This window comes from Protomyctophum parallelum, assembly GCF_964188405.1.
Source record: "Protomyctophum parallelum genome assembly, chromosome: 4".
Taxonomy (NCBI): domain Eukaryota; kingdom Metazoa; phylum Chordata; class Actinopteri; order Myctophiformes; family Myctophidae; genus Protomyctophum; species Protomyctophum parallelum.
The window spans coordinates 23,446,606-23,514,105 of NC_139700.1; the positions used below are offsets into that span (position 1 = coordinate 23,446,606).

General features: G+C 43.0%; 3 protein-coding genes across 4 annotated transcripts; 2 read left to right on the top strand and 1 right to left on the bottom strand.

Moving 5' to 3' along the window:
- The first annotated feature begins 3,909 nt into the window (after positions 1–3,909).
- Positions 3,910–24,176, top strand: rassf8a (Ras association domain family member 8a). 2 transcript variants are annotated; one of them, XM_083763307.1, is made up of 7 exons: positions 3,910–4,351; positions 10,305–10,447; positions 14,568–14,786; positions 16,191–17,005; positions 17,532–17,729; positions 19,381–19,525; positions 23,100–24,176. In XM_083763307.1, exons 3-7 carry the CDS (start codon positions 14,684–14,686, stop codon positions 23,219–23,221), a joined length of 1,383 nt encoding a protein of 460 aa, XP_083619433.1. In that variant the 5' UTR covers positions 3,910–4,351; positions 10,305–10,447; positions 14,568–14,683; the 3' UTR covers positions 23,222–24,176. The 2 variants fall into 2 exon arrangements, with proteins under 2 accessions (XP_083619433.1, XP_083619432.1); XM_083763306.1 differs by lacking the exon at positions 10,305–10,447 and having other exon boundaries at positions 3,911–4,351.
- A 4,029-nt stretch (positions 24,177–28,205) lies between these two features.
- bhlhe41 (basic helix-loop-helix family, member e41) lies at positions 28,206–32,543 on the bottom strand. The gene is made up of 5 exons (XM_083764183.1): positions 31,992–32,543; positions 31,820–31,886; positions 31,543–31,650; positions 31,309–31,420; positions 28,206–31,111 (listed from the first exon to the last, which is right to left on the bottom strand). Exons 1-5 carry the CDS (start codon positions 32,051–32,053, stop codon positions 30,153–30,155), a joined length of 1,308 nt encoding a protein of 435 aa, XP_083620309.1. The 5' UTR covers positions 32,054–32,543; the 3' UTR covers positions 28,206–30,152.
- A 1,653-nt stretch (positions 32,544–34,196) lies between these two features.
- Positions 34,197–42,755, top strand: sspn (sarcospan (Kras oncogene-associated gene)). Its single transcript, XM_083763892.1, has 3 exons — positions 34,197–34,608; positions 36,510–36,596; positions 39,770–42,755. The coding sequence occupies exons 1-3, from the start codon at positions 34,393–34,395 to the stop codon at positions 40,130–40,132; spliced, it is 666 nt and encodes a 221-aa protein (XP_083620018.1). The 5' UTR covers positions 34,197–34,392; the 3' UTR covers positions 40,133–42,755.
- Positions 42,756–67,500: the final 24,745 nt, after the last annotated feature.

Below are 67,500 nucleotides of genomic sequence, written 5' to 3' on the forward strand. Positions count from 1 at the left end.
TCAAAACAGGAAATCATCATAGAGGAGGTAAAAAGGGAAAAGAAACATATACAGTGAGGGGGAAAAGGGGTGGGTGGGGGATTCAGATTTTATGGGGGCCCAGTTTTGAATTGCAGACGTCCGTAGGTGCCCTTTGAGAGCTAGTTTTGAAGGAGTCAAGGGATTTGCATGTCTTAATGACGTTAGGGCGTTCCACATTTTGGTGGCGTAGGAGCGAAGTGAATTTAGTCCCTTGTTTGTGCCGAATCTGGGTTGCACATGGTTTGTTGAACTCCCTCTGGTGTTGTGGGTGTGGACTTCGTTGACATTAAGGAAGTATAGACAGGTACATAGGTATCTTGGTGGTGTAGCGAATCTTGTGGACCAGACCCATTGCAAGATGCTGTACTCTGTCGTCAACCAAAGCCAATCCAGCCTGTCAAAGTGGGCAGGTGTGAGGTGGGTTCGGGAAGTGAGGCCAAGTAGTAGCCTGACCAGTTTGTTTTGGGCAGTCTGGAGCCTTGTTTTAAGGGCCTTAGAGGTGCTGTGGTACCAGGAGGTGCATGCATAGTCAAAGAAACCTTGTACGAGGGCTCCTGTTAGGGTCTTCAAGGTGTTTTTGGTGATCAGTGAGGAGATCCTGTATAGGAATCTTGTTCTTTGGTTGACTTTTTTGATTACGTTGGTGGCCATTTTATCACCGGAAAGATTTGCCTCTAGTATGTAACCTAGGTAGGTAATTTTATCTTTTAGTGTGATAATATTGTCACCCACTCTAACCAAGAAGCCTTGCTGAGATTATTATTTGATCCAAGAAGAATGGATTCAGTTTTTCACAGGTGTAAAGATAGTTTGTTATCAGCGAGCCAGGTGCAGATTCTACCGAGTTCAGAGCTGTCTTTGAGAAGTTCAGAGCATTTTTTGTCTCTGGCTTTCATTGCAGTCAGTATGTCCGAATTCATCCATGGTTCCGAGCGGGTTTTGACCCTGATGGTTCTCAAAGGATCCATGTTGTATTTTTTCCAACATTTTAACATAGAGGTGACCACTCTTCTTTGGAGCCCACTCTTCCGGTTACCACACAGGGATTTCCCCTACCCATCTGGCATCTGTGTGACGTGTGTCACGTGTCTACACATTGCTCTAATGAACAGAAGAGGCCAGTGCAGTATCTACATTTATGCAGTATATGTGCTTACCATTCTGTGTATAGGGTTTGCACGTGACATCATCATCATACCCAAAGATTATGCGGGAACGCCTACTGAGTGGCAAAAAGATGACTTTCTAGCCTTGACACTAGCCCGCCCCATACATCCAAACAGAAGTCCTATCTGATTGCATTAAACAACATTAAACTCACTTTGACACTAAATGTATGCATGCGCATACCCTCTATTGTTTGTCCTCCTTTTTGCCCTGTTCAAGGCAAGCGCCATGCTGTCACAGTCATATGCATCCTGCAGGGACAAGAGTGAGCTCCCTGTGTGTGCTCGGCCGACTCTCTCTCTTTTTTACGTGCTCGGCCGACCTCACCACCTTCTGCAGGACTCCCAGTTCCTGGGAATGGCAATTCCCATACCATACAACAGTCATTTGAGATTGGACCCGCGTCGAGTTTGCTGTGTCATCAGCAAACTTGATGATGGTGTTTCAGCTGATTCTTGCCACACAGGCATGGGTGTACACTAGGAGACCACTCAGTGCCTGTATTTAGGGTGAGGGTGGTAGAGGTGTGACTGACTGCCCACCCTGATCACTATGGTATTAAAGGCAGAGTTTTAGGCCTAATGAACTAATAACAGTTGGCTCCCGGTCGCTGCCCGCACAAAATACAAAACTCTGATGCTGGAATTCAAAGCAACCAAAGGTATGGCACCCCCATATCTTGCAAGTCTGATCGAACCCTACAAAAACTCCCTCCACACGTGCCAAACTCTTCTCCCTTCTTCTCCAAAACTATTGAATGCACTTCCCTTTACAATCATAACTGCAGACTCACTTCCAATCTTCCGCCGTAGTCTGAAAACCCACCTCTTTAGACTCCATCTTTGCCCGTAGCACTTGTCATAGCACTTGCCCTAGCCCCGACGACCTTACAGGCGTATGCAAAGGCTCAACTTAGATAGCATTTTATGTAGACATAGATACATATCTTCATTACGTCACACTCGAAACCAATACTACGGCATACGCAGTTTACTTACAATGACTAGGTACGTAGCAAATATCTAAACCTAAGTAATAACTCAATATTGAAACCAATATTTCACAGAGGCTGAGATTTGAAAGTTCGTAGCGGTCGACAGAGTGCAGTTCTAGTTGTAATTGTATTCCTTCAGAACGGCTGGGGAGGCATTCTTGGGTAGGAGGGACCGCTTAAAGCTGGGCCAGGGAGAGTATGGTGATGATCACTGGTGCCAGGAGATGAGCGCAGGTCTTGATGACCCACCTGGAGATTCTGCCTGAGCTAGCTGCTTTCCTGACGTTCACTCTTTTCAGCACCCTCCTCATGTCCTTGTCCGAGAGGACAAGTGTGATTGCTGCTGAAGGAGTAGGCCTACACTGTCTGTGCCAGCTACCAAGCTACCAACGCACAGGTCCTGGTCGTACTCCTGGTGAGAGCAGGAGAAGACCTGGTGAGACGTATGAAGTGCCCGGTCAGTACCGGCAGAGTAGTTCTGGAGCAGCGGATTGTGTGTCCCTGGTTATTCCCTAAGGGACTGATCAAGGGTAGCTACTGGGACGTAAGTCGGGACTTGATCACCCCGGCTGGGTCACCCGAGCGAGGGTATGATGTTGGAAGACCAGAAACCCTGAGGACCTTTGGATACATCACTGAGGATACGTCCCAGGTGCATCCTGGCGATGTTTTTTAGTTCTTAGACTATGCTTATAGCCCGTGGGATCCCATGGCCTTGGTCCAGTTCGGTGTAAGGAGTAGCATGGTCTTTAGGGGCCACTTGCAGTCTTTTTTAGACTCTTAGTCGTGTTAAGGTCATTACACACTGGCGAATTAGCGACGCGATGCGAATAAGCGATCTGAAAATGCGAAATATTGCATGTTGCAGTTCGCCTGCGAATCTCTGCAAAATACGACACCAGGGCGAACAAATAAAAGCGAAAACGGTCGCATTTTCGCACATTCGCACATTCGCCACTGATGTGGAAGCTTGCATGGACTTCAATTGGTTTTTTTTTAAATGCGAATTATTCGCACGAATATATCGCGTCGCTAATTCGCCAGTGTGTAATGACCTTTACTGTTAATCTTTATAGGGCAACAACAAACTACAAAAAATAGTTTTTTTTTCAAGTGACAAGAAGTTGGCTTACTGGAAGGATACAATAGGCCTACCGGTATACTATATTTTATATGTACAATACAATACCGGTGCCGGGTGTAGAGCACCGAGTCGTTAACGATGGAAGTTGGAGATCCATGCCCCATGCAATACCCGTTGTACCCGTGTCAGAGTACCCGTTCCACCCATCTGTCTGTGTCCCTTTTATGCCCATATATGGAGATTTCTGTATCTGTTTCTCTGTGTCCCTTTATTCCTATATATGGAGTTCTGTGTCTGCTGTCAGGCATGCCCAAATAGGCACATATATATATATATGAACATCTTGCCCAAATATGCATATATATATATATATATATATATATATATATATATATATATATATATATATATATATATATATATATATATCTTATGAACTTTGCTGTGAGGACAAACATTGTTAAATAAATTTATTTTGAACAATGTCAGTTTTCTGTTTGTCCAATTTGGATGACTTCACTGACTACTGCGCTACTCCACTCCAAGAACGATATCCTTTGTTTACCAAAGTGTCACTCTAGGACGGTCGACAAAGACTTGAGTCCGGCAGAGTTTCTCCTCTAGGAAGCCTCCTTCACGTCCAACCTCAGTCTCAGTTGTAATGCAGCTTTAAAATAGTCCACAATGCCTTGCGCTGTCCTAGTTCCGATGCAATGTATTTACTAGCAGAGTAGAGTAATGAAATGGGGATTGGGGAGAGGGTCATTTTCCGCAGCTTATTGGTCCGACCGCAACGACTAGCGCACAGCCAGGACAAGACACAAACTTTCACCAAGCGGACCAAAGAACCGATCATCGTTTCTTTTTCTTTACGTTGTTTCTCCGTTGTTCTCCTTCAACTATACGGTATTGTCCAACGTTACTTTGCCGCAATTCCTTTAACTGATTTACCCGGGGCAAAGCTGAGAAGGACAATTTTGCCTTTATGTGAAATTTCCTTTAAGTTCACTTCGGATAGGTAGGGATCGAGACAGAGTTGCATCTGCTCTGAGTCTGACGGCAGTGGTAACATAAAGCACGTAAAGGTAAGACTATGTTATTGTTGTAGCTGTGATCATAAAAGGCAGCGAGATAACGGAATTTACGGAAACATTGTTGCCAGAGCAGTTAACTTGGGCTAACGGAATCCACTATAACGTTATAACCTATTATCGCCATTTCTGTTGCCTCCACTCGCCATCAACAAAACAAGACGTAGGCTGCATTTTAATACCTTAATTTAAATAAAAGCGTGTTTAAATCTGCCGTTACCAATAACGTTATGTGTTGAAATGCTGATACGTTAAAATACTAAACATGTTGTTTATATATATCTATGTTATTAGCCTATGTGTGTTCAATTGCCTTTGGGTTTGAGTCTCACATCGAAAATCATGAATTGCTGTTTTCGGTTTCACACTTTAGTTGCCTTCATGTCTCTGCTCTATTATGAATTACTGCTCCAACTCCACGGAACTACCTCTGATACTCATACTATATGCAAGGTGAAGGAGGGTTAACCTGTAGCCAGATTTATTGGTCAAATTTCTCACTGACTGTTTATGGATTAAGGTCTACATTATTATACCTATAGCAATATGCATACTTTTATACAGGGCTACTGGCTGTTTGGAAGTCAAATTATGCAAGTCACTTTGCTGCACTGAAAAAAGACCACCTGATAGCATGCTTGTGTACTATGCATAGCCTACAATAAACCACTGCAAACTCTGCTTACATGTAGGCCTACATAATGGAGAACTCAGAAAAATCTGCCCTGGAAATACTTCAAAAGCTTAATTTAGTTGACAGCTTGAGTCCCAGCTGCTGTAAAACATATTGAATTCTATCTTTAATGAAACACTGTTAGTGACCAATAGATTGGTGTCCAACAAACTAATGTCATGTCCAGGCCTGTGGCCAGAGGCCTCTGTTGGCCCAGTATGTGGTGTTGCCGTGCCTCTGCACTGCTGCAGGAGGCTGCTGCCCGTCCTGTTGGCTCTTCAAAGCTGGCTCGTGAGCAGCCGAATATGGCAGGAGAACAAAGGCGGCATTATTGCTGGCTAAACGTGCCGTCCAGATGTTTGAGATCCTGCCAGCACTGACCTCCCGACTGGGGGAGTCTGCTCCGGAGTCTAATAGTTTAACATCAGCCAGACAGAGTGAGGCTTGGCTCCAGGGGCCACTGCAGAGTTTACAGAGGCCGATGGTGCTGCCTGTAGCCTGACTGGACATGGATTTAATCCTGTGCATCCAGATCTTGCTCAGCTGTCTGCAGGCTCTCCTCATTTTCCCTGGGGACCCTCAGAGGCCAGGATTCAGGGCAAATGATAATTCATTGATTGATTGAAAATGTTATTAACAGATTGCAGAATGGGTAGTTCAAGGAAGGTACAAATACAAATAAGAGGATAAAACCTGAAAAGTCTAAGACTTGTTTACATCAGGGTCCTCCAGAAAGGGTTCAGCAGCGGTTTCCATTGTAACTCTCACTACAAGTAATAGTTCAGGGTGGTCATAAATGACCATTAATGTCATTCATTAGCAATTATCTATATTGGAGGTAGTAGGTCTTGTCATTGTGTGGAGGCTAATGTAATAATTGAGGCACTCATGTGACTCAGGATGCTGTCATTGTAAAAGTAAAGGACAGAGATTACACAATGGAATTCAGTAGTTGAGAAAAATTCAGAAATTGAAGGTTGTTTATTTACTAATCTATTAGTGATTTTAGGATTTTCATTGAATAATGATATATCAAATATCAAATAATTCGGAGTAACTCTTTAACAAACCCGATTTAGCTTGGTGAGTGTGACACCGTTGCACGACGAAGTATGACTTAAGCAAGAGCCCTACAGGATAAGAGGGTGGCAGAGCCCTACAGGATCAGAGGGGTGGCGGGGACCGTAACTTTCTTATCTTCAAGTCACAGCCCATTGCCTTCTCACTGGCCAGGAATGCTTCCCCTGGATGTTATCAGTTTCCACACTACAGGATCAGGGCCCATCTGTGGTGATTATTGCCATGCAATGGAACATTAACACTACTTGAAAAAAAGGACATTGCATAGAGTCTAGACTGGCTAAGGAACTTCTATGTGTGGTTTCTTTCTACTTTCCTACCTCAGTGCCCTGTCCGCTCACAGGGGTCCAATATACCGGACTGTTTTGAGTTAAGGCTAATTCATACTACTGTTGAACGATAAAAAAGTATTTTATAAGTAAATGAGCCTGTATGGTAGGTCCCCATGTCCCTATGCCTCAAGGCGCCTGATTACCCTAGGTTCTTGTGTAGAGACAACATTTGATCAGGGATTTGTAAGAGCAGAAAAAAAAATCTGTACTTTGTTCCAAGAAAGTTACCACCACCAAGCTACCACCACCACCACAATAAACTAGCGTCTGTCTTTGGCTGCTGACATAGATGTATTTCACAAGAGGTCTGGTACCAATTACAGCAGAGTATAAATTGCTAGTAATTACATGTTACTCCACAGGAAGTGCAATTTGAATTAACATTTTAGATAGAAATAGACAAGGGGGGCTTTAAGAACCAGTGCAGCGCTCCAGGCATACATGAGTCTGTAAAAAGTCCCCCTTTTTATTCAATTGAAAGGGGCACTCTACTGATAGTTGTGAATGTTACAATCTTTCTTATTCTTGGATACTTACTGTACAGCTTTCAGTGCCCAATATTTGAGCTCTATTTACTTCTTAATTTGTGAATAATAATTGTGAATAATAATGAATTAAGATGATGTTCTATTTGTAATGCATCTCTCAACAATGTAAGGAAAGATTAGTCAACTAAAACCTTTCCTTTATTTCTCCTCGCTCCCCCTCTAACTTGTATTATGCATATAATGTATTTGTTTGTAGTCGGACATACTTGCAGTACCACCACTAGGCATATATATGTACAGTACACACAGCACAAACATATCGTGCGTATATTGCGTAGGGCAACCAAATGGTCAGTGACGTCCCTGCATATATTTGACATGGAGGTTCATTGATTGTAAAAAATTCCCCCAAAGGATCAAAAATCAACAATATCTTGATATTATTTGAACGCCCAGCCAGCGCTATGACCCAGAAATCACTCTTGCTTGCCAATTGTCTATCTGTTGTGTTCCACCTGAGTGAACAATGGTCAGCAGATTGCACGATGATCCAGGGGGTAACAAGTTAACAACATCTATTTATGGAGGTAGTGGTTGGAACATTAGTGTTTTCCTGCTAGATGATTGTCCAGTGATTCCCCATGGGGGCATTCTCCTGAGAAGGCCTCACTTTGTTTTTATTTTAATTTAATAAATGCCCATTGTGTTCTCTTCAAATGGCCATTTGTTTGGAGAACAACAGATGATCCTGCCAGTTCACTGCAGAGAAAGACTTCATTAAGTACTGGGGGGTATTTTATGTAGCTGAGACTATAAATTACGTTATTCAAGCCAAGGAAAACATTTGAACAAAGTGTGCAGCAACTTTGTATTGTCACATGGTGTGTGTGTGTGTGTGTGTGTGTGTGTGTGTGTGTGTGTGTGTGACTGACTGTGTGTGTGACTGTGTGCGCGGCTGCGCGCGTGATGAAGCGATGTGTGTTCACCTATGTGTAGAATGCCCAAGAGGAGCATATGGTAGGTTGTTTACAGTGACCCTGCCAACGTACTGGACTCCTGGAGGCCTGGTTCTTTGGCTCTCGATGACAGGAACAGCTTCACCAGTAGTCCTGAATCTCCCCAGATAGATAGCAGCCATGTTACTCATTGTTGTGGAGCCTCACTGCTTAGAGAAACAGTCAGTAATTAGTAAACTCTCCCCTACCAAGCTCAAATTGAAACGGACATGTCTTAACTGTGAAATCATTTGGGTTTTAAAGGCTATATTTCCTGCATTTCAATATCTTTCAACCAAAATAGAATACTCAACGGTTTTCCGCACTTCCCTATGTTAGGGGACATTTCTGGCATGAAATGAGGCGCTACACAAGATCAGGAGAGGAGCTGGCACAGCGAACTATGGCTCTCTGCCATGCTCTCATACCACTGTGCTCGCAATGACCCGCATCATCATTTATACACAATGGATAGGAGCTGCCGGTGTTTTTGTTTGTTCGGTTAATCTTAATAAGTGTCAAGGTTGCCGTAAGCTCCTTAAGTTACTCCTGAACTGGTCTTGTTGAGTTATTGTTTTTTTTGTTTGTTTCTTTTTGTATTACATGTGTTTTAACAGAGCTAGCATCTGATGTCTGCATAACACCACCTGGCTTCACAGTTTATACACTGGACCGGAATGTAAACAGTGGTATGCAGAGAGGAGGCGGAGTCTGCGAACTCTGTTCAGAGTTGAAACAATTCCTGGTGTACATTATATAACAATTTGCCTTAAATTAATCGATTTTGACATTTGACATTTTAATATCTACGGCGAGAGTCATGGTGCTCTTCCCCCAGTGGTTAGTGCAGGGACACCAGTGGAGCCCACAAGGCTCTGAACATTTAAAAAAGCAAAAAATGAGGTGCTTACCCTTTTACCCCAAATGTTAAAGCGGCATACGGGGTGCTTGTGCAATGTATTAGACCATAGTGTTCAATAAAGGAGTGTTTTAATCCCGTATGGTTGTAGCCCTGATCAGTCCCTACACTCATTCTGTAGCTCCGAGATGAGGTCACACGGAGATCCCCTCCCACTGTGTTTCAGAAACGGCACATGGTTTCCACCACGATCGCTGCTTACCCTTTTCTGCACATCATATCCAAAAAGTGAAGGTCCGATAATTTACGTAAACTAATTTTAGGAGCGGTCAAGAAAATCCAAGTTACGGCTTGAAATGAGCGTTGTTATGTCAGCCGCTTCCATGCTTTTTTAAGGAAGTTGTGCACATGCGTGTGCATGTCGACTGAACTGAAGTCAGTTGGAAAATCTAATTCCACATTCGACCAGGGGAGGCGCCAGGGAGGCGCTAATGCTTTTCTTGGCCGCTCCTAAATTAAAATGAGTTTAGCTAATTATCGGACCTTCACTTTTTGGATACGATATGCAGAAAAGGGTAAGCAGCGATCGTGGTGGAAACCATGCAGCGTTTCTGAAATGCAGTGGGAGGGGATCTCCCCGTGACCTCATCTTGGAGCTACAGAATGAGCGTAGGGACTGAGGGAACGCCTTGAACCTGAACATCTACTATAGCCTCCCATGACACCCTGCCGGGGCCAGCAGCGACTAAGAACAACATTCTTAGTCCAGCACCTGAAAGTGAGGCCAGCCCACTAACTATCTCGGAGGGTGAAGTGCGCTCCCTAATGGGATCCCAGGCCGCATCCTAAAGGCATGTGCAAAACAGCTAGCGTAGCGGGAGATTTAGCGGACATTTTCAACCTCTCCCTCAGCTCTCCCACGCTTCCGTCCCGGCAGGCTTCAAAATGTCCACGATTCCCCAAGAAATCCAAGGTAGCATGTCTGAATGACTTGCTACCTTGGAGACCTGTCGCTCTCACCCACAATAGTCAGCAAATGCTTCAAATCTGCTCCATAACGTACTACCTGCCATGAGTCCAGCGAGGCAGGTAGCATGATGGAGCAGATGTATGTCTGTCAAAACAGATTCACCAACGATGTAATTGCCACAGCTCCACACCAAGTATGTGCGTATGTTGTTTGTGGACTACAGTTCAGCTTTCAACACCATTGTCCCAGCAAGACTTGGCACAAAGCTCAGAGATGTAGAGATACACCCAAGCATGTGCGCCTGGGATACTAGACTTACTGTCGAACTGACACCAGGTGGTGAGAATGGGCAGCATCACATCTGGCACCCTGACCCTCGGCACCGGCACACCCCAAGGATGTGTGCTGATCGAGCCCCCTCCTCTACTACCTGTGCACGCATGACTGCACAGCCACACACAACTGCACAGTGCACATCATCCTGAAGTATGCTGATGACACATGCTGATAGGTCGTATTATCAACAATGATGAGTCTGCTTACACTACAGAGATGAGATCAGTTTACTGGCCCGGTACAAGGAGACCAGCCTCACCCTCAACGTTGTCAAGACCAAGGAGTTGATCGTGGACTTCAGGAGGCCGAGGAGAGAGCAATGCGCCTGTCTTCATCGATGTAGCTGCAGTGGAACAGGTTAGAGAGTTCAAGCTCAAGAAGTACAGAGTTAGCCCCCGCATGCTCAGATTGTACCACAACAGCCCCGCCCCCCAATTATTTCTGTTCTATCCCTTTCTCGAAACAATCAATATGATGGAGCTTGCACAAAAATGAATTTCACACACGGTTTTACCCACGGTTAACCTGTGATGTAACAATAAAGATGATTGGGTGTTTTGGGTTTGTCATCGTCATGACATTTAGTTATTTCATACCTCCTGGCTTTTTAGTCTGATCGCCTGAAGTCCTCCAGTAATGCAATAATGTAGTATCAATGATATAAGCCCCCACCTCCACCACCAGCCTTCCTCTTTGGCTAATCTGCTGTATATAAGCCCCCACCTCCACCACCAGCCTTCCTCTTTGGCTGATCTGCTGCGTCTGTTTTACATCATTCGGAACCCATCCAGGACCTGCTTTTCTTTCCACAGTCCCTTTAAAAAAAATAAAAAAAATAAATATATATATATATATATATATATATATATAAATAAAATGGTGACTGTGTTTCGGGTCACTGCAGGCAAATCTCCCGGAGTGTGTGTGACTCGTCGTCTGTTCTCTTCCATCCCTCATAGCCCTTACTGCCATTTAAGGTCAAGCTGGGTGAAGGACGACTGTATATACTGTATACCGCATACTATATATACAGTATGTGTGTGTGTGTGTGTGTGTGTGTGTGTGTGTGTGTGTGTGTGTGTGTGTGTGTGTGTGTGTGTGTGTGTGTATATATATATATATATATATGCACGCACGCAATCACACACCCAGGTCACACCACACAATCAAATCTATTCTGCAGTTTGTCTCACTCCACTAAACACCAGGCTTTTTGCTTTGCATTAGAGACTTATACATAAACAAACACCGGTATATAAATACATACGTTCATATTTATAACTGTAAAACGGGACAGGTTCTGCGTAATTAATGTTCCTCCATCTACACTATTTAGCAGATCCTTGGGTGCATCACAGGACATGCTGGGCTGTGGTGGATGACATTGAGACTGTGGATAGAGAATATAGGGGGGTGGAGGGGGTTTAAGTGGACATCATTAAGACCTCCTGCCTCAGCACTGTGGTGTGAAGGTTAGCCACCTAGGACGCTTTACATATCTGGACAGGAGCCATTCACATGCTCCCAATAGAGTGCACGTGGAATGTTTAAATTAAGGTATTATGTTTTTTTTAATGCACGCACGCACGCGCATACGCAGCTGTAGCTGGAGATAATCTTTTGTTTCTGTGCTAGTGAGACTGCACTGAAGGTTGCTGGGTCATCTATTTCTTTGCCCACATTGGTTATCTGCTCCCACAAAAGCATCCATTCATTCTTTGTTCCAGGTGGGATGGGGGGGATGGGGAGTGGGGGGTGACCTGCTGAGATGAAGTTGAATGTTGCAGTGCAAACATTACCACACTGAAGGGTTCTATAGTATACTGACTGCATTCTTTTCTGTTACTGCAAGAGCCTCTACACTGCATTGTGCTTCATTACTGCACTGCAACAGCTTCTACACTGCATTATGTTTTTACCAGTGGTGGAAACTGTCATTTATTTAAGTACTGTACTTAAGTACAATTGTGAGGTATTTGTACTTTACTTGAGTATATTCAATTTCCAATACTTTTACTTGGGGGCGACTGTGGCTCAGGAGGTAGAGCAGGTCGTCCAATGATCCATGGGTCGACGGTTCAAATCCCGGCTCCTCCTGTCTACATGTCGAAGTGTCCTTGGGCAAGACACTGACTGAACCCCAAATTGCTCCCGATGTGCTGGTTGGTACCTTGCATGGCTTCCGCCGCAATCGGTGTATGAATGTGTGTGTGAATGGGTGAATGTAATGCACCATGTAAAGCGCCTTGGATAAAGGCGCTATATAAATGCACCATTTACCATTTTACTTCTACTCCGCTACATCTCAGTTGCAAATATTGTACTTTTACGCCACTACAATTATTAGTTGTGTTACTTTATAGATTTTGATTATTATTACAAAACATATAGGCTACACGACCCACGTCAGCCCTATATACATTTCGGTCATTTGAAAATGGCCGATCACGATTCGACACATGAGTACTTTTACTTTTGGTACATTTTGATGCCAATATTTTGTACTCATTTAGGCCTACATTTTGAATTCTGGACTTTTACTTAAGTACTTCTTCCACCACTGGTTTTAACCCAGGATTATTATTATTTTCCTTTAAACCACACATAGTCACAGTGTGGACACGGAGGTATAGGACTCAAATGCAGAACGACCAGGCCAGGCAGAGAAGTGAATATTCAAGAGGTTGTATTCTCAAAGAAATCACAAGGAACAATAAACTTGGAAATAAATACGACTTACTAGGACAAAGAATACACACAAGGTACTGACCACATCATATGCGACAACGAACAGACAAGGAACTGAAAACACTGGGGCATATATATAGACAAGACTAACTACACACAGGTGAACTGAAACACACAATCAACACTGGGATAGGCTAACAGACAACAGAACACAGGTGGCTAGGGTTACACTAATACAGGGAGGTGAGACAAGGCAGGTGACAGAAAACAAGGCAGACAGGAAATCACAGAACACTATTAAAAAAATAAGGTACAGAACACAAATACAAAGTCTTAAAACACAGACAAAGTCCAAGGGCAGAGGAGTGTACCGTGACACCAGTAAGACGCCCTGAGGGCGAGAAGCAACAGGTCACATGCACGCATCCCCCTGGGTGACGGCAGACTGCTGGGCGAACGCTGGTGCTTTGGCATGGGGGGGGGGGTCAGATCAACATAATAATTAATTCTGTACTGGCCATATATGGAGCTTGTCTTGAGTGTACAGGGTTTGATGATATCAGATCAACAAGAGTTGCTGGCCGGCTCCATATATGCATCTAGGTGATGATCCAGTCCACCAATGTATGGTTATCCAGGGATAGATGAGGCCAGTGTCGTGATCTTCATATGGAGATGGCCATATATGGTGACGTGTCACGAGGCGTGACCATATATGGAGGCGTTAAGGGTCTCTATGATGTCTCGTGATGTTACAAGGTCAGATCCATGTATGGAGATCTAAGAGTCTCCATGATGTCACAAGGTCAGATCCATATATGGAGGTCTAAGGCATGATGGATTGGCAACCATATATGGTGGTGTGACGGACGTGAGACGCAGGATTTAATAGTAAATGCAACCGAATCAAACGGAAGCAGGTCTACGTTATATATGTTTTCCATTTAACCACTTTCAACCTGGCGTACCATTTGGGCATGCTAGTGAATAGTTTTTGCTGCACAAAGTATAAAATAGTAGCGCTTAAGGGGTTTATAAAATAATAATCAGCTCTATATTATGTCTATATGACCATGGGCACAACGTGGTCTCTTGGTTATGAAATTACTGTCTTAGAGTTTCCAGAAAAGCTTTCCAGAATCTGCCACAGAACAAAATAAATAAACCAGACATCAAAAGCAAGAAGACCAATGCAGTCTTTGTTGTGACCTCTCTCTCTCTCTCTCTCTCTCTCCTCCTGTACTGCCCCTTTTTCACTCACTTCACTTCCTCTGCTCTTCCCCTCTATTTCACATAACTAAACTTTCCTGCTTCTCTCATCACCGTTTCCTTGCGTTTCTGCTTACAAAAGCAGGAACCTGGCTCGGGAATGTTGTTGGCAGACTCTTCCTGCCACCCCCTTCCACACATGCACACGCACACATACACATACACACGCACACACACGTGCCTAGTCTTCACAGAGACAGAGAAACCATGGCCAGCTGGTCCTGGCATGTCCCATCTATTCCCGACTGTTTGAACCATCCTCTTTTCTCCAACAAAAGTTTTATTTTTAGTATTTCCCAGTCCCACTGTTCATTCTGTCCAGCATGGGCTTGTTTTTAAGCCATTGTAATAAACCGACCAGTTCCTGTTTTGGCTGCTAACTTTAATAGTAGGCATCAATGCGGTCTGACCGTCTGGATATTTGTGTATAAAGACATCGTTGGCCTTGGCAAACATACCATGTAAACTCCGTCCTCTGGGCACATGCCCTTCCTGACCACCTCTCTTCCTGTTTGTCCAGTGCTCATCCTCATCTGCTAATCAAGAGGGGGCCCTATCTGCCCTGCGCCACCGGAGCCTCCAGGAATGACGGGGCCAACACACCGTGACTGCTGGCCACCTCGCACCTGACCCGACATGGAGCTCAAAGTCTGGGTGGACGGAGTCCAAAGGGTCGTGTGCGGGGTCACTGAGGCAACCACCTGCCAGGAAGTCGTGATTGCTCTGGCCCAGGCAATAGGTAAGTTCATCCTGAAAGCAGCACCCTGGAGACACAAGCTGTCACGTAGACGACGTTTACGGCTTTTTGCTGAAATGGAATACTTTTATTTTCTGTAATAACGGACCAAAAGGAATGGATCTATTATCTGATCACTAAGATGGAGAAAAGGAATTGATCTAGTATCTGCTCACTATAAGATGGTGAATCTATAATAAACCGACGGACTTACTACCAGTGTTGGGGTTAACGGAGTAACCGAACGCCAGTCATAACTAGTTTATTTTAGGGATTTTACTTTGTATAATGGGTATTTTGCAGTATAACAGTTTATCTTGTGCGGATGAGAGAAGCATACTTGCTGAGAGTACCAAATACACCCAAATACAGTCAGAGGGAAATGTGTTTCTGCAGGTTAAGAACACCACACTACTCCAGTGGCTCATAACTGCTGCTATAGGGGAAATTATGAGTAGAAAAATGTATTTATTGTTTTGTTATGTAAACACAGAACACTGTGCTACCCAGTAGCTGAGTGGTCGGGAAATAGGGGGTCTACCACATGGGCACAGAATGCCTTCTTCAGAGTGTATCATTCCCCTGCTCTCTGTTATTGGTTGGTTCTGTTTTGATCATCACACACAGTCAGATTTGTATGTTAATTTTCACATTGAAGTGGAATCAATCACCAAGTTAGCTCTATTCAATTTAACAATATTTACAACTTAAACTCGAAAATCTTCATACTGTGTGTGTATAAGAAAAAAATCACACCAGTGTGAAGTGGTGAGGGCCGCTAATATATTAAAGTCTAACTCATGTTGATTAGGTGATGTTAAACAAACGGTGCAAACACAAACATTAAACGCCATTAACAATAAAGAGACAATATGACATAAATGGCACGTTATGACGTAATGTTTCCTTTCATTGTCAATGGCGTTTACAAAACAAACATTGAACTAAAGACAAATATTAAACCTGTGTATAGGAGGGGCTAGCTCCCCTCAAAAAGAGAAGGTCGTAGTCAGAAGTTGCCTTCGGTGCCTGCTTAGAATCTAAAGCCCTATTCCGTATGCAGTAGAGCAGACTGAATTGACATCACATCCCACAAAGCGTAGGGCAGGAGGAGGGAAAGTCTGACTCATCCTTCTTCTTGCCAAGCGGAGAAATCATAGCCACCGAGCCCCTTCCTCTCCTGCCTTTCATTTTGTCTTTAGGGAAAATGTACAAGATGTCTGACAATGAGGCGTGTACTTCAAAGTCTGTGTTTTATACATTGAAGTTCATAATTCTCCTATATGGGCTGAATTTTGGATTCTTTCCAAAAATAAAATCTTTATACATGACATAACCATTTTATCAGAATGAAAGTCAAATTTATGGTTCATAATTTTCACATTCCTCCTGGTGTATTCTTTCCAGGTCGCACTGGGAGATACACTCTGGTAGAGAAATGGCGAGACACGGAGCGCCACCTGGCCCCGCATGAGAGTCCCGTGGCTTCTCTCAACACCTGGGGCCAATATGCGGGCGACGTGCAGCTGATACTGCACCGCACGGGCCCCTCCCTGACAGAGCGCCCCCCATCAGAGGGCCCCCCCATCAGGGGCCCCGAGCGCGGACTCCATCGGCAGAGTCTCCCACCGCTGGCGAAGCTCCGACACCCCAGTGACCACTCCCTTCGCCGCCGCGAGCCCCGCCGCAAGTCCCTCACCTTCACCGGAGGGCCACGGGGCCTCAGAGACATCTTGAGTGGAGGTAGGCTCGGCGAGGCCGAGGCAAAGCGGAGGCTCCTCCTGGGGAACGGCGGCGGCCATCACCATGGGGTGGCGGCGGCCACAGTGCCCGTGTCCCCCACCATGTGGGCCTGTCGCATGGAAGACCTGGTCAGACTGGTGGGCCTGCAGAGAGACACCCTCAACGTGCTGGAGAAGAGGCTGGTGGATTACGAGGCAGAGCTGCAGGCCTGGGGAGAGTTGCGCACTGGACGAGGTGGAGCCGCTGCGGGCGGAGGAGGGGATGTGGGCGGAGGAGGAGGAGGTCTGATGGAGGAGATCCTTCGGCTGGAGAGACGTCTGCGGAAGAACGAGGTGGAGATGGAGGAGGAGGAGTTCTGGGCCAGCGAGCTGCAGATTGAGCTGGAGAGTGAGAGACAGCTGGAGGAAAGACTGCAGGAGCTCCATGGACGCCTGCAGGGCTGTGAGCTGGAGATGGAGGAGAAAATAGCGCTGGTGCAGGTGTGCTGTTTGTCCAGTTCAATTAGTTATTTGAGCTGGAATGCTCTTTGGCGTAAGATCAGGAGTATTGTCCTCACTTATGATATAGATAGTATACAGTAGATATAGGAAGATATTTATTTTTGTTAAGAATATGTTATTTCTGGTGTTCGGGATGAGCCCTGTCTGTGGACTTAAAAGGTCTAGCAACATTCTTGGTGAAGTATGCTTCCCATACAGGAGTATGGGAAGTGTATGCAGCCATCAATAACCCACATATGTCATGTGTTTTATATACCCAGATTGGATTCCACAGACAGCTCAATCTAACTAAAAGTTTGATAAAATTATTAAAATACATGAAAATGAGCAGAACGGTCTCCAGCTTACTTCCACTGCACCCATAACGATGTCTTGCAGTCTCGTTGTAGTGTCACAACATGTACCGTTGGACAAGAGGAGGAGACGAACAGGGACTCGAAAACCTGTCTATGCTTGTTGTTGTCACACACAAACCAAATAACAAATAATTGATATATATCCTCAGGGCGTGGAGATAGGCCTGCAGGAGGAGAGACTCCAGAGGGAGAGGCAGGAGAGCCAGTGGGTTAGTGAGGCGGAGGCCAGAGCCCAGGTCCTCCGGGTTAAAACAGAGCTCAAAGCCCAGGAGAGACAGGCTGTCCAGCTGGAGAGCAGCTGCAGAGCAGTGGACCGATCACTGGGACAAAGTAGGAAGAGATTGGAGGTGAGACACACACACACACATGCGCACACTGTGTTAATTTAACTCAAATGGAACGGAATGGATCATCATACTGTATGTGTCAATTTGGTTCCTTTTGTACACTCTGAGTTAGATTAACACAATACATTACTGTCTAGGGAAGTAACGAGTCTAAGGACGATATACCACGGTTTTGAACTATGAGCCTTTCCTTGCAATACCACTTACCATACAAATATAAATCTGCACTTGCGCAGTTAGAAGTCTGGGGTAGAAGTCTTTACATAACCCTTGTGAATTTCAAGGGTCTAACCCTTGTGAATTTCAGTTAAATGGCCTACATACATACATTCACAAATATCTTTCTTCAAAGCTAAATTTGTTTTTTCAATAGGCCACAGTACATTTAATTGAGAGGGGGGGGGGGGGGGTTAATACAGTGTACTATGCAGTGACATTTAATACTGTTACAGTACATCCCTAATGCACAGAAAGGGGGAAAAAACTCCTGCACACTGTCTTCAAATGCAAGAAAAAGATTGAATGGGAATACAACGATTCTCTGATGAAGGTCTAATAGACCGAAACGTGTGCAGGAGTTTTATTCTTTCCGTACATTGGGGCCCTCGTCTGGTCTTCTCCTACGCACCTGTCGCCTTTTTAGCTTTGGAAAGGTTTACAGCATAAAAATATTATAAATGTCAGATATAAATGATAGATTTTATTTTATCTCAAATAATGATACAGTGAAAATCCTTCTGCTCTCAAGTGACTTTGTAAACATGGTTATAAACTGTTTAGCAAGCAGCTACTTTTATGTGATATTTCAGCTTAAAGGTCAAGACTACCTGTACATCTAGGGAAAAATCAATGAGACACTAAATTATCTTTGTGCCTCATTGATTTTCCAAGCTTCCATTTTGATTTGTCCTTGTGTGTTTCCTGTATGCCATTATGTGTGTTGCATGCACATCACTGTCAAGAAATCAGTTTATAAATAACTATGGCAAAAAACAACAACCTTTCAACACTCAAGGTTAATAACAGAGGGAAGACAGACTGGAATATTTGGACTAATTCTCAACAATTTTGCATATATTTACACCAACAAGAGGACGGTGTCATAGATGTATAATGGCACATACTTTACATACCTTTTTTATTATGGTCTAGAGAAGGGAGTCCAACTCCAACCACTGCAGATGTGCTAGTTAACAACATTGAAGCAAGGACGCCCGCACGACTCCAATCTGTCTTAGTTTCTCTGAACATTATTACCGGGTGTGCGGTCGAGGAAAGTTAATTTTACAAGAAATTCTCTAAGGAGAGAATACCAGCACTCACGGACATGTAATTTGGTTTAAGGCACTTTTTATTATTTTAATGTTATAACAACATACCCGACCATACAGATTGGTTCAAATAAAGTTTTATTCAATGAAATAAGTCCAGTATTGTAACTTTAAAGCTATGAGGAGGTTGTGCATTTAAAATACATAAACACAAAACAACACAACTTTAACCCACAACGAGTATACACTAAAATCCTCAAATCCTCAGTGTTAATTTATGCATTTCTTCACTGAGGATTTTACTGTGTAAATCCCCATTTAAGTCTGCAGCCAGTTGTTGTTGGTTCTGCTGATCCATAATGGCTTCTGTCTGTGTGAAGGACATGCAGCATGACTTGGAACAACTGACCAAGGAGTTAAGGCAGGTGAACCTGCAACAATTCATCCAGCAGACTGGCACCAAGGTCACAGTGCTGCCTGCTGAACCCACTGAGGAGGACAGCACCCACGCTAGTCAGACCATAGGTACTATCTTTTTTAATGTTTTTAATATTGACATGTATCCAACCTCAATCATTCAGGGAAGGTGAAATTCAAGCCTGAGAGGTACATTTAGGCATTGGTACTGTGGAGCCAGGCCGTTTCGACATTTGTAGGTGAGAAGGAAGAGTTCAAGTTGTCTGTGGCGGTGTGTGCTTGTCTGTGTGTCTGGATTCCAAATATGGACATGCCCCACGTTGTTTTTATTTGACCGTGTATTCTACATAGACGTTAGGACCACAGCCGTGACTACAACTTTGAACCATTGAGCCAGCTCTCTCTCTCTCTCTCTGCTGACATTCTCTCTGCCGGTGTATGTGGAGACTGGGCAACCAACCGCCCGTCCAGGCAATGGGACTGCGACCGTGTGTGTGTGTGTGTGTGTGTGTGTGTGTGTGTGTGTGCATGCGTGTGCACGCGTGTGCACACACACACACACACACACACACGTAACCGTTGTGTATGTAGCACCGTATCTAGGTCCACACACTGCCCGGCTGGGTTATGGGACCACAGCAAAATATCCTATAGGCCACGGGAACTACAGCCGTGACAACAGAGCCCATATGGCAAAAATGCAAATTGACAGCTTCAATTTGGGAAAGGTGGAAAAATTGGCATTGTCACTCTTTTCATATAAATGGTCAATTCCTGCATGCAAGTTCAGATCGATTGTATGAGCTGCTGAGGAGAAAAAAACCCAAATCATTATTGTATATAATTGGATGTTCTTGGATGAACACTGAAGAAGTCACTCACAGGTCCCTCCTTGCTGCAGTAGAGCATTAGCCCACCAGGGGGCCTATATACTGTCCTACATTATGGCTCATACTGTATGTATGAATCAGCTATTTCAGCTGAAGAGAGAGTGGAAAAGGAGGGGTGAAATCAAACTGTGTATAGACCAATTATTTGTTTATAAACATTGGGACTGGGCGCATGGGTGACTGTTTCATGTAATCAATTCCCAACAGATCTCCAAACCTGTTGTTTTGGGGAGCGCTGGTTTCAGTCCATTCAATCTCTCTTGTTGTGTTGGCAAGTGAGATGCACCCTAGGAGACATTTATACTTCAAAGCGCAACAGTATTGCTCACAGAGAACAGCTGATATACAAGCTCACATCGCATCGCGGATGTGACTGTTGTGAGTGTAGAGGTCTGCGTGCGCGACACCATCGCAGGACGAAGCATAGATTATACTTGATGGGCTGCAGGTGCGCGTGCAACCATGGACAACCAGGCTCTGCTGCCGTTATCATGAGCGCACCTCCCGTTCTTATGACAGCGACTGGAGGTGTGGTTTTGAGGACAACTGATTTTAATTGCTATTATTGTTCAAACACAACAGAAATGGATTATATATTTCAAGGGCGAGAGATCACAATAAAAATCCTAATCATTCTTCCTCCACACTGGGATAAAAACAGCATCTGAAAGTTTGATGGGGCATTTTTTTCACGTGAGTGCAGTTAGAACTTTTCCATTGCATCTTATGAGAGGTGGTGTTCTTCTGCTGCCGTTATGCGCGTGCATGCTTTTGCTTATCAGTGTGATGTCGTCTGTTAAGGCGTCTATAGTCTTTTAAAGGGGAATACCACTCCTTTTCAACATTGAACTATGTCATTAATATACCTTAGATATGTATGGAAATTATTAGCCTCGAACTGGAGGTCTAGAACCAAAGATGTACTCTTTGGCTTGCAAAGTACATCTTCGTGATGTCACTGATCACATGACCCCAAGTTCTAGACTTCCAGTTCTAGGCTACACAGAAGGGGGGATTTTCTTTTTTAAATAATTTCCTCACAACAACTCTAAGGTATATTAATGACATAGTTCAATGTTGAAAATGAAAAATGTTCCCCTTAAGTGGTAAAATCCTACATATTATCCCAGACAGGTATTACAATTTAATCACATTAGCCAGTATGTAAGAGGTACAGGCCATTGCCACTCATATAATTTGACTCGCTTGATTAGTTTTTCGGTGCATTAGTCAGATCTACCAGTTCCACCAAAGCTTTTCAAGTTATTTTTCATGCCTTGTGGCCCGACAGTCTTGCAGAGAGACTATGACTCAGTGAGAGAAGTGGGGGAGAGGTGTGGTGTAAGGGGTGGCGGGGGGAGAGAGAGAGTATAGTTGAACAAGTATTGTCTGTCCCACCCCCTTTAGTGGTACTTATGGTCTCCATGCCAACTGCTTATGGTCTCCATGCCAACTGCTGCCTAGATACAGGCGGCCTCGGCGTCATTCAGTCAGACTAGTTCTCTCTGTCCATCATTCCATTCCTCGTCCTTCGTACTCTGACCGCCACATGCTCAGCACTTTCTGCCTGGCAGGCATTTGAACCACACAGTGGCGTGCACAGATAGACACTAGGGGGTGCTAGAGCACCACCTGCCCTTGCCCTCTGGGCAGCAATGTGCCCTTTTTGAAGAAAGAATAACTTTTTTTGGGTACAGTGTACATGTACAGTACAGTATGTGGGCCATCGTGACATTATTTTATCAATTCTTGATAATAAAAAAAGCTTCTAATATATTATTTATGCCCCAAAATCTATAAATCTCACACTACTAAGGCAACCGGCCGGTTCCACGCACTGCACAAGGTGCCCTTTTTTCACTTGAGCACCTGCCCTCTAATTGTCTGCACGCCACTGGAACCACAGAACTGTCAGGTTGGAGGTGACCGTCTCAGACAGCTGTGGCCCAGAACACTGACCACTGGGAAACGGCTGAATGCCTAATTCATGCCTAATCGAGCAACACGTTCTTACAACAAAGTACATATGAATTAGACAAGCCATTGTACAAGCCATTGTACACTACTAAATGTGCTCAGTTTGTCTGGCAGCAAAGTCTGTGCAAAGTAACAACACTTAATGGTTTATAGACTGAAATTGGCTTTGCTGATATTTCTAACACACCAATCTGCAATGTATTCCATTTCCCCCACAAAGCCTTTTCAGATATCTTTACCAACATCTTTTTATGACTTCTGTATGACCATGTGTTCCACTATTACATCATTCATAGTTCCAGGTCTCTTTAATAGACCTCATGGTAATGGTTTTCCATTATGAAAAGTAATGGATTTAGTGTTTAGTGTCCTTGTAATAACCTCCCTTTGGCCATTACTGACTGTTGACTCAACACTGACGCCTGGTGGACTGAGCTCACATAACACTGCTCATCAAGAATTATTCTTTAAATCTGAAATGCGTTTAATTGAACAATAATGCATTTCATTAATTTACTGGACATTTATTGAGTGATTTAAAAGGAAACCTAACATTCTATAAAAGAGACTAACAACATAGATAGAAACAAGATACTGAGCCAGCGTGACGGCGTGCCACGGGTTCGACTCCCGATCCCGACGGCCTTTGTCACGTGTCTTCCCCCCCATCTCTCTCCCCATTTCCTGTTGGACTACTTTCAACCTATCAATAAAGGCAGAAAAGGCCATGAAAATATCTTAAAAAAGAAAAAGAATGCAAGGAGGGAGAACTGTGGTGTGGTGATTATTTATTTATTTTCCTTTTTTTTTGGCAGAATTAGTTCCCCTCTCTGGCTCCCTGAAACGTCCAGTCTCATCGCACCCAATGCCTGGTCACCTGCGGGTCCTCCATAGCCCTCTGACCTCTGGCCTAAACCCAGAGGGGATCTACGTCTGAAGAACAACCACATCACAGCAGTGGGCCGAGGGGAGGGAACTTCTGTCCATTGGGTTAGGGGTGCGTGCAACAGTAAATCGAAGAAAAAAAATACCAAAGTGAGCTTGTCGATCGGCTATTTTAGGTTATTTTCTGTAGTTTTGCACGCCGTTGTTGTACAACAAAGGAGAAAATAGGGCTTAAGTCGGTAATCGGATTTCGATCGTAATTTCGTAATCGATTTGTTCATATAGAAAATAATACACAAAAAAGTAAATAATTGATTGTTGCGGCCATAATCTGGGTTCCCTTCCTTCCCGCCTTGCTTCCTTCTTACTTCCCTGTGTCTGTCTGGACTCTCCATCGACACAGGATACCTCAGCAGCACTTCTATCCTACGCACTGTTTTTCCTCACTTAGCTTTGATCTGTTACGGGCGATTTTTATAAACGGTAGCAGCAGCAGCGGCCTATGTTAAACCAGCGGCCCTTTAGACAGCCCTGAGCGTGGGCGTGCAAACAACGAAGGAAGGAACTATCTCTCCGGCCTTTCGGATGGAATCCACATAGAGCACTTGGTGGGCGGTCAGACGGCGGTCAGATGGCGGTCAGACGGCGGTGGCAGCTAGGACTGTTTTTTTCTCTTTTTTACTGTGACCAAACTGCACCCACAGCAGCATCTTGTGCACAGCAGCTTCATGTGCCACAGCATGGGTGGTAAGTCTTTGGAAATGTTGTGACCTACAGAGTCATCCTGCAGTCTTTGCCATGCCTTTCGTACACATACCCAGTAAAATCCTGAGTGTTCAATGAGTGTACAAATGTAACCATATGTAACGGTCTGTTTGGTTACATTTGTTCACTCTCTTGAGTTACAAATGGAGAAAATTAACAGCAAGGATTTTACTGTCTTATCGACTCACTGTATTTTTATTCCCACTCTTCTGTACCTGCTGAATGATGGTGAATGGTATCGGTTTTATCTGTAGCATCATGACGAAAACAGTTGCATTTTGAACGATACTCCTCATTAGAATGTCACTCAGTGAAGCTATGAACTGAATCTCAGAAAATCTCAAGCGATTATCTTATGAATACATTTTTATCCAGTGTAATGACTAGATTGTATGTTGGCAGTGAATGCTGTGCTTGTTCCTATCGACTAGATTTATCTTGCATATCAAAATCTTATTATTTTAGCTCTTTCTCCTCCCTACATGTTATAAACTATGCACAAAATGTTTAATAGTTTTGTTACCGAAGAATGTTATATCAGCTGTCGACAAGTATTGAAATGGTGTCATATTGTAAATATGTTTTCTTACTCTTTTGATTTTATTTACTGAGTTATTTTGCTATTTTATTACGAAGCACGGCATTCGCAATTACAAGAATGTAGTGTCTTCAATCCAGCAGTATCACCTGCGTATTAATGAAACCGTGTTATTTTTCTCTATTATCTTGGTTGTTTTTAAAGATGATAAAACAGTATATTTTTGCCAAATGGTTTTTTGCTTGTTCACCTGTATGAATAGGCGGCCAAAGAATGTATAGGATCTTGTTGCATGTTTGTATCAGTGATATAGCCATATCTGGATGTTCAGGGCAGCTACACAGCAGTAGATTAGTTGTTTGTTAGTGCTGAAGACATGGGTGCTATCACTTCTTTGATAAGCGCAGTTACTGCGTATGTGAGGGCGATTTAGATAAATCGTTAAAAGGGACTTTATATGTAGAGAGTCTCAGTGAAACCCCTCTTTGGTTCTAATAAATCAATTGATGTCTGTAATTCAGCTGCTAATCACATTAATAAGTGCCTTGTATTCATGCCTGTGGGTACACAACAGTTATTGTAGTATACAAATGTTGTACAGTCAGTAAAGCTTTATCAGAGACATTGGAGTAATGACCATGCTCAGCTTAAACTAGTGTTTCCCAAACGTTTTAAGCTCGAGACCCCAAAGAGAACTTTGTCCCAAACTTGCAAAAATGCGTGTAACCACTTTAAGCCCTATTTTAAAAATGGAGTGCCGTAAACATGATCATCAGGTTTTTTGTCTCTTTCTTTTAAAATTCAAAATATGCCCCTCATTGACTTACATTGTACGCTAAAACGGCTCTCAAAGTCACTCTTTTAGTACGTTAACAAACACAAACAAAGTTGATTCAGACAATATAGAGCATCACCAAAACTCATGTGGTTTTATTTTTTCATAAAAACTTTTTGATTTTACTGTTTGAAGATCTGGATCCGGATCCATGGATCCAGTCCGGGTTTTCTTCCTAATAAAATGGACAAATCAACAGGAAGTTAAAACCACATGAGTTTTGGTGACGCTCTATATTGTCTGAATCAACTTTGTTTGTGTTTGTTAACATACTAAAAGAGTGACTTTGAGAGCTGTTTTAGTGTACAATGTAATTCAATGAGGAGCATATTTTGAATTATCAATTTCTAATCACTGGAGCAATTATTTTGTATTTCTTGTCCCCATTTAGAGTTACATCATGGCAAGGTAACTACATAGCGCAAAACTCAAAGTGGTCTTACCCTTTAAGCCTCGCCCACAGCTGTTGTTGCATGATAATGGTGAGGGGTTAGGGTTATGATGTCACTAAAGTTGTGTAATTCGATTGAGCCTTTTAGTTTCTTCAAATCTGCTTTCAGGAAGAAACCAAACATACACGGGGAAGACATTTTTATATTTTAACCACACCTGGGGGTCTATTAGAGTAATGTTAACTCCACAAAACAGAAAAAGTACAAAAATCATGGCACTCCATCTTTAAGAATAATGAAAATCGCACATATACTGTATCTAAGCTCCCAGTCCCAACATATACCATTTTCACTATTTCAAATGTTTTTCTTTTCTTAAAGTAAAAAAAAAAGAAAAAAGAGGGGGTACTCGTTTGGTAAACACTGGTTTAGAGTGTGAGTGAGGTATGTTGGTAGATCACCATTTCACTTTGCTGAGAGAGGAATGGAGATAGCATAGCAACAAAGGATAAACTATTTGTAATCTTCTTTTAAAAACCTCCTTATCGGATACTAAAGTAGATTTGTACAACAAAGATTATTATTAATAGCACCTTTCACTTTGTTACTGTATTATTGTTGCCATAATATGTGCTGTGAAGTGCTTTTATTAGTGACATTTATTGCAGACTGATTTCATTGTCACACAGCACATATAGTTGCGATTTTGAAGCACCCAGGATGAAATGGGTGGTTGCTATAGTAAGCAATCACTCATTTCCACCATGGGATGAGAAATATCTGTGGTCAGTGTTTACAACTGTATGTGTCCTGTGCACTCCTTAAAGATGTCCACTGTACATACCTGTTTGTTTCTTTCCTGCCTTAATTTACAGCAAAGTATTGAGAGATGTCTTGCTAGATCTGGCTGCTGGCATATGACATGGATTGCATGATTCAATAAACCAATTAATACAAATGGTATGCCTCATGGGTGTTAAGTGTAATAAAGTATGTTGAGGCTGCACTGTGGAAAGGAATTTACACTGCGAAATCCTCAGATTGAAAAAATAAGACCCTTATCAGCGTTTCACAGTGGTGTGCTTGTACAGTCAGTATATGTGGCTTGTAAACTTGGTGCAGTAGAATTTAATTCATTTCACCAGTAGAGGGAGACTTTTGTCCATCAATCAGTGCCAAGTAATGGGTAGAACATGGCTAGTGTCGTCATGAGGTTATGAGCAAGTTGTTGTTTTAATTAGACAGAAAATTAACTCATGACAACTTTACGCCCCATTGCATGGAGCTTTATAGAAACAATCCAAAAAGTACATTTTAGTGGATGTATAGGATATCAGTGCAGACCACGTTCCATCATCGAACAAGGGATTTATTGTTGATGAAGCAACGCTCTGGGCAGAGTCGGCTCCATTAATGGCCTTGGATTGAAGGACACAAGTTTGAACTCTTAAGTAGTTGAAAAGGGATGAAGCCAAGTAGACTTGCGTTAAAGTACCAAGATTCAAATATCATGATAAACCAGTTGTTAACAACTAGCACTTGGTCCAGATTAAGTTGAAAGCCAACTTGTGGCTTTTGCATCAGCCTGTGTACAGTATGAGAGTATAAGCTCACTCCATCACATGACATTTACTCTGTCTTAAGCCTCGACTTACTGTATACATTCCACTGCAATAACTTGTCACCTGACTAGAACCATGCATCTTAGCTGTGCAGAATAGTCACTGATTGGTAAAATCTATAGCTATAGACATTATGTAAGTTATAGAAATGACTATATCTTAAAGGTATATTCAGTGATTTCACTTAATTCAAATATCACTTATTTTTTGTTTTGTTGTGATAATCCTCCCTACTATAGAGTGTGCTGACCATATAAGGAGTTCCTCCCTGTCCCAGTTAACCCCTGGGGGTCAAAAAAAAACATAGGTTTCGTTTTTGGCTAGGTGGACCAGCCTTCATCCAATCAGGATAGAGAGGGGCCTTCCGCCAATCATGATCGACCGGGGGCGGGCCTTGGCGTGCGTGCTGTTGGCCTGTTGCGTGTCCCCCCACTGTAGTTTGTGCATGTGTACATCTTGTTACCGGAGCAGACCGGGTTTTTTTTCCAAATCACCCAAATCACTGAATCCTCCTTTAAAGACCTTGCACACCAAGCACCACCACTATAATGACAACAGTTGAGAACAATACATGTACAGTTGCGTGGACAGTGTGGACAGCCTTTATGCACTATACACAGTGACATCTTGTGTCAATTTAACTCCCAGTGTACGAATGCAACCAAATGTACCTGGGAAAGATGTATTTGGTTACATTTGTACAAATGGATAAATTAAGCATTTCACTGTGTAGTCTGGATGTGTTGTCCTCTGACAAATTAGATTTATACATCACATGCACTAGACAGAGATTTTTTTTTTTTAATAGAGCTGGATCTGATAAACACATTAGAGGATTATGATCATGTATACAAAATGTTCTTTAAAATAAAGATAAACCTGTAGAATTTTGTTCTGATATTTATTTTACAAGTCAGCAATAATTTAGAACAGCGCATGTGTAAAGCATTAACGAAATGTGCAACAGTTGCTCAGTTCAAACTTTGTCTTAAAAATACATATTTTACTACGTTGACATAGACATGTAAATCTCATTGTATATTCACAAAATAAAAATAAAAATATTCACTGTGGCATATCATCCCAAAGCTGAATAGCATGTGAATCATCTACCTTGATTTAGGGCTGAAATGAGCAGTGGCTGATGAAATCAGAGAGATAAATCCATTGTTCCTTTGCTGTAGGGAATCACAACAAAACCGTGTTGTACATATACTCAGGATTTTCTTTAGATGTATCAAAACAAAGAAAATGGGAGATATACAGTGATTGACTTCACTATAGCATACAGCTGCAAGGTGTGTACGTGTGTGTGTGTGTGTGTGGGGGGGGGGGGGGGGCATGATTTCCAATGGCCAGAATAAAGTGCACTTCTCAAAGAGTATGCTTTTACCATCCCACATATACACTTTCAACAGCTGGGAAACGTATACATTCAATAGGCCTGTATCAAAGCGCTAAGGTGCTATCCTACCATATAATGTTAGAGGTATATGTCACTGTAACTTAAAGGTATATTCAGTGATTTCACTTAATTCAAATATCACTTATTTTTTTGTTTTGTTGTGATAATCCTCCCTACTATAGAGTGTGCTGGCCATATAAGGAGTTCCTCCCTGTCCCCAGTTAACCCCTGGGGGTCAAAAAACCTTAGGTTTCGTTTTTGACTCTCTATCCTGATTGGACGAAAGGCTGGGTCCCACAGCCAAAAACGAAACGTAAGGTTTTTTTTAGTGAAATCACTGAATATACCTTTAACAGTGTGCAGACATGTTATTCAGGAGATACCAATATGCTCTCCACTCGATGTATTTGTTATTATTTGTACCGTTATTTTATATCGTGTGTTCACTGCTGAAGAGGCTGTATTTATTTATTTGAAAATGATAAGCAAACATAAACCCAGAGTAAACTCAGTAGTCGTAAGTGGGAGAACAGACATAAACATCACATCACCCATAACGTAAGAAAGGACAGATTTTTTATATATAGGCCTACTTCGTTGCACGCCAGTGTTGCGCGCAGAAAATAGTCCAACAACGCAACAATTAAGTTGTGTGCGTGTAGATCTGCCATTTCGCGCAACACTTGGGTATAGGCTACATTAAGCCATACAATTTCGCAATGGTTTGTTCATTTGGGGAAGGGTGGTCGTCCATAGGAACCTCAATCAGTCTACCCATAAGGGAGAGGTATAGGCCTACTGTAGAGGCTATAGTGTACTTCATTGAGAACTTATTATTTAAGCCCATTAAGTCAAATTATCTTGCAAGACCAGGTGATCATATTTACAGTCGGAGCCAAGCTGATAAATAACCTTGGCAGAGGTCAGTTGCAACCTAGCCTACATCAAATGAGATTCACTGATTGCGCACATAATTATACGTTACATTACGCGCCAAACATTTGGCACCAATAACTTTAAAATATTTCGAAAGATTAAAAAATGAAAAGAAAAGAAAACTCTCTCCAGCACAATGTGGTAGTGTCAATCATTGACAACAATCAATTAATTAATCTCTTACAAGTGCAAAATGCACCTGCCACAACTGTTCCCTCCCAACAAGATATACAGTATACACAAGATTTCTATTGTAAAAGTTCGTCTTAAAACTATCTTCATAAAAAACGAGATTACCATAATTCCTTAGCAGAATGCACACAAAAGAAACAATGACAACAACGAGGATAACATACAGGCTACACAGTGAAGTCCTTAGTGTTGTATTAAAATTGACACTGGGGATTCTGTGCAGATAAATGAGCCCGTTTTACAAGCGAAGAAGACAACAACATGACAAAAATAAAACCCGTATTAAAATGTCATGTGATTATGTACCGTCATTGCTGTTTTGCTGGGCTGCATCGCCCCCCTCATCCCCATCCTCCCCGTCGTCACTGTCCTCCCTCTCAGAAGAGGTCGGCTCGGCCCCGTTTGACTTGTCGTCACCGTCGGCGGGTGACTGGTGGGAGTCTTTGGAATGCCGGTCCGCCGACGACAGACCGGGAAAGGCCGTCGCTGCCGCCGCAGCAGCGGAGGCGGGGTGCGACGGGAGCCCGGCCGCATACAGCCAGGGGAAAGGGGACGTGAGGGCAGCCGCGGCAGCCGCCGGGTACACGTACTTTTCCATGTTGCTTTTGTCGAACAAGGGCATATAGGATGCTGCCACGGAAGGGTTGATGAAGTAGAAAGGCATGCAAAAGGGGGTCTGCTGTCCCACGCCTGCAGTTATTCCCATCAGAGAGTTCATGAACGCCAGATCGGGTCTGGCTGGGTCTATCCCTGACGATATGCCGTTTCCAGCCCAGTTCATCTTTGGTCTTTTGGCAGCGCGATCGTCCCCAAACTCTTGTTTGACTTTCACCGCCTTGGGTCCTTGTTGCGCTCTATTGAGCTCGCAGTCTTTCTCTCTGCCGCCGTCGCTCTTTTCGGCTTCGCCCCCATACCCGCTGTCCGTGTCCGTGTCGTTCTCGTTAAACTCCCCGACTTGGGTCCTCTGTATCACCGGCACGCAGTTGGCCTGAGCGTCGGGTTTGTGCGCGTCGCGCTCCTGCAGTGCGTCCGCGGCGGGTAGCTGGTGTTGCTGGTGGAGCAGAGGCGCGCCAGCCTGGAACTGCGTTAACACCTTGTGGAGATGGCCGATCAGATGAGCGCACCTCTGTTCTCGCGTCGTCCAGTTCTCAAACTTGCTCAGATATTGCAGAACTTCTTTGGCACACGCCTGGAACCCAGAATGGAACGCATCCAAATCCGCGTGTAGGCCTATGGGTGATTTCATCGGCCGCTCTCCTAGGAGATCACACAAAATAATATATTTATTAACATTTAGGGCAGGGTTATTTTTCTTTGATTAAAGCTGTCACAAAACTATTGTTACTGTTAACTGTTACGCCAACTCCATTGGAACTGAACAAAAGTGTATAGGCTATATCTGAAATTAAATATGACAAAAGAATGTGTAACTAACTATCCACGCAGCGACTTACCATTCTGTAGAGCAATAATCTTCTGGTGCTGCTGCTCGGTGACAGCTGTCAATGCATTGAGATGCTTCAGCGTCAACTCCAAGACAACTGCCTTCTCCAAGTGTCCAAGCGTCTAAGAGGGACAAGAGGTCCATGAGCTATAGGCTACTGACAATCATCATTGTGTGATAATAAACCACACTTTAACACACAGATATAGGCATATAGGCTATAGCTTTAATGCCGGGATCTCACCGTCAGTTTCAGATGTTCGGGCAACAGATCCTTCAGCTGCCCAATACATTCGTTTATTCTGTCCCGCCTCTTCTTCTCTATCAACCGGTGTGGTAACTTGTATGCGTCCTGATATAAGATAGAAAAGATTTAGCCTAAACGACACCAGGAACAGCTCTAATTTAAACGTATAGGCTACAGTTAATCACACTAACACACATTAGGCTATCACAATAGTAACTATAGGCTATAGATGCACATTACATTCCATGATAAAAAACAAATTAACTGTCCGCACCTTTCCACCATCTTCACGCTTCATTCCTCTTTTAGATTTGCACATGTAGAGAGAGGGATAATCCACCCTAAAGTAAATCAAAACGTAGGATTAGTCTCTATAGTTGTGTCAACAGCGTATTAAAATAGTTTGATGGAGTTTTCAAAGCGACTGGACGGTATAGGCTACTCACCCCAGGAAATCAGCGTGATCCATAAATGGTCTTTCCTGCAAATGCGGTATTCTTTCATCCATAACTTCTCCCGTCACTTCTCCCTTTGAAGTCTATTTGGAAATGTTTTTGTTATTCCAAGATCCACAGACAGGGACGGCGGGAGATGTTGCACAATGAGCGTCCTCCTTTAGAATGATGTCTAGTTTCCTGAACTGCCACTTTGCTGTGTGGTGAGAGCGCACGCGCGCCTCCCGGTAGGAGCTTCCAACTCACGTGCAGCCTGCCTGCACCATGCAGCACAGAGTCCGGTAATTGGACCTTCTCTGTGCAGCCAGCCAGCTATTGCCGTTTGATCAACGATCCGTGCGTAAAATGTCCAAGACACGATAGAGCGTCACTCCACTCCATCACATCATGCAGGCTCCTCTCCATTACACAGAAGAACACATGCATGGAGATAAACGTGAACTAGGCTAAAAGGCGTATCGGATTCGTCTAAGCGGGACGGACACTTAAATTTGAACAAGCCGAGGTGTTTTTGCGAGTTTGACATGCCGTGTGTGTGGTGGTGTCTGGTGTGTCCCCGGAGCCGCGGATTCTAGGCTATGCATGCACTGCACACTCATGCATGCGCGCCGGCCGGTTTAAGTGCCTCTCCAATTCATCCGCCATAATGAGGTGCGTTGTTAGTAACCATGGTAACCCTGACCCATGATGACACTAGGCTTTGCTGTGTGCTCAGACCTCAGACCCAGACACGTGCATCGCAGTTCCTTATCAAAGTGTGAACTGTCCGAATGGGTGCGTGCGTGGCGTGCTCTTTCCCGCCCACACTTCTGCGTTTGGGGCTACAGTGCCAATAAACAACCTGCACCAAGACTCGTGATATTAAAAGTAAAACTTTTGAAAATAGTCGTATCTTAATAGGCCTATTGTTCTTTGAATGACATCAGTGCCACAGACCACAGTTTTCAAATCACATTATTACAACCAAGTGTAAAAGAGTGGGCGAAATATGCAAACTCTCAACATTGCAGTTAACTATTACAGGACGAGTTGAAAGCTATAGGAAAAGAGAGAATAGAGAAGAAAGTGACAGAGAATACAGAACAAAATAAGGAAGGCACATGCCACAGACCAATCTAATATATACAAATACTTTTTTTGTTGTTGCAATGGATGGATGGATAGTCCTACAGAGGGTAGATATGTTTCTTAAATTATTGTGTATAGGTGGAACAAAACATTTAAAAAATAAGTATATGATATCACAGTATAGGCTATCATGTGCATCATTAAAGTGACATGGTTAAAGAAATTATATTTAAGACACAGAAAAAGTGTCATAAACCCTTCAGCGGGACTTGACTGGCCACGGAAGTCTCATGTGCGATGATGTGCTTGATAATGATGCATATTACCACAAAAGGGTTGTAGACAAATATCAGCTTGAAATGAAACCTGTCGCATTGGTCATGTGCAACCCAAACGTTTTAAAGAAAATTCATTAAATTTGATCACTATTCGAATCGAGTGAAAATACATTTTCATAAATAAGTTTTATTTTGATATGCACCATTCATTATTGATACTGTATTGAATTACTATTACTACTTAATTTATACTCATATCATATATGATTATTATTGTGAAATAATAGTGAAATTAATTGTGTCTCACATTCCTTACACAATGACGTCTCGTGTATTTCCAGTTATCACACATGTTCTCATCATTTTCATAGTGGCTCAGAGACACGTAATGCCCTCTCACATGTCTCATGATCACATTTCTTCTTCCTCCTAATCATGTGACTCGTTCTGGCCTGCAGCATATGGCCCTTTTGTGTAGCAGTGTTGACAAAGAATGATCCAATCACCCGTCCCCCCCACCCCCACCCCCACTTTAGAATGTCTCCATGCCAGTCTTTATTTAACCTACACCGGGGGATTTCACCCACCCACCATGATCTCCTTCCTCCCCTGCAAGAGGTAACTTCCCATAACAGTGCAAGCTTCCAGTCGTATGTTGGAGTCCCCCTTTGCACCCCCCCTTCCCTCCTCTTCCTTCCCTCCAGAGTATGCTGCTGCTCTATATGTGGCAATGGAACCGCTCGTGGAATCCACTCCAAATGTTTTCCATATTAGTTCAGAGCCTTCTCTGATTCCAAATAGCAGCCAAGCTATGGGCTTCCGGTGAGAGGAGACCTCGGCAGGGAGTGGAGGGGAGAGGAAAGGGGGGGGAGCAGCTGCCAGCAAGTCCACCCTAAACAGCACAACAGTAAAGTTGAGTAAAGTAAGAGCACGAAGAGAGACAGACAAAGAGAGAGAGAGAGAGAGAGAGAGAGAGAGAGAAAGAAAGGGAAATCAACACAGCAGCCATTTGGAGAGCTAACAAGGCAAGGCGGTTCTAAAGCAATATGGGACAAGGGGAGAAGAAGAAGATGAAGGAGGATCAGAATGATGAGGGCCCGGCGCCTCAGGACACCCACAAGTGCTGGGGCTGCCGCGTCCCCCTGCTCATCGCCCCCCTGCAGCTCCTGCTGGGGCTTTCCGTCGCAGTCGTGGCCTTCCTCATGCTGGCTGTCAGCCCCTCGCTGATGGCGAGGGAGACCCCTCACTGGGCCGGGATCATTGTAAGCCTCGTCCTTATGCACTAACTAACATCATTCTCCACACAACAGTCAATGTATTCTGCATGGATTGGAACCTCACCCTGCTGCATGATCCTCAGCGGCTTCGCCGTCAAATCTGGAGTGTTCATTTCATTCTGAATGTGTGAAAATGGTCACACTCCAGATTTTGCTATGTGTATGCCCTCCCCCACTTATATCTATCTCACCTCAGCTCACCGCATGTCGGCATCGGCACATACTGTAGGTTAGACTACGCTGGGTACAGTACATGCAGCACTGTCTGCAAGTGTACGTGAGGAAAGTGTATTGTCCTGCTCTATAAATCACAGGACTTTGCCCACAAACACACTCATCGACTTGATCTTCACATCCATCTCCATTATCCAATCCTGCTTGCACTGCTGGTATGTCTAGGTAATAAAGAATAGCTGGTGTGACAAACCTATACCACCCACGCCTGTCCCTGTTTCAACCCTGTCCCAGCATGCATCAATCCAGCCTGCCCCTTGACGCATGAAGCTACTGAATACCTTATCACCTGTAAATATGTAACGTATACACAGATTCTCCTCATTGTCATTCTGATTCTGCCATCTGTCCTATCCTATCAATAAACACACAGATGGGGAAAAATAAAGAGAAGAAGAGAAGTAATTAATCTAACCTGTCTCAACGTTTTTAAAGTTAAAAGGAGACTGTGTGATTTAGTTCTTAAAAGGAAAGTTCCCCCTGAGCAGCATGACTCAGCCATATACAGTGCACTGCATGGACATAATGAGTCATGGCCATTTTCAAGTCCCTCATGAACAGTGAGCCCTTTTACACAAACAATCTTAAAGACACATCAAATGATCTACTGTATTAAATATAGTATATACTCCAGTTAATCATTGCATCAGTGTTGAACTGACAGTAAGATAACACTCCATCAAGCAATCACAATGGCCTGTTCTGTACAAGTACAAGTAAGTGAACAATGTAATGTTTGTGCAAGAGAGAATATTGACAACATGCCATTTACCATTTGATTTCTGATGTTATAATTACCTCATTGTGGGCTGCATATCTTCACATACAAGAGATACTGCAAGCTCCAAACATTTGGAGCTTGCAGCACAACAAACCTATATATATAGTTAATTACACAAAAAAGACAGCAAAATCCAGTTCTTATGACTAAATGTCCTTATGTAATTGTTTCTAAGAAAAAGAAAACACATAATTAGTTAACTACGGTATTGAACATTGTTAATGTCCCTCATGATCAAACTGCTTTAAGGTCACAAATTAGTCTAAGAACAACATGTTTGTTTTTTGCTTGGTCAGTCCACCATGCTAGCCTATCACAGATCAAAAAACATCTCTGGACACTTCAACATCCCGAGTCAGCTCCTCACGAGATTCAGTGTTTTCTGAGAGAAAAACAGAGGTCACCAGGAACTTTCCAGAGAATCCTGACCGCTTAAGAACCTGGGAAAAACATTTAAATTAGATGCTGAATGTTAGTCACAAGACTCCAATTGCACAGAGAGAATGAGCGTGGGTGGGTGTTATCCCAAAGAGGAGGAAAACTATCTAATTTGCTGTGATAATGTAAACAGATAACATCTTAATGCTGAATAATGCCATATTAACAGAAGCAGTCATGATGATTGGGGCAAAACAGAATTAGCATGAAGTAATATTATTTAGTATAGTTGGGTGCAGTGTAGTAATTATTTATGATTAAATTATATCAATTAATGTGCATGGATTATGAAGATGTTGTGTGGTGTGTGTGTGTGTGTGTGTGTGTGTGTGTGTGTGTGTGTGTGTGTGTGTGTGTGTGTGTGTGTGTGTGTGTGTGTGTGTGTGTGTGATATTAGTGAATGTAACCAAGTTTATATGCTGTCTTGTTATAGCTGTGTTTGGTTTCTGTCGTGGGCTTCATCCTGTATTGCATCACCTATCATCCTGATGAGAGGAATTTCATGCAGTTCATTTTTAAGGTGAGTTCAGATATATTTTCTCACATCTTTCCTGTAGAGGAAGAAACAAAACCTCCTCTAATGGGCAATCTGTCACATCTATGGAGCCCCTCTCTCTCATTCAACTATAGAGGTTGGAATCACAGAGACAGTCACAGTATTATTTGCAATAAAAGTATACAGGGCTTTTACCAAACAATGAGAGATCTTGGTTTATACACTGACACTGCAAGGCCAGCACTATTTTATTGTATGTCTATTTTATTGTATGTTCAATGAATACTTTATTGCATAACATAATTGTCAACAGACAGTATTCTCTTAATATAGCGGCCATTAAAATCATCCTACTATTGTTTATTACCAAGGCCCATGTCCATAGAAGCACAATACCTGGCCAACACCATCTAAAATATAATTCCTGAATACATACTGTACGGCCTACGGAGAAGCATTGCAGCATGAAGATAAGCCCCAAAATATAGCCTCCATATTATACTCCAAATGCAATTTAAATGCACTAATTTCAGTTTTACGAGCTTTTATCAAACTATCACATTTGTATTTTCATGATATTGTGGTCATGTTATATAATTTATTTCCTATTTCCCATCTCATATGCTACCTTTAATGAAGCCCAAAATATGATTTTATCCTGGGTGGCTGGTAAGGGCACATACCACATGAATAAGGCTTTAGAGTCTTAGCTTTATTTATCCCCATCCAGGCTGCAGGAAGGTCTAAAGTTTAGACCTTCCCACAGCTCGCCTACATTCAAAACCAACCCTTTGCTGCATGTCATCCGCCTTCCTCCATCCTCCTTTCTTGTCTAGTCATATACTGTAAATAATGATAATCCCGCTCATTGACCACGTGGTTCAATAATTCTTCTATATATTTAGAGTTGGTGGATTTAAGCCATGCACCGTCAGGTCACTGATTTATAAACATTTTCACTGTGGCAAAATCTTTCAAGATGCAAATGTTTGGTGTATATATATGTGTCTATATGCACTTTCAGAAATTGTTCACTGTTCTGAATGTTTGATTAAAACATCATTTTTCATCATGGTGTTCAGATGATTTGCCTAAAGCAATGCTTTGTGTTTTCAACAGTTTTTCATTTAGTGCTCTGTAAATAACTACAATATATCCTTACAGTTTTCGGGGGTTTCAGAACATTTCCTTTTAGAGTTGCTCAACTGTAGGTGTTTGGCCAATGCCTAACAAATCCCAATTCACATTTATCTCCTGGTAAACAATCCTCCAGATTTCACAGCCGTTTTGAAATCAATATGAATGCCTTTTCAAGCAACATTCGCGGCTTGCATAATTCCATAAGTAGCGTGTAACTGGGAATGAGGGCTGCTGTTATATAAGCCATGGATTTAGATGAAGGGTTTAGTATTATTGAGATTGTACAATTACATAAACTACAAAAAGGCACTCACACAGCATGTGGACAAAGGTTGGACAGTGTGTCGCAGAGTAGTGCTGCATGTAGCCTAGCAGCCTATAAGGGACACCCAGGTTCAAGTCCAGGTACATTACATCAGTATTGTGACAGTGTGCCTTAGGTTCAGAGTGTAGTCATCTTAAGCAATATTACACGAGAGGGTGTGCTTTACTGTCATTCGGCGAGTTCCGTAGGCAGCGCAGAAGTGTGAAGCATGTTTATGATACCATAGTACATTGCTTATTTCTATTCTAACCTAATTTATTTTTAGATTCATGTTTTAGTGTACAGGTTAAGTTTAAAACGAGTAATGCACTGTCTGGACATCTTCTTGAATGATATTCAAAACAGATTAGCCCTGTATAATTCAAATCAGTTGTGTTTGGAGGAACATGAGCTATGGAAATCACACCTGTGAATACACTACATTTATTCATAAGGGCTTGCCTATGTCATCAGCATCACGCAGTGTTTTTATTATTTTCCAACATGGGCAGTAGAAAAGTGGTCCTCCAACATTTTCATGTCTAGACTAGGACCCAGTAGCTGAAAAGATGTACCAGGGAGCCACATGAAGGAAGATTTATGCTATTCTCATCAGTGTCTAAGTAATGTGACATATTGTAGCCAATATAAACTATTAAGGCATTTTTAGATCTATGACCTCATAGCACGTCACATCACGTGCTATGAGCTTGTATATATTTTTGCTATATTTTTAAGTCCAATAACCCCCCCTTTGAGAAGAGAACCACTGCTCTAGAAACTAAAACACCACTGGACCTGACCTGCCACATCAACTCAAACTCAAGGAAAGACAAGGCGTTCACACGCAACCCAGTTTTTGTAGTGTTTTGAGCTCGTTAGCCAACCTAGTTCATCTGGTCCCCACAGGTGTCAGGTGATGACACTCAGGCTCATCAAGGCTTCAGGGAGAGGCGAGTGGAGAGACAGAGAAATTGACCGTATATGCACCATAGATATATAAAGGTAGACATCTGGGGCATCTGTATCTATCATAACATGTCTACGGTGGACTTTTATGAAACAAACCGATAGAAAGAGGATAATTCAAGCTTTTCGTACAGCTGCAATGTTTGATAAATGTTTAATAAAATCAGATAGGACTTTTCTGTTTGAATGAATGTGCTGTCAATAGCCTCTGTCGCAGCCTTACTCATCTGTGTAGAGAAAAGCCTGGTCACAACCTAAGACAGAGAGCGTATCGGGCCGAGTGTCGGGCCGGAACATCCATCAGATGTATTTCCCCCGGAATGCCCGGATACAATATTGTTTTGACCAATCACAACACTTGTTTCATTCACAGAGAATGTAAACTGATTTGTAAAGCGTCAACGGAATTTCCTTGAGCAGTACGTCCGCCCAAATCCTGCAACTTCCGGACCCCAAATAATGATACATTCTAGGTCTTTCCCAGCGTGGGCTGTCAATGGGAAATTGCACTTAGTTACCACCTTGCTGCCAAGATGGCAGCGGTGTGCATAAGGTCAATTGGGAGGGAATATGTCAGGGCTCTAGCCCCCTTTAATGTGTAGTGTACACATGACTGGAAATGAGTGCTCACAAAGTACTAATATAGCAAGTTTAAAAATATTGTCTATATTAGAGACACACGTGAACTTCTCTCATGACACAGTTTGGGAACCACAGATGTACTAGAACCAGTCATTCTATAATGCTAACCCTCTGCCCTTTGTCTTCTGTTTTCCCTCTACAGCTCCTTTACTTTGTCCTGTGCACAATAGGCCTAGTTATCTCAGTCCTGGTAATGGCATTTGCTGGTCACCACTACTCACAGACCAGTAACTTCAAGGCATGCAAAAAGGCAGGGGAGGACTGCATATGCACCCTGGACCCAGATGACCCCATTGCCCGCACGTTCACCTATAAGGAGGCCAGCGACTGCGAAGCGATTACCCAGACGCTCACAACGTACTTCCTGGTACAGATGGTGCTGAACCTGGCCCAGGCGCTCGTGTGCGCTGCTGGGGCCTTTATCATGTGGAAGCACCGATACCAGGTCTTCTTTGTTGGTCTGCAGATTGGCTCTACCTCCTCCAAGCAGTGGCAGAAGGTGTAACATCACAACAGGTGTTGATATTGTGTCGGTGGTTAGGCCTGACTCACACGGTCACAACAGATTGATGTATAGCTGATGCATGAGACTTATTGACTGATGCAAGCTCGCAATTAATTTCCAATGGGAGTCACATGGTTTGACACAACATTTTTGTTGTATGAGGGGGAGGGGGGCAGTCGAAACACAGCCGAAAGCCGTACAACAAAAATGTTGTGTCAAACCATGTGACTTCCATTGGAAATGCTGCAATGCATTGGGAGCTTGCATCAGTAAACAAGTCTCATACATCTAGCATGCATCAATGTTGTATGCTAGATCGAAAGGTGTGAGTGAGGCCTTAGGCCTGACTCACACCTTAGTGTGATGGAGGGTAGAGTATAGCCAATGCAGCCTGCTGTTTAGAACTCACTTATGGACAGAAGAGGAACACTGTTGTGGTGTGGATAAGTATTGATCTCAATCTATATTTGTCTCTCCTTTTAGGTTTTTTTTGGAGATGGGTACTATAATGACTTAAACTGCGCATTCTTTATATAATATATTAACAACTTTGTATACTTAGATATGAATCATAATTTCTACAATCCATTTGTTTGTCTTGGTATTTTCTCTGAAATACCTAGCTGTGACCTTGCAGTGACAAACAGTCTAATGTATGTACAGTACAGTACAAATGCTAGATTAAACCACTTCATTGGCTGCTTCACTGGAAGCTAAATGGATTTGATTTGTGCTATTCATCTCACATATATCCCAAAACTGGAGACCGGCTAGATTAATTCTGTATGAGTGTAATTGAGAGTTAATGAGTGTGATTCTCTAATGCACAATGTACAGTGTGCTCTTTCTCACAACAAAGTATAAATCATGCTCTAAGGAGGACGATGAATCCTTTCATTATTTTAATGAAAAATAGCATTGTCATTTTTCAACATCCTCTGAAAGGTTTTGAAAACAGGACATCAAGTTCATAAGCGGCTTCATGTAATTTGCTGTTCAAGTAGAGATTTCCAGATTCACAATCAAAGTGAAGCAAGTATAGGCATCTATTCTAAAGGACAGAATGCAGCTGCAAAAATCTTGCTTCATGGTTATATTTTTTTGTTCAGATATATAATACAGTAGCTTAAGTCACTGACAACATTTAGCAATGTTGCAATCAAAGCAAAAATCTGTTATTAAATATTAAATATTCCAGTATTTCTCTAGCTTTTTGGGCCAGCGCCCCCTATCCAGGTCTCTTACCTTCCCCCCACAATTCGTTTTTGTGTATTTGGGTTGCTTATATAATTTTGAAAACATCTCATCGATGTCCAAACATCCGACAGGTTAGTATGTGATTGTTATGTAGTTAGTATCCTACTTCCAGGGAGAGAAAAAAAGCCTGTTGTGATTATAAAGTAGAATTGTATAATGGATGTCAGGCCCTGTCACTTCAGGCCCCTCTCACAGCACTGAACGGCAGGGCTGTCATGGTCCTGTCACAGGCCCTCTCTGTGACAGGGTTGTGACAGGCCCTGTCACAGGGATGTCAGAAACGGCCACAGCCCTGTGACATGATACTGACCATGATACTGACATCATCAGTATCATGTCAGTATCATGTTAGTAGTACTAGTATCATGGTCAGTATTATTATGTCAGTATCATGTTAGTATTATGGCCAGTATCATGTCAATACCATGACCATGATACTTGGATAGACAGTAGTGGTGGTCCCTGCTTCATCTCTATAATAATGCGTCCTTGGCCTGAAACACATTGATCAAACATTGATTTCCATGATCAAACTTTGTTTTGTTGATGTGCAGTTTCATAAAAACTATGAATATGCAATGACACAAAACATTTTGTATTTAAATGCTTGGTCCTTTTTGCTTTTTTTCATTTAAAATGTATTTGATATTTTTCTATTATGTAAACAAATTCTATAACAACACTTCAAAAGAGTGACTGCCTGGGCTTGACAGCTGTAACATGACCCGGGGTGGGCTATACTTTATGAGGATTCAGACTGGCGCCCAGCCATGTTGGGCTGTGGCATGTGTGGACACGTGGACATGTGGCTGCCCGTCCCGACCACTAAAGCCTTTATACTTTTTTCATTTTTTTATTCAAGCATCAAAAATAGCCAATTGGAGTTCACACAATGTGTTGTGGGCTTGTAGATCGTCTATTTTTGGCACGAGACACTGTTGTATGCTTAAGCCATGACTGAAACAGCCAGTAGGAAGCTGCTGCAGCCAGAAAGGGAGGGTGGAATAAGGGGTATTCAGACAGGCAGTCTGACTTTTCTACTCAAATTCATTGTTGCTTTTATACGTTTCATTTAGGAAGAACTAATAAGTAAAAGGTCAATGCTTTTCTTTTATATGCCTATAATGACATTGTGACAAAAATAGGGACACCCGGGAGAAATTGGTTAAGTGTCAACTGTATTGACCTGTGGCCTGAATGTATAGAAATGGCAAAGGGTAAAATGGGCTGTCATTGTTGGAAATGCGATTGAACATGTAGTGTGTATAGGAGTGCCACATTAAATAGAGGACAATGAGAAAGGAAAGTGCCCAATGGTGGATTCAGAAGTTGTTTTGAACACCAGCATGTGCATTTCTAAAGCTTCCATTATTGTCATGCAGTTTCTTTTCATGAATATAATTCTGTGTCAGTGTTGCATATGATTTCCTTTTTTGGCTCTCCTACCTCGTTTAAATAGATGAAAAGACTGAATCCAGAAACCCCAAAAACCCCGCATTTGCAAACAAATAGTAGTTGCCTGCACGTTATCACATTAACATTATGGAAAAATTGACAGCTGAGTTTAAAGAAAATCATTGAGCACCGCTAATAGTCTCCACCCATCTCTGTAAAACAGCCATGTCACAAAATATACAGTATTTCTATGAACTCGGAAGAAGTTGAGTGAATAATGTTTCCCAAAGTAAAGCAAGAAACCAGAGAACAGAGACTAATTTGTGATGTGCCAAATAGCATCTCTCGACTTGAAAGTGCAAACCTTGGAGAAAAGAGTTAATATGGCATCTAGTCATTCTAATGATACCAATTTCTCATGAGTTTAACATGTTTATCGTACATCTTCACTAAACAAATAATACTTTTACCCATTTTTCATGCAACACAATAGCATGCCTAAACTTGTAGATACTGTAGCCATGTGTCATTGAGGGCTATTCATGATGTTCTGATGCTTGTGGGGTGTTGTGGTTCTGATAACCATGTGACCACAACGGCTGAACTTCTCAGCATGACATAGGAAGTCACATGCCAGTCATGCCAGTCTTCACAAAGTTCATTAATACACATAAATCACAGTAAACTGATTTTATGTTATTATTATTTCTCCCTCCCACTTACTGGGACGGTGGCTTATTCATCAGTCAAGACAGAAACTCAGGATCACAATCTTTAGCCCCTGAGAAGAAAGAAGACTGGCCAAGATTGTATTGATTGACTGTGATCAATTTCACACAGTAACTCAGTGTGTATCAAAGCCAGCACACCTGTCTCTCACAAACAATGAAGCACAGGTTGCAATAAGTTCAGCCAGTGAGGTGGCAACTGGCAGGGCTCTTTCCTTGGACTGTGTACACACATTCTGAACATAACTGAATTCACGTGACTTTTAGCTGTTGATTGAACTTGCAATCATGAGGGCCATAGGATGTAGTCATCCTATGGCCCTCATCCAGCTGTGTCTAAGGTTGTGTACCGTATGCAACACTCAATAAAGTGTGGCCACCGTCATAAAACAACCTAAAAAAGATAACTTATCCTTAGTTAAACTACAGTAACCTCACAAAATAATGTTTCTCACAACACTTATTTAATTCGTGTACAACCTCTCATGAATTGCAGGGCAGTGGGTGTTCGTCAGTCAGTGCACCATGCCACAGAGGCGCTGGCAGACAGGGGCATTGGTGTCACTATCATCTTCCCCTCCACCCAGTCTGAAGTCAAACATTCGAGTAATGCTGAACTTTTCCCTTCCTGCTTCAGTGACAGCTGTACACTATTATGACAATGACCCTGTGGAGCTTTTAATGGCTGGCATGCCAGCGTAAACAGCTACAGTAGAATAAGTACTGCACTGTAAAGCCCATCCAAGAGGGGAGGGGTGGGACGTTTATAAGAGAATTAGAAAGAAATATGAACTTTCATTAATTCAGCCATTTAATTAAATGCAATATCTCCATGCTGGCCTTGGAATGCCTAAGGATTCCCCAGTTAGAAGTAGCTATAATGTAGCCCAATAAATGGATGTCTGGTGAGATTCTCTGTTAGAACGTTTACCTCCATGCCCCAAAGTATGTGAATGAAGATGGATGGATGAATGAAGTAGCCTACTACCAAAACAGTTTAGACAATTAAATCTTAATAAATTATTAGAACATTACTGGTGTTCATGTACATAACAGTAGCCTAGTCAACAACAATAACTGCTTTCCTATTTTTGCCAGAACAGTCTCTCTGATTTGAACAAATGAATAAAGAATAAAATGAGTGCCAAATCTCATTAGAAGCACGGTGATATAAATAATGAAGTCCAGAGTACACGGCCCCTTGTCGCTATGCATCAATCAACTGTATGACAAATATAGAAAACAATAATACAGTATATGTGTTAGTGGGCTTTTGGTGTTGACCCCTGTCCCATAACTAAAATATGATCCTATTCAGTGCTGGTAAACAGGTCTTTTCCTGGGTCAGACTCCTGCTCTCTTCATGGGTGGTCACTGTACAAGTGCTAGATAGTGTGTGTAGATAGTGTGTGTGTGTGTGTGTGTGTGTGTGTGTGTGTGTGTGTCACAATATGGACAGAGTTATGCCATTGGTTTCTACATACCCGCTTTGAAGCCTGTTTTTCAGCGATTCCAAATCCGCCATCTTTCTATATCTGGTCCGAAATGCTAACGGAAACCCTAGAAATTATCAGAGAGGAGTCTAGAGGACACAAGACACTAGTTAGATGGGGCAAAATAACTGGCTCTAGTTATAGCTTTTAAATATTTTACTCTTCTGTTTTATAAGTGCACAGTCAACAACTATACAAGTTAATGAATGATACAAACAAAAAAATCACACCCGTGTGAAGTGAGTGGTGCAACTCCGTGTGGGGGTTCCCGGGGGGTCCGCGGAAGTTCCAGACCCACAGGAACGTGCCACCCATGTTCGAAACGGTCGAGAAATGACATTTACCATGTGGGGGTCCCTGGGGGGTCCCCGGGGGTCCCCTGAACATCCAGGAATGCGGCCAGGGGCCGGGCCGTTTCCGGCGAGCCGCCCCGTGTCCCAAACGGTCGAGAAATGACAGAGTTACCATGTGGGGGTCCCCGGTGGTCCCTGAACATCCAGACCACCAGGAACGTGGCCAGGGGGCTGGCCCGGTTCCGGCGAGCTGGCCCGGTTCCGGCGAGCTGCCCCGCGTCCGAAACGGTCGAGAAATGACAGTTACCATGTGGGGGTCCCCGGGGGGTCCCTGGGGAGTCCCTGGAACATCCAGACCACCAGGAACGTGCCCAGGGGGCTGGCCGGGGCTGGTGAGCCGCCTCGCGTCCAAAACGGTTGAGAAAATACCGAGTTACAGTGTGGGTCCCTGGAACATCTAGACCCCCAGGAATGCGGCCAGGGGGCTGGCCGCCTCGCGTCCGAAACGGTCGAGAAATGACAGTTATCGTGTGGGGGTCCCCGGGGGTCCCTGGGGGGTCCCTGGAACATCCAGAACCACAGGAATGCGCCCAGGGGGCCGGGCCGGGACCAGGCAGTTTCCGGCAAGCCGCCCCGCGTCCGAAACGGTTGAGAAATGGTGAAAACCAACCAAGCTATTTTTGTGCAGCTATTTTTGACCCAGGGACAGACCCAGGGACACACAAAGCTCCGTAATGGAGTGGTTGCACCACTCAAAAACAACAATACTCCAGTTAAGTTATTTTTTCACATACGAACTATTAATAATCTAAAAGTGGGAAGATAACTGAATGTTAACCACACAAACTCTTCCTTTAATCTTTCTTTAATCGCACCAATCAGGAATGGAAGAATGTTACGTAAAGTACCACCCTGACAAATCAGGCACAACCAATAACTGAACTGTGGGGATGACCTGGTCTCACCGTCTGATACAGACACGAACACAGGGGCTCACATGACTCACTGTGGACTACTAAGAATTTTATTAAATCCATTTACCTTAACTTCACCTTTCTCTGCACCTCTGACGACACTGGCACGTGTCTGTGTCATGTCTTGCTAATCATTCACAAGAGATAACTCACTGAGTATAAGGACAACTCAAGGGGCATCAACTCACCCAGTGTTTCTCAACCTTTTTGGGGCCAGTGCCCTCGCTATCCAATATCCAGGTCCCTTACCGCCCCCAACACACAATTAAACTGTAAGCTATATTTTTTATTGTGTTGCCTATAGAATTTATAAAACATCTAATCAACTTACAAATTTCAGTTCAACATTAAACATGTTACCGCAGAGTCACGTTACCAGCCTTGTCACAGGGATGTCAGGCCCATCATGATACTGACATCATGTCATGTCATGTCAGTATCATGGTCCACATCATGGTTAGTTTCATGTCATGTCATGTCATGTCATGTCATGTCATGTCATGTCATGTCATGTCATGTCCTGTCCTGTCCTGTCCAATCAATCAATCAATGAATCAATCAATCAATAAATGCAAGTCAAAGCAAGGCAATTTTATTTCCCGTGACTCCTCAATCATCTCTAGATCAAAGTCAACCAAGTAACGTCAACCGAGTAACATCAGATTCCCTCGATTACATTAGACCTCTATGAGTCTCAGATTGTATTACTCTATTACTCATTGGGATAACAGTCAGGAAGTTAGTTGGCTGAGCCACAGACAGAGAGCACAGTGGTGGGTGCTCTGTCTGAGCCACAGACAGAGAGCACAGTGGTGGGTGCTCTGTCTGAGCTACAGACAGAGAGCACAGTGGTGGGTGCTCTGTCTGAGCCACAGACAGAGAGCACAGTGCTGGGTGCTCTGTCTGAGTCACAGACAGAGCACAGTGGTGGGTGCTCTGTCTGAGTCACAGACAGAGCACAGTGGTGGGTGCTCTGTCTGAGCCACAGACAGAGAGCACAGTGCTGGGTGCTCTGTCTGAGTCACAGACAGAGCACAGTGGTGGGTGCTCTGTCTGAGTCACAGACAGAGCACAGTGGTGGGTGCTCTGTCTGAGTCACAGACAGAGCACAGTGGTGGGTGCTCTGTCTGAGCCACAGACAGAGCACAGTGCTGGGTGATCTGTCTGAGCCACAGACAGAGCACAGTGCTGGGTGATCTGTCTGAGCCACAGACAGAGAGCACAGTGCTGGGTGATCTGTCTGAGCCACAGACAGAGCACAGTGGTGGGTGCTCTGTCTGAGCCACAGACAGAGAGCACAGTGCTGGGTGCTCTGTCTGAGCCACAGACAGAGCACAGTGGTGGGTGCTCTGTCTGAGTCACAGACAGAGCACAGTGCTGGGTGCTCTGTCTGAGCCACAGACAGAGAGCACAGTGCTGGGTGCTCTGTCTGAGCCACAGACAGAGCACAGTGGTGGGTGCTCTGTCTGAGCCACAGACAGAGCTCAGTGCTGGGTGCTCGTCCTTCCATTTAAGGACTATGCATTTATTATCTGTCAATACTGAAAGCCTGACGATGTGTCGCACCTGGAACGTATCATCAGTGATGTATCCCAAGGTCATCAGGGTTTCAGGTCTCCCAACATCATACCCCTCACTCAGGTGACCCAACCGGGGTGATCAAGTCCCGACTTACGTCCCAGTAGCTACCCTCGATCAGTCCCATTAGGGAAAAACCAGGACCACACAATCCGTTCCTCCTGAACTACTCTGCTGGGACTGGGAGGTACTATTCTGGCACGTGGAAGGACTAGGCTCCTGTCCGGACCCCTCCTACGTCTCACCAGGTCCACTCCTGCTCTCACCAGGTCCAGCCCCTGTGCGTTGCACCAGACTCTCAGCACCATCATCATCGCCCATATCCTATTTAGGTGGGGTTTGCAATTGGCACCGGGTGAAAAGTGTGTTACAAAAATCGTGGGACATTTTCTTTTTAATGAAAGTTTTTCAAATTGATTAGAAATGGTTGCATATGACAAAATATTGGTCAAAACATTGGTAATCGTTGGTGTAGGACTCGTTTGAGAGGGTCAGAGTCTAACCCAAAAATCTGGTATCGGTCGGGCTCTAGTTAAATATAAAGCACCGCTTTCTCAAATAAGGCAACAGTTGTGTTAAAGAAAAGGCACATTTAGAAAATGGTCCGACATACTGTACTAACAACAGTCCGACATGCAACAGCCCGGCACATGCGTGACTGATTAATACTCACCCGTGGCTCCCGACATGCATTGCCGGTTAAAACTCACCTGTGGCTTCCCTGTAAGGTTAGGGTTTAGGGTTTGGGATAGGGTGATGGAATGGTGAGACCTGCAGAACAGGGCCTCCCTTTCTGACAGCAGTACCTTGGATGGGCCCCACGCCACACAGCACTGGATTGATTATGTTAACATGGTGGCCATTTTGCACCCCGATGATGGGGAGGGGTCTCCTACCCCCGAGAGGTAACAGGCCATCATGTCAATATGGTAAATCACATTCAATGCTAGTGCTGATTGATATAATAAGGACTCTCAGTCACAGTGATGTCCAGGCTAACCCCAGCAGAGTCTCCACTTCTCAGTGAAGACACAAACTATTATTCCAAATTAAAAACAAAAAGAACAACCTGTAGTTCACCTCTACTAAAGGCTCAGTGATAAGACGCTGATGACGAGGAACAGTTTGATTTGTTATTTCTTGTTATTCCTTTATGTAAGGAAGTTGTTTGGTGTCATTTATATGGGACTGTGTGATCCTCATCCTTCCCTCGATCGGGGAGAGTTGTTTTTCACACATGTGGCAGAAGAGGAACAAGGAGAAGTCTGTGACTGGAATCACATGCAGAGGAGGCAGGTGATGGGACTGATCAGTCACACTGCTGCAGAGCAGCCAGTCTGCCAAAACAGCCAGGGGCCGTCGATCGCGCCTCATTCAGGCGCCATAGTTAGTGGGCTGTTATGCACATACGTGGGAGGGTTAAGGTATGGGTGTAGCACATACAGTATGTGAACAGACGGCAATGATGGTTAGTCTGCTGTGGGCTCTTTCATGTAACATACCCTTTTGGAGGTCCGTACGCTTTTCCGACCAGTCATTGGTCCGACATGCGGAAAACGACTGGATTAAGGTTGGCGAACATGCGTTAAGGTTTGCGAACATGCGCTTCTCCGTGCTTGCGAAAACTACCAAGATATTGGTGAAGTCAAATGCCATCAATGACAGTTTAACAAATTAATGAATAACAAGGAAAAGGACCCGCACACTGTCAGGAAGTTGATGAAGGTCTAAATGAACCGAAACATCGACTCAGCTATAGTGTAGATTTTTGTCCTAACACAAACATTAAATGCCATTGACAATGAATGGAGAATTTACGTCATAATGTGTCTGACGATGTTACGTCATGACGATGTACGATGATAAGAGCGCTCCTCACTTCACACTGGTGTGATTTTTATTATATGCACCTCGAAAATTCACTGTTTTCTCTGTTCATTTTAGAGGGGGTCTGTTTATTGGATTAGATAGCAGGCTGTGACCGAATTGAGACCTTTCAACTGAAAGTCATTGATGAAGAAACGTGACCTCACCTGCTCCTTAAACTCATCCAGCATGGCCAGAGAGGGCCACAGTGACGGTGCGTTCCAGTTTCTGCTCGCTGTCCCCTTCGCTGCTCACCAGAGACATGGCTCTCATGCGTGGGAACCAGTCCAAGTTCTCGTCCTGGGAGGAGAGGAGACACAGGGAGAGACCAGTATGAGAGAAAGACAACGTGGAAAATGGAGGTGGAGACAGTAGGCTGAAGTACAAGTACAAATGGTAGCGGAAATGCTGTTGTATGTACAGAAAAAAATGGTTTACGTAAATATTATAGAATCACTGGAAAAAAATGAAATAGGCAGAATAAACAAATAGCTGGAGACGGACAGTTTTATGGGAACTGGACCATGTTCTGCAATTGGCGGCATGAACATTTCATACCAGAACCGCAGTCTCCTCGATACTACAGATAGCAGTTATACACTAAATATGAACCGCAACATGCACTTCAATTTCTCACCCACTCAACAAACACATTGCCGATGTAGGAATGAGTCACTGTCACATAACAACAACAAAACAGTGTGTGCGTGTGCATATTCTGTTCATAATGAGTTTTTATTTTTCCCAGTGTAAACAACTGCAGTGGAGAGCCAGGCATTCAAAGCAAGCATTCCCACGAGAAAACACAGACAGCATCAAGCTATTATGTAACAGACTGTTCTGATGTCTGTGTTTGTACATCTGTGGGTACGTGTTCAGTGGTATGTATACTGTATATAGAGGTATAGAGTGCGAGAGTGCACGTTTGAGCGTGAGATAGGTTTCTGTGAGACGGATGGCCATCAGCTGATATTATGTAACAAGCCTATTTTGCCAGTTCCAACGATAAAAACGGAATGTGGGATATGACTGGCACCGGCACACTATAGATATAGTAGGAGGAATGAGGTGCTCCACTTACATAATGCTGCGTTCACACGGGCAGATGCAATAGATACAAAGATGTACATTTGCAAAGTGTATTTGTAGCTGTTGTATAGCTTTTGCAGCAGCTATACAAACATTTGCATCTTCATTGACAATGAATGGTACTGTAGCTTTAATCTGCCAATGTGAACGCAGCATAAGAACAAAATACAGCAATCCCCAGTGTTCCCCATTTTGAAACATATGAGTTAAATTAACACTGTTGGACTCAACTTATGACTGAGACTGCATCTTACGAATATTTGATTGCCAGGAAGAAGAATTTTTCCATTTAGTATGGGACAACTTCTTTTTGTACATTAAAGGTTTTCTGCATTAAATATATGTTGAAATAAATTACAATTTACATAATCACTATTGTTATCATAGGAGGGTAGAGGCCTACAGGGTGTGTTGTCCTGTTAGCTTAGTTTTGACTGCTTTTTTCCCCTTTGTTTGAAAATGTATAGTTAAATTAACACTGAGGATTTGATAGTGACACACACACACACACACACACACACACACACACACACACACACACACACACACACACACACACACACACACACACACACACACACACACACACACACACACACACACACACACACACACACACACACACACACACACACACACACACACACACACACACACACACACACACACACACCAGGTGCTTTAAGGTCACGCCGGGTGTATTAAGCTGCCATGAAAACAAACAGCAGGAAAATAGAGAGAGAGAGAATAGGACCTTTTGTGGCAGGTAAAGTGACCACGACATTGACATAAACAGACAAGCAGACATAGTGACCATGGAGTAGCTGGGACTGAGCAGAGCTTCTCCATATGAATTGAATCATTATGAAAAAGGATCTTGCCTGAAAAATGATGGGCTGTCAGACAACAGGCCTCACGGGGGCCAATAGGATTTCAAGACAATAGACATGCCTCATGCTACCCAGAGAACAGCATAGCACTGAGCACTCAAAGACAGCGATGCATCAGCACAGCAAAACTAAGGGCTTACAGAGCCATGCAACTGTGACCAATGGATTCGACATACACAGGGACTTAATAAAGAGAGCTAAGAGCCATTAATAAGGATGAATATAATGCACCCTTTGAACATAATATACTCACTCAGGCAACCCAATGCTGAATTTTCTTCATCAGACTAATGTGATAAGGGTGACTGAAAGTAATCTGAAGAAAACTAGCCCACCCCGTCTCTTTTGAACACCTCAGTGAGCATGATCATACAGATAGTGATACTAATGTGCCTGTCACTGTACTGCAGTGTCTTATAAGCCACCACTCAGCAGCAAACAAACCTCAGATGTGAACTGGTCTGATACTGATGACAGACATACAAGACATTCCATCCAGATTAAGAAATAAAATATTCACTTTTATTTTTATCTGGTTTTAAGATTAAGGAAAACCAACAGTATGATGTTGTATTGTATTGTATTTCCTGAGATGGTAGAGCGAACTTTTCATCACTTTCCTTCCTGTAGCCTGTTAGCATCTGAAATGAGAAATTGGCTGTGCAGAAAATGTGTTTCTGCAAACCCCCGTAAAGCAATGCAATCCAATGGCCCCCACTTTTGGGGGGAAAGAAAGAAAGAAAGAAAGAAAGAAAGAAAGAAAGAAAGAAAGAAAGAAGATTTTAAAACATTTTTAATTAAAAATAGCAGATCTACAAGATCATGTGTCACGGTGTGATGCGTTGTGTGCTTAATGCTTATACTGGCTATTATATAGTATATAGGAACAAGCTTAAGCGGTTAACAGTAGGTTCCATCCTCCAGGTGACTTTAGGTAACTTCTACAGTGCTATATGACCAAAAAAAAACTGACGTTGTGCTTTGCCTTTGCCACATCTGTTATGGTCCTAACCTTAAGAATAAACAATGATCACCTGAGAGGACTGCAGCACTCACCCACTCTCCATCATAAAGAAGGCTATACTTCATGCTATTAAAGTCAACACCAAAGAGGTTTTATTGTCCCAACTGCTAGATAAGAACAGAGCATTGACTGGTGGATAGTGTAATTAAATGCAGTGTATGATTTGTGCTCAACACATGGTGATGGACTGTATATTTATATTTGTTGCGACTTCAGGTCGCATTTACTATACGTCTCCCGTCCGGCAGTTAGTCACAGCAGACCTCCATATATGGCCACGCCTCATGACATCACACCTCCATATATGGTCACGCCTCGTGACATCACGCCATTTTTTTAATTTGTACTCCTACAGATTTTGTCCAAACATCATGCAAATCAGAAGGCCTACACAGAGTCTCTATAGTCATGTAATCAAGACAGATCTGTCCGATTTGTCATATTTCCTCATGATTGGCGAAGATTGGCTTCCAAAGTTTTATAGGAGGGTTTTGAACAAAATTGTGCACGCATTGATTGCTGTGAAATCATTTTTTTATATTACTCCTACAGATTTTGTCCAAACATCATGCAAATTGGTATTTGCTTTTTGAAGGGAAGACCTCTGCACACTCGACTTACTATACAGTAGGTAAGGTGCGTTGGCGACAAAGCAGCAGACTGCAGACTGCAGATCCTGATTTGCTAAAATTGGCATCCAAAGTTTGCACTTTCAAAGTTTCACTTTCCATCAAAGAATTGTCCGGACGATAACATATAAGTTATAACATGTCACTTAACATTAATAACAATACAATTGACAGTAACTCAAACAGAAAACTATATTCTACACTCCCACAAATCAACATAATTGTGTCTGTGCAAAAACCTCATCAACATATATCCCTCAACTTCTATGGATTCCACTCACTTCTATCATGACTGAAGTCTGAACATTGCTGGCACCTGTGTGCCGAGGACCACTACTTTTTCTAGTTATACTTGCATTTATTTATAAAATATACATTTGTTAACTCAGTCAGACCCGTGCAGATATCTGGTTTTAGACTATGTATATAATTTTTTTTTTTATTGCATGTTTATTCTGATCTCTCTACGGTTACGTACAGTATCTTGTGTTTTATACTTACTCATGCGGCAATATGACAACTGTATATCCCCAAGGAGTTGGGGATAAATAAAAGTGTATTCATTTAAAAAAAATAAAACTGTCCAATGGTTTAGGGCCAGTAATACATTTCTCATGTTGTGCTATATGTATATTATAAACCACCCATAAATATCAGGTCATCTGGAACAGGTCTGCTTCTGTCCAGTGTAGCAGTAGCATTCAACTGAGGGTCAGCTACAACTCTATTCGCTGAAGCTGAAGACTTTTCTCTTTGCCCACTTGCCTTATATTTGTTGATGCATTTATTTTGCTGCATAGTAACATTATTGTCATATTTCTTTAATTTGAGCTTATTTTTATTTTCTAGTTAGAAACTTTTTAATTGTATTCAAATGTATTTTTATAATTGTTTATAATAGTTCATTTGCTCTTAATGAACTTTGAATTGCCTCGTTAAAATGTGCCTTGCCTTATATCATACACTATCTTATTTTAGATGTGCTCCTTGCCACTTGTCTGTTCACTCTTTTCTGTTTCCGTTGGCAATGTGTCATGTCACAGTCGTGTTGCCAAGGAAATGCTGGGCTCATGGTGTGATAATTATGTCTGTCTGTCTGTCTGTCTGTCTGTCTGTCTGTCTGTCTGTCCGTTCCGTTCCGTGCGTGCGTGCATGCATGCATGAAAGTGAGAGAGAGAGAGAGAGAGAGAGAGAGAGAGAGAGAGAGAGAGGGGGGACTTGTGGGGACACGTGCCAGCCAGGCAGGGGTGAGCTATTAGCTCTATTAGGCAGTTTATATGGGTTATGTAACAGTTGTTTTGGTTGCTGCGGTACCTGGTCATCATTTTTGCATTGCCATACAAAGTCAATCACTGCGACCACATCCAGGCTCACATGCACATTGCACACACAATATAATGGGATCCTAGTGAGTGTGTTGCTGAGAAGGTCATCAGGTTTCAGTGCATTGCAGTCAGGGAGAGGGGAGGAGGAGGACCCAATCATGATGAATCCAAACCGCCACACGTTAAGCAACTGTAGTGGATTACCGCGCTATAGCACTCAATTGGAACAAGTTAACCACATGAACCACTATAGTGTTCCTATTCTGGTGCGAGGTAGGCCTACCGTGTTCCTATTTTCGAGATCTATATGCACAATACATGTAGAGGGAAATACTAGCTGATTAGGCTCCCACCCAGACCAATGCAGTCAAGTACTTAATGGAACCACTAACATCAATACATACCAGTGACTATTCACAGCTTCAGCGTTTTAATATATCGTACATAAACATAGATCCATGTGCAATTTTCACAATTTGTAATTTGGAAGATTTCATATCCGCCCAAAATACTATAGGAAATATTGACAGACTATTATTATTACTTGCGCAAGCAGAGCACGCATGTAATAGTTTCGCCCGGTCCGTATGCACCGTCCCAGCCAACACTTTTGATGCGTATGCAAATAAAACAGCAAATTGTGCCTGATTTGCTTGGACCAGGTTACATACATGACCATATTTCTTACGTCATCATTGAGAGCTAGTCATACATATACTATATATATGTAATTCGTAAAATAAAATTGCAAATTGTGCCTGATTTGCTGGGACCAGAGTACATGGTGTGTATATGTATAACTAGCTCTCAATGATGACGTAAGAAATATGTGGATTAAAGGACCCAATGCCAGAGTGTAATTGGTCTTCGATTGTGACGTAATGACGATATGTTTTAGTGTTGGGAGGATTAAAGGTAATGTTCCTGTGTATACATGTATGTAACCTGGTCCCAGCAAATCAGGCACAATTTGCTGTTTTATTTTCATACGCATCAAAAGTGGCGGGTTGGCTGGGACGGTTTTTGGCGCAAAGTAACCACAGTATACCGCTAATCAACTTACAAATTACATATATAGTATATGTATGACTAGCTCTCAATGATGACGTAAGAAATATGGTCATGTATGTAATCTGGTCCCAGCAAATCAGGCACAATTTGCTGTTTTATTTGCATACGCATCAAAAGTGGCGGGTTGGCTGGGACGGTTTTTGGCGCAAAGTAACCACAGTATACCGCTAATCAACTTACAAATTACATATACAGTATTTAGTATATGTATGACTAGCTCTCAATGATGACGTAAGAAATATGGTCACGTATGTAATCTGGTCCCAGCAAATCAGGCACAATTTGCTGTTTTATTTGCATACGCATCAAAAGTGGCAGGTTGGCTGGGACGGTTCTTGGCGCAAAGTAACCACAGACTAGTATACCGCTAATCAACTTACAAATTACATATATAGTATATGTATGACTAGCTCTCAATGATGACGTAAGAAATATGGTCATGTATGTAATCTGGTCCCAGCAAATCAGGCACAATTTGCTGTTTTATTTGCATACGCATCAAAAGTGGCGGGTTGGCTGGGACGGTTTTTGGCGCAAAGTGACAACAGTATACCGCTAATCAACTTACAAATGACATATATAGTATATGTATGACTAGCTCTCAATAATGACGTAAGAAATATGGTCATGTATGTAATCTGGTCCCAGCAAATCAGGCACAATTTGCCGTTTTATTTGCATACGCATCAAAAGTGGCGGGTTGACTGGGACGGTTTTTGGCGCAAAGTAACCACAGTATACCGCTAATCAACTTACAAATTACATATACATATATATAGTATATGTATATGTAATGATGACGTAAGAAATATGTGGATTAAAGGACCCAATGCCAGAGTGTAATTGGTTTTCGATGGTGACGTAATGACGATATATTTTAGTGTTGGGAGGATTAAAGGTAATGCTCCTGCTACATGTATGTAATCTGGCACCACTGCCGTATCAGTCTCAATTCTGCAATTATTATAATAGGAGATTTCAATGAAGACCAATATAGTGAGAAAGGTAGAAGTATAAAGACCTTCATGTCAAGATTAGGCTTTAAACAATTAAATACAAATCCAACTACAGATTACGGAAGTATTTTAGATCATGTATATTTTAACAAATGTGAAAGTATTATTACAGAAATTGAAGTTAGAGACACATATTACTCTGATCATTTAGTATTAATATCACTATAGTCCAAGATGAAATACATTTAAAACAATTGACAATTTACAATAAATAATAAAATAATTATAATGTATACGTGATAACATATTTTAATTCAGTTTATATACCTTTTTTTCATCACATATCAATGATTTATTTTTCTTTGAAAAACTAAAAAGGGATCCAGAATATTTCTAAATTGATAAAACTGTATTTCTTATATAGATAGAAACTTGAACCATACTTAATAATACTAGGTGTTTACATGGATAAAGTAGGTAGGTAGCAAATAGTTACACCTAATAATTAGACATTTCAAACGTTCCTTCAAAGAGATACTGAGATTTGACAGTTTACAGCGGTCGAAAGTACTTGCACGCTCTGCTTGAGCACTAGTTGGCCATTTATGGCCTACTAGTGTGCAACAAGCAAGTATGCACTCAACAGAGTGCAGTTCTAGTTATTATTATTATTAAGGGTCCAAGAAGTCACGAAGTGACTTTGGTTGTTTGGTTTTGTTGTTTTTTCCTTCTCCTTCTCCTCCTTCTGTCAAAAATAGCTGTTCTGGCTGTTCGAAACGCGGGAATCTGGTAGAGGGCCATGCCAAACGGTAACTATGCAAAACCCATGAACATTGGCCAAAAGGTGGCGCTATAGCACTCAATTGAAATTGCAAATTTTGAACGTGCATAACTCATGATCCGTTTGACCGTTGGCAATGACACTTTGAAACACATATGTGTCTCCTCATGCCGAACAACTTTCGTGTTCTGACTTTTGACCTCTGACCTTTAGATCACCCGCCATTTTTAATTATATGAAAAACAGTTAAAATGTATCACCTCCCAGGATCTTTGATCAAAATGCACAAAAACGTCTACACGTGAACTTTGGACCTATACAGACAATAAAATCGTAGTACATTTTTTGTGAAAAAATTTAGTTTTTATGAGCCAATGAAAATTGCTGGTTTGTGAAAATCAGATCAGACTGACTGAGCTAGAGCTCTTGCCCTTAGACCACAAGGTTGTGTGTTCAAATCCGGGTACCGACAACTCAGCCCATGATTCTTCTTTGTGCATATTGTTCTTATTGTGTATCGTCTTCTTTCTTGGTCCCGCCTTATCGCTGCTTGCAGCTATATTTATTATTATTATATTTAATTCTAGTTTTCATTATATCATTTTACTTTAGTTGTCTCCACCAGGCCGAAGGCATGGGGAGAGAGTATGTTTTGCACTCCGTCCGTCCGTCCGTGTGTGTGTGTGTGTGTGTGTGTGTCCGTCCGTGACCAGCTAATCTCGGCCACCGTTAACCCGGTCGATGCCAAATTTTGCACACACACTCCCTGGATGCCAACGATGAACCTCTGCCCCAAACTTTCCAGAACGGCCTGTTATAGCGCCACCAGGAGGCCGCTTTGTGCAAAACAAGTTTTTGCACAGTACACCTACAGATTTTGTCCAAACATCACGCAAATTGGTACACAGTCTCTCTAGAGCCATTCAACGAAACCGGTCTTTCAGATTTCTCAGACTCCATCCTGATTGGTTAAGATTGGCTTCCAAAGTTCACAGGAGTGCTCAGTTTCAAACAAAATGCTGCAAATCATGAACATATCGCGTGATTTCCGTGAAATTGTGCACCCACATTCCCACTAGGCCGAGGACGAAATGCCACATGAACAATTTCAACTCAGCCTCAAGGTGGCGCTATAACTGGCCGAAAAGTGTTTTTACCTCTAACTGCACGGATCTGTGGATAACCTGGTGGAGACCTGTGCCCAGAAGGGCACTTTTTCTAGTTTACTATAATAACCCTGCACCAGTGTACCACCAACATCCAGCCCTCTCCTGCAACCTGCTCTCTACTCTGTGCTCTGCTGCATGGTACTGTAGACACCACACTGATGCGGAATTGAACTGCCATGGAACCATTCCAAAGCAGACATCTTTTCCACGGTATCACACAACAAAGTGCAGTTTTAAACATTGAGAGGCAATTTGGATATCCTTTTTAAGGTGTAGGCTACAGTACATGCAAAATCCTGACTCATCATTACATCATGATGCACCATTACCTTGGCCTGGCAGCTGAGAGGAAAACTGTTCAAAGTCACTGCTGATGCATATTACATGATGCCTGTCACCTCATTGTGATGCAAATTATGCACAGTTATGTAACCATGATGATCTCCATTGAGTCTGAATGATAATCACAAAAAGGCCTGTGTGAATACATTAACCTCATGGCAGCACCATACCTTCTTCACCTTACATCTCGCCTAGTCTGACACGGTAATGATTATCATACAGCAGCTTGACTACAGTGGGTGTAGTCAAGCTTTTTGGAGAGAGATGGGGGAAGACATGCAGTAAAGGCCGTGTCGGGTTCGGGAGTCGAACCCGCGGCACACTGTGACTGGATTACCAGTCGGGTGCCCAGACGGTTACGCCACCGCCTGGGCAGGTGTAGTCAAGCTTGTATTGTTCTTGTTCGATTTAACTGCACTACCTCCCATGCAGCACGTGATGAGTTTGCCATAGCACATGTCCTACCTGAGACACATCTCCATCCACCAGCAAGGGATATGGAGAGTAAATTGGGATGCCGGGCAGAGGGCTAGACACTCACAGTCTCATTTTGGGTCTGTTTTTTTTCTCTCTCCACACGTCTGGTGCAGAGGCAGGATGTTCTCTAATGCACTGTGTACGCCTCCTGACTGAGGAAACAGATTAAGACCAGACATCCTCAAACTTCAACACTACGGAACCTGCATGCTGACTAGGAAGGCTCACCAAAAGTTTTTTGAATCATGCATACTAGACCAGTCAGTGCCCTTTGGACCCCGGCCTATTCTACTTGGGCGCTATGTGAGTTGGGAATGGTGTGATTTAGGAATATGTGTTTTGTTGTTGGTACATTCTCACTATGTAATGTATTTGCTGTAAATGCCGTTTTGACATATTGAGGCGAGGACTCAATCTCAGGTGCATGGCATTTCGCCTTGTGTCGTCGCTCTAGGACATTACATCTTTCTATATTGCCTTCATAACACAAATGGGTTGTGAAGCTCAGACATTTCGAAAGATATTCATGCTTTTTTTTGTTTCTCAGAAACCGTTAGTCTGTCCGATCCGCCATTTGATGACACACTCCTCATGGTCATGAGACACTCGCGGCAGGTTTGAGACTATTTAGTTGGACCTTTTTGGGGTTGTGTGAAAGAGTGACAGACAGACATTAGTTGAAGGATGTAAAATCTGTAGTAAAAATACTGTAAAATACTGGGAATAATTACAATGTGAGGTATTACATGCAAAGCATTGGTGTGATTACAGCAAACATGCTGGATTTACATGGGTTACTCAAACGCTCCCTTATAAAAGATTCCCCATATCGGATGAAGCGGTTGTGTCTGAGCTACAGCTACTACTGCTTTTTCTCCAGGATGCCCTGGTTGAGCTAAGACTCGTTTTAAATCTAGGTTTTCTGTATAGTGTATAGCAATACATTCCAGTAAAAAAGCTATTATCGAGTCCACTTTCCTCTCGGTCCTGGACTACGGGGACATTATTTATAGGTCTGCTGCTCCTTCACTTTTAAAGCGGCTAGACACTGTCTACCACTATGCCTTGCGGTGGACTACTGGTGATAGTTATGGTACTCACCATGTGCACTTTATGAGAACTCAGGTTTATCCTCTCTGACAGAGAGGCGAGATAAGCATTTTTTATATAAAGCCATTGCTGGGATGCTCCCTGACTATATCAGTTCCATGTTGGAATTGAACAATAGCACGTATCAGACCCGCTCTAGTGATTTTGTAAGGCTCAAGGTTCCTCAGGCTCAGACAGAGTTGGGCAAGACAGCTTTTTCTGTCAATGGCCCAACCTCGTGGAATGAACTTCAAAATCCCTGCCATCCTTCGGTCAGTTCAAAGGAATGCTCCAGAACATTTTTCACTGTGATTGCTCCTGCTTCAATTCATTTATTTTACTGGTTGTTCTGCATAATGCTGTGTTGATGTATTGTTTTGACTGTATTTGTGAATTGTAACCTCGGCTACATTGGAAATGAGGGCTTGCCCTCAACTGTATTTCTGAGTATAAATAAAGGTGATGATGATGATGACTATGCAAGGCATGTCTTAATACTGCACGTCCATCAGTTGTTCTTCATTCAATATGCTAACAAGAGTACAGCTCAGCCCAGCCCAGCCAGGTGGACAGAGTTCTACCACGTCCCCTAAAAAGGTACTCTCACAATTAGAAACCCAAAATAAATTAGACAAAGCATACAGATATATATATGCATGTGTGTGTGTGTGTGTGTGTGTGTGTGTGTGTGTGTGTGTGTGTGTGTGTGTGTGTGTGTGTGTGTGTGTGTGTGTGTGTGTGTGTGTGTGTGTGTGTGTGTGTGTGTGTGTGTGTGTGTGCGCGTTACATTTAATCAATGCTGTGGGCCGTGTTTGGTCCAAATGTTCAATTAATAAACAAGATAGTAATAACGTCAGGGCCTCCCTGTCCAATTATTTATAGTAAGTAACTAACTATTTGGTGATTGAAGCCGCTATACAGGCTAGTTGCTTGTGTGTATGTGCTTATTCTGCTACTGTAGCTGTGTTGACATTCGATATAGGAAACATTAGAAATACTTAAGTCAACCAATAAGAACAAAGGTGCTTCACAACAATGATGTTGGGGTAACAAGGTTTCACAAACTAATTTTGGGGTCTATTTTTGTTTTCTTCTCCACACTTTTGCTGCAGCAGCCACAATGTTCTCTAAAGCACTGTGTACGCCTTCTGACTGAGGAAGCAGATTAGACCAGACACCCTCAAACTCCCAACACTATGAAGCCTGCATGCTGAATAGATTTCAAATTTACTTCACCAGGCACTTCAGGCTTTACAACAGAAGTTGTTTGTGCGTCAAAGTATACTACAATGTCCTGAATCGTGTGTGTTGCATATAATATGAAAAATAATTATTTGTGTTACTGTACATTAACTATGCTGTCTGGCATTGTCAATAAAGCACCACTGACCTTAATCATCTGGGCAACATAGCTCTCAGGGTGCTTGGGTCGGGGCCTTCATCAGAACCACATGTTGTGTTCTGAGTTGATATGCTCCTCAAATTGCATATTGGTGTTGCTCGTGTTTTCCATTGCTATAAATTATATAAACAGAAAACATAAATTTCAGTTCCTCCATACATACTTTATTATCAATGTTTTTTTCTCTGATTCTCTCTGAAAAGATAGTGTCCTCCTGTGTGCTCCTGTGTAGTATACATACATTGGTAAAAGATGAATAAGGTATGTTGACGTTAATCAGACATGGGATTTAACTGCACGGCGTCTTTGGCTGCTAAAGCCAACGACGACAGACGTCTTATCAAATAAAACCGCGGTGCTAAGGACGTCTGTGGACGCTTTAAGCTTTTTTTTTATCAATATAAAATGGCCTCGCAAAAATATATTTTTAGCAATGGCCTGGTTGCTAGGCAACACCGACTTATTTCGTGCACGCACACATTCACGTCCTTGTTTAAGCTTTGTCTTAAAACCCATTTTTCTTGGGATCTACGCTGCATCCACGCAGCGAATCAAAACGTGGATGTTCTGGGCTCATTTCTGACTATATGCTGCATCAGACTTTGAATATTAACGCTTCTGAAGAGAAATCAATGTTACTAGCACGATGTATAAATGGTAGATTTCGCTTCCTGATTTTGGGGGAAAGGAAAAGTGGGCAATTTCAGAATAAAAGCTCCCTGCATCCGGCTGGCACTCGAGCAATAGCGCCAGGAGGACTTTTAAGTGCACGTGTGACTTGGTGTCTCACCTATATCAGGGGGACACTGACACAGACATGTGAGCGGGGTATGCTGTCACGTTTTTAAATGTACAGTATGTAGTGGGAGGCAGTGGCTCAGGTGGTAGAGTGGCCGCTTGGAAGAACCGGAAGGTTGCCAGTCTGATACCGAGCTCCCCCAGAGTTAGTGTTGAAGTGTCCTTGAGCAAGACACTTAACCCCTAATTGCTTCCGATGAGCAGGTTCGCATGGTTTCCTCCGCCTTCGGTGTAAGAATGTGTGTGAGAATGAGTGAATGTAATGTAATGCACAGTCATCGTGAAGCACCATGGAGAAAGGCACTATATTAATGCATCATGCATTATGTTGGTGTTAATCATAGATCATTCAGACATGGTGTGGTTTCCTCACCTCTTTAGAGGGCCTCCTGAATGTCCCCCACGCCTCCTCCATTCCTCAGTCCCTCCATCACGTCATCTTCAGCTATCTCACACACACACACACACACACACACACACACACACACACACACACACACACACACACACACACACACACACACACACACACACACACACACACACACACACACACACACACACACACACACACACACACACACACACACACACACACACACACACACCAAAATAAGTTATAGAGAGGAGTCAGGAGAGTGAGCGAGAAATACAGGCACAAACACTTTTCTTGGTTTCGTTCCTCCTTCAGGGATCTATTACAGAAAGAAATACAACTAGAAAAAGTGCCCTTCTGGGCACAGGTCTCCACCAGGTTATCCACAGATCCGTGCAGTTAGAGGTAAAAACACTTTTGGGCCAGTTATAGCGCCACCTTGAGGCTGAGTTGAAATTGTTCATGTGGCATTTCGTCCTCGGCCTAGTGGGAATGTGGGTGCACAATTTCAGGGAAATCACGCGATGTGTTCATGATTTGCAGCATTTTGTTTGAAACTGAGCACTCCTGTGAACTTTGGAAGCCAATCTTAACCAATCAGGATGGAGTCTGAGAAATCTGAAAGACCCGTTTCGTTGAATGGCTCTAGAGAGACTGTGTACTAATTTGCGTGATGTTTGGACAAAATCTGTAGGTGTACTGTGAAAAAACTTGTTTTGCACAAAGCGGCCTCCTGGTGGCGCTATAACAGGCCGTTGTGGAAAGTTTGGGGCAGAGGTTCATGGTTGGCATCCAGGGAGTGTGTGTGCAAAATTTGGCATCGACCGGGTTAACGGTGGCTGAGATTAGCTGGTCACGGACGGACGGACGGACGGACGGACGGACACACGGACACACGGACGGACGGACGGAGTGCAAAACATACTCTCCCCATGCCTTCGGCTGGTGGAGACAATGAAATGTTTATTACGATCCTATATTTTGATAGGGTGAGAAATGGAGGAGAGGAAAACGTCTGAAGTACACAGCAATGTGTTAGTGTATCACAGTTAAATTAACACAGGGATTTTACTGTGTATGAAGAGAGAGAGAGATGTGGGTGAGGTCACGTGCCTGCCCTTGCAGCACAGGTGATCCACACACATACACAGGGCAGGAGAACAAAGACAGGCATGACTCACCCCTCCAGGCCCATCATGCTGAGCTGTGTGAGTGTGTGTGCGTGTGTGTGTGGGGGTGTAACCTTTAAGGAGCTGCCGACAGCAAAGGTCTTGTGCCTGACATGTGTTTAACCCCGTTTTCCCTCTGGGATATATAACGTTTATGTTATCTCACCTTCTTACATGCACAGATGCATGCAATGTATACGACAACATACTGTCACACTAGATCTGATATGTGTAACAGTGATACTGAAAATAACACCGCTCACCTGGAACTGACAGACAGGATCACTAAGGAACTAAAAAGAAAGAAAGAAATAGATCAGTGAACTTTCTGTTGTTTTCAGTAAACACTTACCAGCAGCAGAGCTGGATGAGGGATCAGAGCAGTTGTCTCTCACACATGCCTCACCAACCACTGTCTCTATAACTTAATAAATCTTAAAAAAATGGAAGCAATAACCCTAAACATATTTCTAACCTCAATAAAACAAAATAAAGAATACAAGAACAGCTGCACCGAGCGGTCCGCGTGAGGTCGGCGGAAAAAAGCGGGGGCGAGATGAGAATTGGGGCGACCGTACCTGTTACGACTAGCTCTGAGTAGCAGGCCAGCATCAAACCCTTTATCAATATATCAAATTAGATAACACTACCTAGAAATACTTAGTGGTGGAATTGTGTAAACCTAAACCGGCAGCCGGGGGCATGGAGTGAGAAATTTGGTACGTATATGGCCGTTTTAGCCCAAGCAGTGTTTTTTGTGCAAAATTAATTCTTGAAATAATTAGGAGATATAAGCTGAAGAACAACATTGGAATACTCAAATGGTTTGCATATGATCCAGACTTCAGACCTATAGTACACATGACATGAGCAGGGCCGGATTAACACCTCTGAGGGCCCCTGGGCACTGAAGCTCGGGCCCCCCTTCACATGCATTGCGTAAAACATTTTGGCTGTTTTGGGCTGTTTTGGGGCGGTTTTATGCCGTTATATTGGCCTATTCCCGGTCACCTACCCCGCCCCAGAGTGACAGCCAGGCAGTAATAAAAACATTATTTTTATTTGACCCACATAATAAACAAATGGGTAAGAGAATTCTTCTGTCGAGCCACCTGACGCGCTATGCATGCAGAATGAAAACAAATCAATGCTGGATGGTGGACATCATGTCTTTTACCCCCTTACCTCATGCAGCCCAGTGGGCCCACCCACCTTCAACAGCCAATCTAGCGCATTGTTGCTGCTTTACACACAATTGCACTTTTCAGCTGCCTTCTCACCAACAATAAAACACTGCTCTTTTTAGACACCATTTATTTTATTCGGATGAGCAGGGACATTTCTGTGGAGCTAAATCGTGTGCAGAGTTCTACCCTGCACTGCTTGAATTTCATCAGCAGAACTCTCTGAAAGGGCTTCTCAATAAGACTAACCAGACAGAGGGTCAGGGCCCATCCAACGATAGCCATAGGGGCCAGAGGGAATCGCATGGAAGTGATGTGGTATGTTTAGCTGTAGCCTGTAGCTAGTGGTGGAGAGCACTGAGTCGGTAACGATGGAAGTTGTGTTGAAGTGGAGGTGAAGTGGATATTCCTCCCCACTTCCGTTTCGTCTTTACAGTCGCGCACATTTATCCTAATATAAATAGAAAATAGAAACTAAGCTCTAAAGATATATTTTCGTGAACGGAAATGGCAGCTTCCTTACTCAGATTTCGGGAGGTGTAGTTCCAGACTCTTAGTCTATAGCATTCGGAGATTGTGGAATAGTTGTCTGGCTACGCGAGACTAGTGAGGAACTAATGTGAGCACAGTACTCTACATAAAAGTGAGCAGTGCTCACACAACCTACACAGTACTCACACAAAAGTACTCACAGCAAAGTAGAAATACCTCAAAATTGTACTTAAGTACTGTACTTGAGTAAATGTATAGTTACTCTCCACCACTAGCTATAGCAGGGGGTTGGAGATCAGGGAGCTCCTGCAGGTGGATGGTTAGTCATTCCCTCGTTACAGCGAGGCACAACACAGCTTAGAGCCAGAAATCACAGATGGAGCTCGTATACAGTGCGGCCACCAGGTTATGCAACAGGTACACATGCCCACACGTGTAGAATTAGCAACCATGTAATTACAAACTCCTCCCTCAAAAACGAAACAACCCTAAAAGTAGAAAAAATCTGCACTCCTTTGTGGCGCAAGTCTTTGCCAGGCTAGGTGGCCTACCAAAAGCTGTGCCTGTCCTGGTGGAAGTTGTTGGGGTAAATAGCGTTTATATAACGTATGGGGAAGTTTATGCATTTGTGGAGGTGTGTGCTCTCTAGAGGCCCCTAACCATGCAGTTCTAATTTGGATTTTGGGGTTGATTGGATCTTATGTTCATGATATCATTTTTCACACACACTAAGCTATAGAGGCCACTAAATGTGTGATTCAAATTTTGGGCAGATCAGATGCCATAATCTACATGGTGAAAATGGTGAGTGAGTAAGTGAGTAAGTGTCTAAAGTGAGTCACCATATTCAACCACTCTTAACAACCATTACCTGCAGGTCTGAGTCTCACAGAGTAGCTGCAGGTAGAGCAGGATGGGTTGCATGATGGTGATGGCAGGGCTCATCTGAACTTCCACTACGGCCTCCTCCGTCCCAAACACCTCGCCGGTCAGACCAAGACCCTCCAGCTCTGTGTCCAGCTCTGTGTCCAGCTCCTTCCTGAAGGCCTAACCCAGTTGCATTAGAGGCCTCCTACACCTGCCCTCACAAGACCTCAGTCCTTCCTATACGGAACAAAGGACATACAGAATTAGAGACAAGCTTTGGAGGACAGTCATGGTGGTGTGGTCGTTTAGCCGAAGTCTTTAGTTAACAGAGGCACAAGCCACATCCGTGTGTTTTTTGTTGCCAGTGAGGATGGATGAAAATACAGTTTATTTTTGCTTAGCCCAACATCAAACTGATATGAAATGATTTAACACAGTTTAAATTAAATGCAACCGGCCGTTGCAAACCCTGCCTGCATCAACATCCACAAGGAATCTAACACACCAAACCACATCTTTCTACAGTGCAGTTCCTGAGTTATTACTATGCAATTTTGACCTCAACCTTGACTGTGACCTTGAACCCAAAAGTTAACCTCTCCCTCAGGGACGCATTCAGATCATTCCCACAATTTGTCATGACAATCTGTCCAT

Coding starts and splice junctions, on each gene's coding strand:
- rassf8a (XM_083763307.1), top strand. CDS start 14,684: ATGGAGCTCAAAGTCTGGGTGGACGGAGTCCAAAGGGTCGTGTGCGGG. Junction 17,730..19,380: donor AAAGTAGGAAGAGATTGGAG/GTGAGACACACA, acceptor GTCTGTGTGAAG/GACATGCAGCATGACTTGGA. Junction 19,526..23,099: donor CCACGCTAGTCAGACCATAG/GTACTATCTTTT, acceptor TTTTTTTGGCAG/AATTAGTTCCCCTCTCTGGC.
- bhlhe41 (XM_083764183.1), bottom strand. CDS start 32,053: ATGGATGAAAGAATACCGCATTTGCAGGAAAGACCATTTATGGATCAC. Junction 31,887..31,991: donor GATCACGCTGATTTCCTGGG/GTGAGTAGCCTA, acceptor GATTTACTTTAG/GGTGGATTATCCCTCTCTCT. Junction 31,112..31,308: donor GATTATTGCTCTACAGAATG/GTAAGTCGCTGC, acceptor GTGATCTCCTAG/GAGAGCGGCCGATGAAATCA.
- sspn (XM_083763892.1), top strand. CDS start 34,393: ATGGGACAAGGGGAGAAGAAGAAGATGAAGGAGGATCAGAATGATGAG. Junction 34,609..36,509: donor CTCACTGGGCCGGGATCATT/GTAAGCCTCGTC, acceptor GTCTTGTTATAG/CTGTGTTTGGTTTCTGTCGT. Junction 36,597..39,769: donor TCATGCAGTTCATTTTTAAG/GTGAGTTCAGAT, acceptor TTCCCTCTACAG/CTCCTTTACTTTGTCCTGTG.